Genomic DNA, 64,730 nt, shown 5'->3' with positions numbered 1-64,730 from the left:
GATGAATCTATCGACGAGAAAAACGATCAAAGGATGCTCGTCGATGAATGTAGAACACCTCTCGTGTCCGCAATTTCAGCGACTGGATCGCGATTACATGACGGAAAATGAAAAATCGACGCCCGGGGGCTCGATTATCTCTTCCTCCCCGTGTCCAAGATTCATGACTATCGATGCAGTACGCGAAACGTCGATTGACAGCTCTCGAAAACGCGAGTTTCCGAGGGCCGCGAAGCGATCTCGCGGAAAAAAATCGACGTTTCGAATTGAAACGTTAATTCCTTTGCGAAGCACGATGGATCATAAATCGTGGTTGTCACGCGAAGCAACGCGGAGGCCGTGGAACGCGCAGGACGTCCTGCATTGAATCGCGAAATGCCCACGCCACGCGAAGCTCCGACGAGAAGAAGTTCGTATGAACCATTCAATGGAAACCAGAATAAAGGAGGGAATAGTCCGCGTGTGCACGAGCACACGAAGAACGGCATTGCTTCTCAGCTCTGAGGTTCTAACATCGAGAAGCAAGAACCTCCTTTTCCCCCATGCGAATCCAGACGAACGAGCTGTATCGCAACATACGCGATACTCCTTGCCAAAAATGTATCTTTATGAACACGAAAGATGGATTAAACACTTGGTTTCTTAGTCATCCTAACGGCATCTTGGAATAAAATTAGAAGATAGAAACTTTACCGGTGCATTTGCATTTATTATCGAAAGCTCCTCGAGCTATTACCTAACGTTATTCAACAACCCCTCGAGCTGTTACTCGAAGATATTCGATAAGAATTGTGAAGAACTCATTAAAACTATCCATTAAATGGCATAATTTTGATCGAAAAAGGAAAAATTTGTTTCCGTCCAAAAAATTCTAAATTGGATAATAACACTCTTTAAACAAGGAAAAATTCTTATCTCGCTTATAGTAAACTCGGCTATCTCGCTGTTATCTCGAATGTAACTACAATTAAACGCAAGCGAGCAACTTCCTCGATAAAACAGTTCACTCGACCTAACCTAAACCGATGCTCGGATTAATCGCGTTCTAATACCACCGAACAAAGAACGCTAGATGATCGAGGATTGAGAAACGGGAAATTAATATTAACAACTTATACGAAATCCAACAAGATCGCGAGGCATTAAAACTCAACGATTACTCGCAGCTATCACTCGAAAATCTGCTCCGAGCCTGTCGAAAGTTAATTTTTCACGAAACAAGCGGCGATTACTCGGTGCTCCAATTAAAGCCACCCTTCGGCCGCCATGCTGCAGAGCAGAGGGCCGCATGAACGAGAGCGAGGATCATTCCGGTCCCTCGATGGCGGCTGAATAATATCGCGTATTAAAATCACCCCAGACCTATCCCACGCGCGCAGCATGATAGGTCTGGCACAAAGCTCGACACGCGACGATCGATGCACTTCCACGACACCCTGTATGCACCGGCGATGGCGATGCAGCCCGAGGCGATGCGTGGGTGGGCGTCTCGCAACGAGGGAGCACAAGCGTCTCGACCAAGTCGGGGTGAACGCCGGTGGAGACCCTGCGCGGATTCTTTGCCCAAAACAATCTCGCCGTTGAGTCAGAGCCCTGTTTGGAAAGTAGAACGGACGGGCCTAGTTACCTCGACTATTTAAGCACCACGCTGCCGTGGACGTAACGCGTAACCCCTTTGTACTACCGAGAATTCGACTATGCTCAAGATTTACAGGCCCTCGGGCATTTTATGTCCCCAGAACTTATCGCGTAGCAAGGGAAAAGAAAGTCGAAGATCGCAGATTCGTAAGGTACGTGTGTTTTATGGAACCACCGCTTTAAATACCCTCGATTTCTTTCCGCCAACCAGGCATGGGTGGTAGCGAGAATACTCGCGATTGTCGGTTCGAAGAAACTCCGAAGATCGATGAATCGCGTTGTTTACTATAGCGAGAGGGTAAAAGAATGAGAAAGTTCGTGGATGATTCCATTTCGGACTTTTATCAAAATATTTTTACCAAAATACTTTTACCGGAAACCGTACGTTTTGTTTCATTGGGAATGAATAAATTTGAGGTTATGCGAATAACATGGCGGAAGAAGTAAACAAATTCTGGAAAAAGAAGTACGGTTGAGCTTATTTCGAGCAACGAAATGAAAGCCTGAGCCAAATCTGGACTTTCGCTAAATCACTTTTGCAAATACCGAGGCTTGCCAATGCTAATTGGTAAATGGCTATTTTGGTTTCGGTTAGATTTAGGTTAGGTCTCGTTTTATTGTACGCGGTAGGCTTTATTATAATCTCATTTCTCAACATAACCTCAAATATGCGTGTTTACTCGTCGCTTATTTCAGAATTTTGCCAATCGCTGTTGGTAAATCCCAATATTTAGCAAAATAAATTGATAAAATCCCGTAATTGAAGGGTTTGCATGCTTTTTCCGATCTTTTGCCCTCTCGCTATGATAAATACCAGGATTTACCCGTGAAACCTGAGATTTACCAATTTTCAGGATTTTACGGTAACGTATGTGCGTACATATTTCGCTGGTGGATACTTGGGAGGGGTGGAAGTGTGGTTATTGGGGAGTTTAATGCGGACGATGATTAATAGAACGAGTCTCGCAGATTGGAGGTTTGCAGATGGCCGCGGTAGCTGTACTATATTATTTTCTTATGCAAAGATAAAGCTTGTTATAATTACGCTACGTGAAAAAGCGCAGGAATAAATCTTCGTTCAAAGCACGTAAGCACGACTATTTTTAAACACGTGCAAACGAGCCACGTAATCTTTTTCGCATTTCACGCCGGCGATGTCGCGGTAATTTGACATCGCGCACTTCTCATTCCGTGCTTCATCGATCATTTTATTTCCGATTCGGCTGCAAATGAACGTGTAAATACAGGGGTGAAAGCGATCGCGATGAAATCGGGCCGGCAATAAATATACTTTGATAGCCCCACGAAGAAAAGGGACGCGGCGAGCCGCTTAATCTACACCTCTCCTACGCGTGCTATCGCACCGAGCCTTCCACTTCCCCCGGCAGGGAATACAAACTTATCGTAATCGGAATCAAAACGTTCTCAAGGAAATTGCAAACCGGCAAACCAGCTGTTCGCCGAGTTATTTAATAATCAGACGCTAGACGAGTTGGTATGCCGTAATATAGTATGCACTAAGAAGCAGAAGAAACAATCGACGCACGAGTAATTCATACCCTTGTAAAAATTTCACCCTTTGCAGAGAGTCGAGGCAAGATTCTCAGTCATTTCTCAGTCATTGCTCGTTATTAACCAAATTCGGAAAAATTAAATTTAACATAACGATTTTGTGCATGAAATAGCAGGAAAAAAAGGTTCTATACATTTCGCCATAAATTTTGTATTTATTTGTCGCGTTTAGGTAGGGTAAAACCTAACCTCAATCTTGAAAAACCTAATTTTATTTCATTTTACTATTATTTAATTTTATAAACTTAATTTCGTATTAACCGTATCGCCTATGTTACCTTGATTACTGTCGCATTATTAATCTCTGTCATTCTTCCCTTTTCACCCCATAATTTTGTATTTATTTGTCGCGTTTAGGTAGGGTAAAACCTAACCTCAATCTTGAAAAACCTAATTTTATTCAATTTTATTATTATTTAATTTTATAAACCTAATTTCGTATTAACCGTATCGCCTATGTTACCTTGATTACTGTCTCATTATTAATCTCTGTCATTCTTCCCTTTTCACCCTATAATTTTGTATTTATTTGTCGCGTTTGGGTAGGGTAAAATCTAACCTAAATTTTGAAAAAGCTAATTTTATTCAATTCTATCATTATTTAATTTTATAAACCTAATTTCGTATTAACCGTATAGCCTATGTTACCACGGTTACTCTCGTATTATTAATCTCTGTGATTTTTCCCTTTTCACCCCATAATTTCTTATTCTACCCCAAAATATACCATTCGATTTTTCCCAGTTAGTATTTCTCACCTCATTTCGTACCCAATACGTTACTTCCCGTGCAAACCCTAATATCTCAAGAACTTACTTCCTCCGGGAATTAATCTGCGTTTCAAATCGTAGCATTTGCGTCTGACCTATTGTTTATAAACTATCTAGGAAATTTTATCAAATTTTCTATCGATATTCACGATAATACACGATCTTATCCGCCATATCTATGTCATGTAAATCAGCCGATTAGCATAAAACGATAAACTGGGAGCGATTAAAATTTAATCCCAATGAACTGGAAATAAAGTCTGACAAACGAGCGTCGTTTAACCGGGCTGTAACGAGCTTGCAGACCGCAGAAAGCGGCGCGACGCTTTCTCGTAACAGGACAAGGAGAGTTTTATCGCGGACTGCCAAGATGCAGACGCAGATACAGAGAACGACGTGGAAGACGAATCGAGAGGGTTGGCGAAAAAAATGAGAACGGGGAAAAATATGGGTCGCGCGGGAACGTAGGGGGGAAAAGATAGGGGGGCAGAGTGGTGAAAATAGCGAACAAAGAGGCGGAGGTTGCGCGGCACGGCGAAGATGAGGATGAAGACAGAGGTCAGAGGTGGACGAATAAGAAAAAGTGCGACGGGGTAATGAGGAAGATAAAACTATGGCCGCCGGTGCTAAAAGGACGACAACGGGAGAGGGTGCATAAATATTCATGGTCGTGTTTGCACCGGGACCAAGGGAAGGAGCAACGAAGAAGAAGCTAGGATCGGTGCTGGCAAAACGACGAAACTCCGTCTCCAGGACGGATTTGAAAGCGGAGCAAGGAGCAAATGAAGGGTAATGGCGGCGAAAATGATAAGCGAGGTATTAAAATGATTAATAATTGTCGCGGACGAAATTCGAGAGAAACAACGGGGATGAAGCCACGAGGTATACACCGAAATGCCGCACGAGTAGGACCAACTGTACCGACTGCGATGAAATACAGCGGTCGTAAATAGGTTAGAGGTACAGGGTGATGGAAAAGTTTTTGATTCCGCTAATCAACAGGGTCGATCTCTTCCACGTTTGCATTTACGATCATTAGGAGTTGTTAGATGCGAGCGCAAAGATTATGTCTGGATGCTAAATTGAAATTAATTTATCCACTAATTAGACAGCTTGTATTATTAATTTGTCTCATTGGAGCTACAAACTAGTCTTTACTGTGTTACAGTGTAAGCAAGTTCTATTTTGTACTTAATATTAAATTTATCACGACTGGTCTAATGACTGGTGGATGGAAAAATTTAAAAAAGAGAAGAAAAGGAAATGGTTATTTAATTTGAGGTTAGGTTAGCGTTAAATTTCAATTTTCGACTTGATTATAAATTCTTCAGCTTTATATCGATGATTAGAAAATGACTGAACGAGTAAAACACGAGTCTAAAGGCTAAAATGATCCTAAATATCGATATGAAAAGGGTGCTATGCAATGTTTCGCAATAAACGAATAATAATGGAATCAATTTCCGTTCCACGCATCGATCGATTATAAATATATATTTCAGGAAAAAATCGTCATTTTTATCTCTTCCGGGGGGCGTGCATCGAAAATTTCGAATTCTCGTTTCGTTTCGAATTTCTATTCCTTTATTTCCATCGGGTATTGTTCAACGTCATCGCGAATGGAACGCGAACTATCGATACTGCGATATTTTTATCCTTTTTCGTTCGACGAAAATTTCTGATCAATTTGCCAATTTTTGCTAACTATTTCGCGATTATCGCCAACTTTCGTTTGCTCTCGGATAAGTCACGCGCGTTATTATCGATATGATTCACACACGCGCACACCACGGTGCGTTACGTCGAGGTATGTATAAACAGATGCATCGTATTCAGATAGAGGAGAGTTTTTCCCTTTCGCGTCTTGTGTGTACACGGGATGGAAAAAATGCAACGTCGAACATGGCAAATGGTTCATTGTTCTCGCGAACAAACAATAACGTGTGGGCCTTTCGGATCTCGTAGCTGACGAAATTCTCCGTTTAACAATGCGGTAAAAAATTGAAAAACACTGGCGCCCGGAGACGCGATTAACGTCAATTTTCTTTCTTCCAGAGTATTCTCTGTATTCTCTGTATTCTCCATCCTCGTCGCATAATTATGCGATACTCGTTACGCGTGGACGTTCGATCGCACGTGCGAGTGGTTTTTTAAATATCCGAAATAAATATCGGAAATAAATATTTCGTTACAACATCGCGCGGTATTTTTCAAAAAATTCGCTGCCAACTTTAAATCGACTTACAACTCGTACGTGGGAGTTGCCAACGCGTGCGAGTATTATCGCAGTGCCCGATGGAAGTTAATAATTATTCCACGGCAATGTTCGCGGGCATCGAATTGTTGTCGATCGATAACGATCGCGCGGGTAACGAACAAATTGACCAATGACAAACGAAGTTAATCGGCCTGTTAATTTCCGCGCGTCGACCAATCGCATTCTCTGCGCCACATAAATTCGTTACGAGCCTGTATTTGCGTTTGACGAAGTTCCTCCAAGTTTAATTCCACGCGCGTGTTTTGACACGTGAATCTACGGGATACGCTTCGAAAACGATCTATCGATTGTAACATCGCGATGCCTCGATCGGCGAGATCACTACGATACCGGTGTATTTTTACTCAGAGACGAGGAAAGTATGGGAAACGGCAGATAGGATTCATGTTTATCCAGAGAATCTCTCGATAAATTTTTATACCCACACGAATGCGTGTAATTACCTTACATTGCATTAACTTCACTCGAACATTCATTTTAGCTATTACCATTGATGAAATTTTTCTTTAACTCCTCGAGGCATGGGATTTTAAAACAATAAAAATACCTAGCGTGGAATCTTTCATTTTTCAGAATGATAATTAAATTTCAATTTAAATAGAAATTAAATTTTCCTTTTTTACAATTCGTTTTTACTGATTTTCCAATTTCCAAAAAATATCGAGAAGGTGTAGAGACTGAAGAGTGTTCCAAAGAGTGAAACTACGTGTTATTAATTACGCGTTATTTGCAAAAGTCACGACTCGGTTTAAAGTAGATATCCAGTCGAAGATCGTCCTAAGGAAAGACGAGAAAAGAGGATAGAAAAATGGTGGAAAATCATAGATAAAACCGCGGAGACAGCGACGCGAAGGTGAATGACCTCGACGACACAGGAATGACGATAGTACAATGTCAAGACTCGTATCTGCTCGAAAAGAGCAAGAAACGAGAGGCCGATTGCCATGAACAAGAGGCGTAATATACGAGCGATCCAGAGCACCTTGGCGAAAGTGCAAGGTTAAATCGAATAAGATCGCCCTGCTGCACCAAATACTAGACGCAATTGCGACGCTTGTGCGACACGCTTTCTTTATTGCAAAGATGTCAGTGCCACGTACCGTAACGAAGGCCGTTTGTCAACGAGGAATACCCGGGCAATTTAAAAACCGTTTCTGACGTAATTCCCCGAGTGCAGCAAGATTCTAATCAACGTCGTCTAATATGCCTATCAGTCCGCTGATTTCGTGGAATCGCTTAACAGCTCGCGATTTTTAATCTTCATTTAATTAATTATTTACGAGTGACACGAAATTTGAAAGAACGTGTCATAGATGATAAAGATATTTGAACTTAACCGTTTCTTAAATTTTGGTCAAATAAATTTAAATACTGTACGAGATGCTCGTTTGTCGAGTCAATTGACTCCGCGAAATAAAAAGTAGCAATTTATTTCGAATGAGAAAATAAAAAATTAGGTATCAATGTATAAAAGCAGTAATATAGAAATATTAAATGTCAATTAACCCTTCGCACTTGACGATTTCTTCGTTACACAAAAGCAAATCGATGATATTTTTCAAAATTGTTAATAAAAGTACAGAAATTAACGTAGGGAATTATTTTGTTTCGATAATTTTCACGTTGTTACGTTACTGTAAATTTAATATATTATTTCGTGTCAATCTTCCGAATTTTATTAAATGGCAACCAAAGGTCGTCTCCCCAGTGCGAAGGGTTAAATGCTTCGACATGAAAATGAAAAAAAATTCGGGAAGTTAATCACCGTATCTCGTGATCAACTCGCATAATTATAATACATAATCATGAATATGATAATCGCGAAACTATAAAAACATCCAACACATTTCTTATCGTTATGCTGTACACTTTGCATAAATTAAGAAGCCGTATATATACGTACGGATTAAAAAAATATGAAAAAGAGGAAGTAAAATAAAAATGCAAGTAAAATACCTTCGCAAGATGCAGCTTTGGATCCAACAGGGGCAATCGAAGCTTCTCCCTATTCTCGATCTACTCTGGACGCACGACGCACCGTCCAGCAGCGAGAAACGTGTCCACAGGTAATCACAGCGCGTATTATACGAACGTGACAAGCGAGAGGGCGACGGTTAAACGCAACCGATTCTCGGAAGAGTCCTCGCCGTTACGCGTTTCGTGGTCCAGAACGCGCTAGATTGGATCACTGCGCGAGCCGAGCGTGGTAACCAGAAAACACGTCCGTACGCGTCATTCGACCGAGCTACGGGAGTCACGCGGTCAGTTTCTCGGGAAAACAGAGACGACGAGAGGCGGAACGTAAACACACGCGTTGTCGCGGAATGAACGATCGCGGTCGACTGTTGACAGTGGCGACGTCGAGTGACACGGAACGGGATCGAACGCCGGGTCCCGGTGCGGCCGAACGGTCGCGCGAATTTTTCAGCGATAAGGGAAAAGGCACACGGACGACGTGCGGTCACAATGAAAAGCCACGAGGGCCACGGGGCACAGAGTCAGTCACGGCTCGGCAGTCGGCGTACACTGCAAGCCGAACGTCGCCGCCACGCGACTCCGAACTCGAAAGCGGAGCCGCGCAAGATGGTCGACGCCGAACCGGCTCTTTCATTGGCTGTCCGTGGCGCTCAGGTACGCGGCTGCTGTTATCGTCCGGCGAAACGCGCCTCGACTGCCGCGCCGCGCCGGGTCCAGCTGGCAACTTACTGATAACGGAAAACATTCGAATAGAAATTTCTTTTAATTTACATTTTTCGTATTACCAGCTTATTTATTACCTGGAAATTTTTGGCTCGCAGCTGGGTATAGAGTTTTTCAGAGTTATATTTAGTTTACGAAGCAATGCACGTCTAATGGAAGGAATTAGTGGAAAATAAATTACATCCGAAACATTAATAATTTACGTGACGGGTTAATAAGGTTTTGCACGGTATACGTACTACTGATACAAAGTAGCATTGGCTAGAACCGTTAGATTGGACTGATTACTGGACGTAGTGTGAAAATTAATATTTACTATTTAGAAATAAAATATGTTCGGGTTAAATCATTTACATAATCACCGACGCAATTATTCTGAAATCTTCGAATTTTTAAACAACAGATAATGCTGAGTTATGCGGGTTTACAATACATAGAATTAGAACCGGTGATAAGATAAAAATAATGTTCGTTGTTTTAATGAAAATAGGGAAGTATATAAGCTGCACTGTAGTTGTACATTTTTAACGTGATTGGTCTATATGCTATAGGTTTGTAAATTTGGAAAAGGTTCAGAATAGAAAGTTTAAAGTGGTAATTCTCGTGCGATAATTTTTACAATGAAATCGGGGTTGTTAACATTTAATTAACATTTGACTATCTGGTTGACGAGTTCGTTTGGACAGGTACAAGTGTTCTACTTCGACGTTCAGCTTTCCAACCTGGAAGGGAAACCTGATTCCGCGATCAAATTCATATAATTCTCCCAATCGAACTACATGTTTACTTGGAAAAATGAAAGTCGACTCTTCCGACATCGCGGAACATAAAATACAATTGCAATTTTCGCAGTCCGATTAACCGCAGACTTTTTCACTCGTGGAGAACCCGTAATCCTCCCCATAAATTTAAGCATCGGCCATTAAGAAAACACACGATGGAACGGCACGATCAGTCACATCCGCTTAATGATCCTTCGGCGCAATAAAAGATTCTGCATTCGCCTACGGATTGTGAATAAGCATTTACTTTAATTACCTCTTACATCGTGCCAAAGACACAATTAAATTCCAATTAGTCGTCGAATTGAAGCCAATCAGCGACAGTGTGAAAATTACGTTTTCATTCGGAGGTAGAGGGGAAGGGAGCAATTAACGATCACTCGAACGAAGTTATCCCTAGGTTAGTCGACCCTGCAAGGAATGCAACTAACTGCAAATTTCCGGTGGGCTACATCCTAGGTAAAATGGACAGTACACGTACACGAGCGAGCACATTTTGTCAGGCGTTCGTTTTCCAATTCCCTATCTCTCCCTTCGTTTACGCCTCTTCTCAGGGCCCTATCGTACACGTACGAGCCTACAAGGCCGTTGCATACCTCCCTTTCCCTTCCGTCCTATTGCGATGCCATACGCGTGATTATGCAAATTCTCTTGGCCGAACGAGCAAACAAGGAAACGCCTCTGTACACGTGTCTTCAATACAATATTACGATTTTATATTTTCACGTAGCTTTTTCACATCGTGGTTGAAATATCCGAAAGCTTGACTTTTAATACCTGTCGAGATAAAAATAGTCCGCTGGCTATTAATTCTCGTGAATTGTTGACGATCCTCTTACGCTCGCGAACGTCTTTTTATAGTGAAATGTTTTCGATATTAAAATAACTTAACAATGTAAGGGTATTAATTAGCTAACGAGGGTAAATAAGTGATTAAAATTATTTAGGTCACTAAAAGGAAGCCGTTAATAGGCCCTAATAACTCTGTCTCGTACGTTAATCCAATTACACGCAAGATAGCCTGATTTCCAAGAAATATGTAAAAGTCTATCCACACGTACATACGTAGAAACTCTTTTGCACGTCGCGATGCTTTTAATACGACGGGTTACAAGTGCAATAATTTTACAATTACCAACAAAGGATAACTCGAGATAGTGAGAAACTTTGAAAATGCTAGTTGCCACGTCCTCCAAGGATACGGACAATTTTTCCCTCTTAATGGAGAGGAAATTCTGCATTCGTTAGCGGCCGTTTTCTGCGAGAGTTATGCGAGGATCATTAAACAGATTGCAAAAAGACCACGATCCAGGATACGCGGGTTTACGAACGGCTGTGCGTGCGTGCCGCACACCGTGATTTGTAAATACAAGCACATCCTGCGCTCATGCATCGTTCTACGTGCGTCCACGTTTCGCGCTTACTACCCGTGTTCCAACGTGCCTAACCAAGAGGCTGTAAATATATCAGCTGTTATCGTTAAACGTCTCCACGAAGTGAGCTTTGCATGTATCCGTTGCAAGCTTTATGCTCATATCGGGCGATGAAGATTCGCTTTGTGCATCGGCGTTAATTAATCGAAGCAAAGAATCTGGATGATTGGGCGGCTGTGTTCGATGCGATACACCTGCTATGCAAATTACATCAATGATCTAATTTCCTGGCTAATTGAACCGTCCTTAAAACTCTTTTATTGCATAATCACACGATCCGAGGCTGGAATTTCGTCTCATTTCTATGCCAAGGATAGCAGTCGAAGCAGGAATTTCTATGACTTCCCTTCAACTTGTTTTCGAGTTCCCTTGTACGTGATAATCTTCTGGCGGTATTATATGTACGCGATGTACAACGGGTGGTGCAATTTCATTTCGTGTACACGTAAATTCTGCCGATGCCAAACGCTAACGAAAGTATAAATTGCCTATTACGTGTGCCCATGGATTTGACTCGCAGCGACCATTTTGCCATTTTCAACACGCCTCGAGAATTGGCAAGCTCGATCTTCACTCCGTAATTCGAGGAAAGAAGGTCAGAGAAGCATGGATACCTAACCGCAAGAAGGTATCGACACAACGAAGGAGCTGACCACGAGATTGTGGTACATCGACGGATGAACCGTGGCCAGACAATGCACGCGAGACATTTATACCTTTACGAGTACAATGTTCTTACAGTTTATAATACATATATTCACGATGATATTCGACGAAGTTCGATAAACGAATACAGGTGAAAAATTGCGAAATATTCTTTCATAAAAATCCTCGACATCGTCATCGTCATCGTCGTGAGATGAATGAATCGTACGGACGCCATCTTTTTTCTAGTACAGATTGATTATAATGGATTGCGATTTGACGAATATCGGGAATCGTATGAATGACATTCTTGCGTTTCAAATGCTATGAATGAATAGAAATACGAACGGAACGATAGTTACATCCTACTGAATTGTTACATCGTTTCTGATGCTTTGTCTGCGACAATTGCCCTAACGCCAGCGCGACACACAAGCGCGCAGAAATGACAGAGATTCCAGTGAATCGGGCTGTACACGCCTAAATACAGGGTTAAATTCTAATCTAGCACGCAACCGGAAACACGAGTGCTTCGGCAAACAATGCTTTCGAAAAAGAGAGCGCAACAATGGAAAACAATAACGACAGACGATGCGTGCAATATACATTCACGCGAGGGAACCTTTGGTCAGTGTTTTCCTGCTGTTGTTTCTGTTGCGTCAATTTCCTAGATAAATCTTTTAGAGAATTTCATTTTTGCACGAATGGATGATCCTATCTGGTACAACCATACAAATTCATATCTGAATTTCCAAACAATCCTTTAACCGACCTCGGAACACCTGAAAAGATTCGGGAATAAATTTAACTGAAAAAAATCAGAGAAATGCTATTTGAAATTAAACTTACCACGATTTGAACAATCTTTTCTAAACTTTTCGTTAAAAATTCTTGGTAGCTCTTCGTATTTTATTTCTCCTGAAATTCCCTAGCTTCTATCTTTTTCTTTCGCCAATATCATCGTTTGACCAGTCGTGGAAGATCTGTTGTGAAAGATTAAAATTAATTAGGAAAATGCCACTGAATTATACACTTTAAATTGTAGAAAAAAATGTATGCATAATTCTAAGATTAATTCGATACGATAATTTTTAAATTGGTATATATTTAATTACGAGATAGTGATCTAGCGGTACCAACTACGTATACTTTTCCAATTAAAGAGATCTTAATGGGATTAAGCAGGATTTCCGCGATCGATTTATCAATTTCTTTTTCATGCTTTAACGAAAGAACACGTGACCACTTTCATCCGTCAGGGATCGCGGGTACACATTTTCTGCAATTTGCCTGCCGCCGTTGAGGAAACGCATTTCTTTTATGCGGTCCGGTAACAAAGGCCGTTCCACACAAAGGTATGCACGCGACGTGAAAGCACCGTGAAAACGGATTGAGCGTTTCGCGGTGTTACATGTGCGTTAAGCTTTACATCCGATGCTTGCAAAATTAATCCGCGTTCTTTCTGGCAAGCAAGGCTCGCGATGTCTTTGCCTTCTCTTATTCATTCCCGTGAAATTCGACTCGTCTTTGAATATTAAACGAAGAGTCGATGACGTCGAGAATTTGCGATAAATACTATGTATGCTCTTAATCGGAATATTGTATGCTTTTATTGACTATAAACGTTACGTAAGCTATTATGCTCTTCTCCTTGAAATGAAATAAAAGTGATCAAAATGATATGTTTACGCAAGATGGGTCGTTTCTTTTCATTTACGTTTATTTGAAATTTAAATGAGCCTCGGTTACTTTGTATCGAATAGCTACTCGAAATTTTGCGTAAAATTTAACCTAAAAAATAGGAAAGAGGATAAAAGGAGAAATATAAATGGAGGATGATCTAATCTGCATAAATCTGAATGTGAGAGAACAGCTTGATATTAAGGTTGTACCGTTACGGACAGAAATTATCATTCCATATGCCTATAAATATTATCGAGGTGATGCCCAAAACTGGTTTTAGGTATTTGGTGCGGGACACAAAACATGGCCGTGGTCCAGCACAGCTGCACGATCAACCGGTTTCCCTGATTACAGCCGACTACGTATACAGTCAATGAGTATACGCGTAAATACGTAATAAGTATTGTATCCCATATAAGTATCGTTTGTAACGAAATGACATCGAATTTATCATTATTCGTTATTTATTAGCAATCACAGGACAGCAAAATATACGTTTTATTCTTTCCTATTCTAACCTTTTCCCTCGGTTATGTCCCTGTTTTATTTCCCTGTGTTTCATTTATAATGGTAATAAAATATACAAGTTCTTAGATTTATTTAAAAATTAATTTATCGATCTGGGTAAAAAAATACATTTCATATTGGAACTACATTTTGGAACTTTAGTGTGGCCATCAGAGGCGCCACTAACTAATAGCATGGTTTTTAAATAGAATGAGATTCGAATGTGAATGCGTCATTGATGATACCATAAATGCACGTAAACCAAGAGCAGACATACAGCTGTGTAGCGTATTTCATTATAGTGAAACGTGATCAGCTGTTGGTCATAGCCACGCACATATTAGAAACAAATTTTGTCACTTGAAATTATTAAATTTATAAAACGATCAATTTTTATAGTGTAAATTATTTTTTCTATACACGAAATAAGTTTGTAAGAAAAATCTTACACCATGGTAAGTAAACAAGAATCATTATTATTAGAGGTTATGTTAGAATGAACATTTTTGATATCAAATAAGGGATGATAAATATTACAGGGGAAAAATAAAATATGACGTTAAATATAGTTGTACTCGTCTAAATAATTTAGAATCAAGTATAGAGAATTTTATATCATTATTTAAATTAGTTTGTATTATACAAAGTAGTATAACGTGTGTTTCACTGACACAGCAAGATCCAAATGAAGACACTCAGTGGAATGATATTCTCAGAAGCAAAGGTATTATTCCTGAGAAGCCAAAGGAAGTCACAGAGGACCAAATAGTTGATATCGTGGAAAATACAATAAATGAAAAAACTGGGCGTAGTAATTAAATACTTTCTTTTTTATCCTATATTAATTAACAATTGAATTATACTTTTAAATTAAATATAATTAATATAGATATTTGCTATTTCTTATAGCTACAAGTGATTTAGAAAGCAAAACACTGGATGAATTAGATGAATTAGAAGATGAAGAAGATGAAAGAATTCTATTGGAATATCGGAGGAAAAGAATAGCAGAAATGAAAGAATTAGCTAACAAATCGAAATATGGAGAAGTTAAAGAAATAACAGCAAAGGATTATGTTCAAGAAGTGAATAATGCAGGGGAAGATATTTGGGTTATACTTCACTTGTATAAATCTGGGTACTCTAAAATTATATTTAGAAAAATTAAATATAGGAAAACTCTTGTAATTTTTAAAAAGATTATTTTTGTTTCAGCATTCCACTATGCACATTAATAAATCAATATTTAGCTAGCTTAGCAAGAAAGTTTCCTGCAACAAAATTTTTAAAAAGTATTTCGACTACTTGCATTCCTAATTGGCCAGATAACAATCTTCCTACCATTTTTATCTATCACAATGGAAATATGGTGAAACAAATTATTGGACCAATCGAATTAAGAGGCATGAAATTAACTGAAGAAGGTACATACATAGAATTACATATTTAATGGAAAGAGTATTCTAATCATTTTTCTCAATTTCATCAATATTGATATGAACTATTATGTTATCATAGAACTAGAATGGATGTTGGGGCAGACAGAAGCTATACCAACAAAAATTACCAAAGATCCAAAGCCAAAAATCAGAGACGTATTATTTTCTACTTTGAGGCATCAAAATGAGAATGATGCTGACAGTAATGATTGGTAATTTTGTTTTTGTTAATTATTTACAGGACCTGAACTAATATTTAAATTAAAAAACAGAACATTTTATTTATTTAATATTATATATATTTTATAACACACAAATCACTTTTTGTTATTCATGAAATTTTATCATTATAAATAACAATCGTATTGTCGCAATAAAATATTTTATTCTCACGTTATTAGTTTAAAAATTATGATTTCTACCATATTTTCTACATTTCTATATTATATTTTTATAAAATGATCATTACTGCCATAGAATACAATATGCACAATCTAAACATAAAATATAACCTTATTTATACACTTGATTTTTCAAATAAAGTATCTATTTTACTTAATTTTTTAAAAATTAATATTATATAATTATGAATTTATATTAACTTACAATTGTCGTTTCCAATATATAAAGCATTTTTGTTCTGTTCATTATTACATTAAACTTTAATATCTCGATACTTCTGTTTTTCCAATAAATTTTGGTAAATTTATATAACTGTAGTAAAAATGAAAGAAACAAAAGATATTAATTGAAAATTATTAAACACAATGCAACTATAGATTAAAATATAAGTTCGATCACGACCTGAAACAAAAGAGTAATGTCGACATTATTATTTTGCACCGGTAACATTATGCAGCTTAACTGTACACAATTTATATTTTTGTCACTATTAGATGTTTTATTGTGTATGGAATCATTACAATCTGTCACTATTCGTCCGCACAGGGCCATAGTTGAAGTTTTTTAAGGATGTTTACATTTTGTCGCTCAAGGACTTCTCGAATTTCGTACCTTATCTCAGCATTCTCCGCACTATTCGTATTGTAGTTCGTAATATGATTTCGTAAAACGCAGTTTAGTTTTTATCGCTCATCTCGTCTCAGTTTAGTACTGTGTGATAAAATCTTGAAATACAAATTTTTTTAATTTTATATTTATTATTTAATTTTTATCTTTATATTATAATAATCGGTATGAAAATGTTTAAAAAGCGAGTGTTTATTCAGTGATAAGTGTTAAAAATCTACTTGAATTCTTGTGAGAAAAGTTAGGTAAGCTTTGTATACAATAATTGGCTTATTTATATTATAATTGTAAACTAAAATATAACAGTAATAGTCAATTTTTTAATAATTTCCTATTATGAAATATATAAAATATTTTATTCCAGTATATTCATAATAAACAGTGTAATTTAGAAATTAGAGAATTAATTGGTACATATGAAGAATTATAATCAAAATAATTGTAGAAATGAATAATTTTGTCACATCTACAATGAATAAATACTTAACAATATAAAGGAATTATGACTAAAGAAGAAAGAAATTTTGTAATATTAAATAATTTTGAATCTACTAATATACATTATAATACTGCTATAAAACAATATGTATCAATGTTAAATAAAACATCTCGTACAATTCCTAATATTTTAAAAAGTAGTTCAAGATCACACAGGTTTTCTAAAACAGATGTAACAAAATTAAATTACTCTTTGAAAGATGTAACAAACACAGAACATGTACCGGTTTTGTTTGTTCCTAATACAGTACCAGAGCATACTTTTAATGAAAACACATTAGTTAAGAAACAAACTGAACATAAACAGGTATCAAGGAGGAGAAAACAAGAGTTTAGCTTCGTAGATATTTGGCATGATTTACCTAATTGGAGTATTTGTTCCTTTGTTGATGACAAGAAAAAAATGTCAGACAAAGACTTCTGTATATCAACAAAATTAGAAAATTCTGCACAAAAGAAGAAGTTAAAACGTTACATTAAGAAACAAAATAAAAAACAAGCAATTCCTGTTCTTAAAAACGAAGAAGATCATTTATCTTCCATGTCTCAAAATGATTGGACTTCTGAATGTCAGCTTTTCCCATTTTTGCAAGAAATTGAGTCAAATGATTTACAAGATACAATTGATTTCTCAAGCAATGAAATATTTAATAAATTTAATTATGAAATTTATAATAATAATAATTCAGATTGCTTCACATGGTATGTGATGAACTCTGACAAAATTTGTAATTCATTAAATACAAAACATAATAGTAATAATTGTGAGGAATGTGACATAAATGACAATGAAGTTGATACATGTGAAACAGCAGTACAGTGGTCTTTAATAGATAACGAGCAGATTGAAAAAGATAGTTTAACAAGAAAATCTGTAATGTTTTCAGAATATCCTAGTGAAACTCTGTCATTATTCAGTGATAAAAAATCAAAGTGTTCATCTAATTCCTGTTGTGATTATTGCTTTGATGATTGTGTTTCAAACTGGATTGCAACTAGTGGAACCAGTGCTTTTGCAAAAAATAAAGTATTAACAGAAACTTTTAATGAAGTTTCACAGACTGAATTAAATAGTTCACATTTGGATATTTCTAAATATAATACATATTTAAGCAACGATGCATCATTATCTGAAACTGAAAGTTGTTTTCAAATCATAAATGATACCAATGCATCATTAACAGAAAGTTATGAAAATGGAGAAGACATAGAAGAAGAAATGTTTAAACAAAGTACATATATGAAACAACAAGATGAGTATAGTATACCTATGGAAGATTTATACGTCACAGGCACAGAACAAATTGAAGACAATGATGAACATAATACAAACAAGAATGAGTAAGTTAATTCTTTATATTATATCTATGTAACATAAAAAATGATTTCTAACAATATATTTTGTAAATGAAATTTTTGTAGTACGAGATATATTCTAATTTTTTGCTCTTTTTCATAATTTTACGATTAATAAAATGTGAACTATGCTTGCAGGTTTCAATGCTTACTATGTCCACTAACGTTTTCAAACACACGTACGATGGCAATGCATCAAACGGCAGCACATGGAGGTAAATGTACTATTTTATCCACGATAACGTATAGCGTTTGTCATTGAATTTCTTTTCAGGTATGTACATAATACTTTGTGAAAGTTGTGGTAGGCTTTTCAATCGAAAATATCATTTCAATAGGCATCTCATTCATTGCCGTCGCGTGAACGATCCTTTCGAATGCAACATGTGTATGAGGAAGTATAGGTAACAAGAGAAGCTTAGGATATTAAAATTTTTTATGTATAAGCCTTTAACATTTATTAGCTTCATTGCCTAAAAAATTTTATTCTGCTTTTAGACATAAATCATCATTAATTCATCATTTAAAAGTAGCGCATCATGTTCGTCATAATCGCAATTGTTCGACAACATTCACTTGTAGCGTGTGTAACAAAAGTTATAGAAAATTTGGTGCCTACAAGAATCATGTAAAAAAACACACATGGTAAGTGTAATTTGTAGATGATTTATAAAAACGTTTCACGGATAATTGAATGAAATTTTTCATCATTTTTAGATCACTAAGGCGGAATATTTCGTAATGTTAGTCTCATTTAAGTTCCTCAATTTAATTCATGACATTGAATTAGATTATTGAAATTTTATATTTATATTTAATATTTATGTTTTGACATTACCTTCTTGGATATTTTATTTTTATACAGTTAGGTTACAATTATAAAATAGTTGTTTGTAGTAGTCGATATTAAATAGAAAAAACTAATTTTATTTATACACGTGAAAGAGTAATAATTTATATATATTTTTGCAAATTATGAATTTGTCGCTATATTGGTTATTTTTATGTATTTTATTTTTCATCATATTATAATTTGTTATGTTATTGATTCGTTCGTTTGTACGTACTTTTATTTATATTGATAGACGGATATTATTTTAAATCCAATACCTCTGGTTTATGATTGATATGTACGTGGTACATATTATTGTTATTCTTAAATTGTTAGGTAATTTAGATTTAACAGGTATACCGTTCATGTATATAATAAAGAGATTTTCCTTTCCCATTTTCAGAATTATTATAGATCAAAATATATAGCTTTAAATGTTTTATTTTTGTACCTGTATTTGATAATATTGTAATACTTAACATGTAACAAGTAATGTAAAATTCATAATAAAAGTGCATATCAAATATTTGTTACATAATTTTAATATCAAAGTTGTATTTTATTTGCATATTTATTTATGTTCTTGCTTATATTATAGAATATGCATGTTTTATTTAAATGAATATAATTTTATTGGCAAACTAATGAAAATAATTTTTACTCATGAAAAATGGTAAAAGGAAATAATTAGTGTCATGAATAAATTACTTAATATTTAATAAAAAATAATATTTTTTTTAAATTAAATATTTAACAATTTTTTTACATACTGCCAAACATTTTAATTTCATTTTGATACAAAAAATGACTAAATTATCATTCTTTTGTACATTAAAAAGTATTTCTTTAGTTGCAAACAAAGAAAACAAAAATACTTGTTTTTATATTAATTTGATAACAAACTGCAATTTCAGTCAGTTGTTAATCACAGTTTTCAAGATAATCTTAGAAACACTATCCTTCAGTTTGACGTATGAGAATTTTTACGTGAGTAGACATATTGATATGAGTGTAGAAGTCTGCTCCATTATTAACTTTCATCCTAAGAGTGTTACCATGTATGCCATTAAAGAAAAGCGAAAAATAGGCATCACAATAAAGCTCACGGACCATTTCGACGCAGAAAAGCATTTATCGAGTGACAATATATCGAATGATTTCGTTCTATACTAGCTTGTCTTGATTGAACGAATTAAAATTTATTCATGACTTTTTCTTCTGTACTTTATATGTTCATATAAAAATTATTTTTTCCATTTAATATATACAAATATTTTAACAAGATAGAATCGTATATTTACACATTATATCCAAACAAATACCCTTCTGAATTATCGGATTATAACATACATTTTTTATTTATAATATTTAATCAATATATTTTATTTATACATTCTAAATACATTTTATATTATACACTTTTGTATTATTTATTGGTATATAACATATTATTCGAAGGAAATAATACCTGAATAATAAAAACGGTTAGGTGAAATCGCCATAATTTTAGAATTACCATAGATTACAAGAAAGAAATAGAATAAAAATGAAAGGCAGTTCGAATAGTTCACGATTCTAGTCGCAGTATTGTTTCTCGAAATATCGACGATTCATCGCTATTTACACGTTGGCTTTCGCTCGTAAATCGTAAAAAGATTCTATCTCGTATACCTTAGAATTTATCAGTGATCATACCTGAATGGTGCAATGGATGAAATAAAATTACACAATTCTCACTGTCGCACAATTTGCACAGTATGTGCGAAAAAATTTTTGAACCAATGTAAATTAAAGCTGTTCATTTTCTATCTATTTCATCTATTTCATATGTAAAATAGGATATAAATCCGATATGTACAGACATTTGTATACGTATCACAATTTTACATCGCTTTTTCACAATGACTACTGTTGATCAATAGATTGTTAATTTTATCCTGTTGATTAACACGGTGACATTTTCATTGAAGAGAGTGAGCGGAAATGTTAAAGGTCTAATGAAAATGTTTATGAAATATTTTTCAGTCGATGAAGATGTTAAATCGCGATGAACTCATGCGATAAATAAACTTCCTTTTTTAAAATATTAATCCCATTGTACATTTTTTAAGCAACATTGCATTATACGAAACGAGTAATTGAACCTATGTTATCTTCGTGATAATTCAGGGCAGTTGTACCATTTACTTTAATATCTTACTTTATTAGCCGGTATTAAGAAAAAAATATTCTCATATTCACGTATACGAGACAGGTAGAATTATTCATGAAAATACAAGAAACTCTAATACGAAGAATGGTGCATTAAAATTCAACGTTTTGCGACATTGTATTTTTAATACATTTACGTTTTTTCATAATATAAGCTGCGCAGAAGAATTTCGAACCATTTCTATCCATACGGTTATCCAGCGTTATTCTAAATCGGATAAAATGAAAAATAATCTTCGATTTAAAGATAGTCCAATTTTAATCTCTCTTATACGATCGAATTGCAAAGAAATATTTACGTGGAAATCCATTACGACGAAAGATCCGTGAACTAAAAATAAAACGAAGGATACTTGGTCGATAGACCATTCGCGAAAACAGAGTGATCCTCCATGATCACGAGAAGTGTCAGCGGTGAACCGTGGAGGGTGGTGCGCACCATAGTGAATCCGTTAACGAAAAGGGATAACTATAGTGGCGCCGCGGTCGGTCAAAATTCGAACGAATGCTTGCGCCGGAACCGCGCAGATCGTCCTCAGTAGTTGCCCAGACGCTGTCACGGGCGTAGCTGGATGCTGGATTGTCTCTCTCTCTCGTGCGCGCGCGTGCCGCAGGGAGGTGCTTCCTTTTCTTCTTCCTCTTCCTCCTAACCTCGTCCTACGTCGCCTGTATCGTCGACGAACGCCGTGGACGTCACGATCCTTCGATGCTGCGGATATCGTGCGACTCGGTCATCGGTTCACCATCCTAACGAGAAGAAGAAAAGGTACCGGAGAAAAGGGAGGCCGACGAGGTTTCCTGCCGGTCGGTGAGAGAGAGAGAGAGAGATAGATCGAGAGATCGAGAAAGAGGGGGCGAGAGGGACAGAGAGAGAGATAGTGCGATAGGAAGGCAGGGTGAGGGAGTGAAAGGGATTCGACAAGGAAAGGCAACCGAGAGAAACAAAGAGAGACCGGTAAATCGGGGGAACAAAGATGGTGCGAGAGAAATAGACAAGTAACGAGGGGAATACGGGAGAAGCAAAGAAAGATTCGGAAGGAAAGCTGTCCGGGAGGGGTGGAGATGTGTTGAAGTGTGTTCTGTGTATATATATGGTGCAGTGCGGTGCGGTGCTCGAGAGAGAGAATGGCGTGGTCGGATTTCGCGTGCACCTCGCCGTGACGTGGAAAGGTAAGGATCCTGTCTAACCTTTATTTTCATTTTCCGACCGTCGTCGATGTAGATGTCGTTTAAGCGCGAGTTTAACCATGTTTCCGCGTCCGCCACCGATTAACCGCGAGATCGAGTTTCTTATTCGATTCACTGTGCCCGCCGACACCGATAATTGGCTTCGATTCGAGCGATGATCCGTCTGTCGGTCAGTCGCCGGTGCCGCGTGCGCCTCTGTCGTCTGGCTTATCCTCTCTGCCACTACTATGGAGCTCGTTGGCATGCCTGCCAGGCTGTAACGTCGTTTTCTCGCTCCAATATTATTTCTTCGCCTTCGTCGCGTAGCTCTGCACTCGTGTCGTCGCTATTGTTAGGTTATTAAACGAAAAATTTCGCTCGACGCGAAGGATACGTGGAAATTACGTCGGAGAGAGGCGGACAGATGACATCGAATAGAATTTAGCGCGATGTCTTATAGCGAAGTATTTTGATTGGTCCGATTGGCTCTACCGGAAACGTTACATTTCGCGCGATATTAAACGCGATTAAATTCGATAATCGAATTACTTTTATGTTGTCAAATATTAACTTTTACGATATTCCTTTCCAATTTTTCGGTGTAATTCATTTCCCAATCGCGTACAATAAATTGTTTAATATTTATTATTCATGCGGAATGAGTTATCGAAAATGGCAATTTTTGTTCGATATCACGATCGAGGAAATCCGTTTAGGAATGCTCAAATGTGCATGTCTGAAGCATGTAAATATATCAAGGATTATAAGTCACATTCATCTAACGCTCAGTATTAAAACGAAGGACATATCATTTTAGGGACTTTTACATTAAAACTCCATTTTCCTGAATATCGTTCCATTTAATAGTTTCGTTTGAATTTAAAAAATAAAATCCATCAAATTAATATTTTTCTTTCGCTACACGAGCTTCTAACTCAAAGTTCTCGACATTTCCTTCAACTATTTTCGATGTACATTTTCATCCAGAAAAATGAAAAGTGAACGAAGTCTATTTTTAAAAACAAATGAAATTTTGATGGATTATAGGGTAAATTGTTAATGTATTTTTGTTTATAATCGATATTGAAAGTTGAAATAACAAAATCTTCGTTAAATTTAAAAGGTAATAAGCAATTAGAAGCTCGAAGCATGGCACGAGTCAATATCGAAATTTTTCCGCTCAGACCATGCAGTTGAACTTCCATTTTGGTCGAGCTTGGTGGAGATGGAAAGTTGTTTCGATGACCCACGTGGGGTGTAACTAGATCCCGTATGAGTCGTACCATGAAGTACCCCGCGATATTAAAGCTATCACAATGTTCATATTACTTACAAAACCCTGGAAACACGGAAACTACCCTTGTTGGAAAGGGAGGCATTTGCTTGTTAGTTTTACACTGTTATTTCCAAATGTTTCTTATTTTGAAACCATTACTTCTCCAATTCCCTTCTCCCTTTCCCTTCTATCCAAATTTGCACAGCAGGCTATGTTCCATTTAAGTCATCGTTAATTATTGTTATCAACGATATTATAAATCATTAAACTCCGATTTTAAAAATTTATAGAAACCCTATCACAACGACGAAGATCGAGAATTATGATAAAAATAGATTTTACTATTAAATATTAAATTAATATCGGTTAATATCGAGTGAATTTATTCTCAACGTAAGCATAATTCGATCTGGCAATCTTAAATTCTCATTTCCCAAATTTTCCAAATCTTCAGTCTATACTTCTTTACTCCAAGGATTCATAAACCAAGTATTATACCAACGAGAACTGCGAGAAGCCAAAATTCTGCAACTGTCCTACTAACACAGGTCTCCAGATCTCGATGTACCATAGTGTAGACAATCGGATGAATTATGAGAGCAGAAATCCGTCATGGATGCTCTTCCAACGATTCGTTCGAACGCGTTTCGTCAGCAGTCCGCAGTTAATTTTATTACAGATGTCAACACGATGATACTCGGACGTATTCGCGTGCATCCTAAACTACGTCCTGGGTTGCACCCTAACTGCGTTATCACCGTACGTTGGCTGGCCGTTTGTGACGTTGATAAGCACGTGTCAAGCATAGGTTGTGGCACCGAATCGGGAAGCTTGTTAGACAGGTCTCCGTGAACGTTTCAAAGCACCTCATCGTTGATGCTTTTAGGTGGTCCGAACGAAATTGCGTGTCCCTTCGAGCAGCGAGGAAAATCGAGTTCTGCTTAAAATTAAATTGCACTCTGTACGTGTATGGTCGTTTGTAAACACGTGGTAAACACGGAGTCTAAGCAGGAATCGCCGTTTGTCATGTGTCAGACGTACGGGTACACGACCATGCACTTTGACTTTGCGTTTCGGACGAACTGCGTTCGAGTAACGACTATGATAATTACTTTCGTAATCGATTTCGCGATTGAACAGACGTCTCGTGGACGATAAGGAATGAGAAATCCTCGCGAGGTTCTTTTTCCTTGGATTTCTGTGCTATAAAATGTAATTTTTCGCTGTTCGAGTGATCATCTCGTGAACTTACGTGTTCAGACACAGGAAAAGTTTGTTCTCGATACCGTTCGTAATATCAGCGTGAACTTTTTTTAAACTTTGTCGCACGAGGGGATGTATCGAACCACGAAAAAAAAACAGCTTTGAACCTATTTTAATATCGCAAAGAAGGGTGTATTTTAAGAATCTTAAAATAAATTACTGCTGACCTTGGACCTACATACGCGTTAAATTTATTCGACATGGTAATTCAATATATTGTACTACGTTAAAAATCATGTATTGAAATATTAGCACGTCGACGGTCACGTTGGTCGATGATGATCGAAGCTTGTTTCCTCAGTGACTACATGACCATGATAAGTGATCGGAGTATCGTAATTATTTATATTGCTAATAAATTTTGAACGACGGATATCTGAACAATATTATGAAATAGAAAAGGCGCTATTCGATAATTCAAAATTTTAATTAATCTCTTAATTTCTTAAATTATTTTACGAAAATTGGACGAAGATTCTGGAACATTTTTATATTATCAATTTAGTAAGCAAAGCGATGGCCAATAACGTGACCAAGATTACAAAAATAGGTTTACATAGTTTTACATCGACTCAGCGGATAAAGTAAGACCATGTTAACCCGGGATAAAGGGAATTTTACATGAAACGAAACCATGTTAACACGGCCATGGTCGTGAAAGGGTTAAAACATGATATATTACACACATTAAATAGCACGGTATACTTTAATGAAAACCCTGTCGTGGTTCCCTCTAAGCCCCATCTGAAATTTGTGTCACAGCCTCTCGAGGTACATCGGGTTGGCCCCAAAATTATATCGATATTTTTAACCCTAAATACCGATCATTTCGTTCGGAGCAACAAAATTTTATTCAATAAAATAGCGACCATTTTAATCCACAATTAAAAAAAAAAAGAAAAAAAAAACAGCAAAAATGGTATCGTCCATCGAAAAAATCCAATACTACCTATTGTCCAACCAAATGATGCCGCATGCCATGGAAAGAAACAATATTCAGCGAAAAACGAGATTCCAAGTAGTACAGCGCTATCCATGGTCAGACATCGGTAGTTCGCTGCCTATACGAAGCGGGCAAGTGTAATAGTTACAGAATCATTGTTCGCGTTAATAAAAGTTTCAAAGGGATGCATACGTGTGCCGCCACGTTGGTCATCGAGTTCAATTGGCAGGAATAAAAGTCACCTGCTGTCACGGCGCAGCGAGAAATGAAAATAACGTCATCGAAGCCGAGACCGCCTCGCGTCCGCTCTAAATTCTCTATTTCCCGTTTAATTCGAGGATTTATCGTCGGATAGCGCGGATCGAATAAAATCGAAATTCCATTGGTCTACCAGAAATCTGCACCGCTTCGATAGTCACCGCTTTCTCGCCACTCCACTTTCCAACTCGACCGGCCATTTCCGTGTTTATTCCGCTTCCGGTCGTTGCCGCGTCGAAAGGAGCACGCAGGATCGAGGATTCGCGTTTCGCGTCCAGTTTTAAGGGATCGATTTCGAGAGATCGAGCATGCAAACTCGTAAATTATCGCGAAAGCGATATGTCTATCCCTTGGGGGAGAAAAATTTCAAAGACTGTCTCGAAATTAGCTCGTAGATCGCTCTATCACACGTAACTCCGGATTCTTTGAAACTAGTGATGAAACTCGACGATTTTGGCGAAATTTCGATATTAGATCTCTCTATCACACGTTACTCCAAATTCTTTCGAACTAATGGTGAAATTCGACGATTTTGGCGAAATTTCTATAGAGAATACGCATATGATCGTGAAATTACGGGGTTGCGAAATTAGGGGTTGGAAAAATGGTATGTCTATCGCGTGGGGGTGAAAAACCTAGAAGATCGTTTCAAAATTAGTTCATAGATCTCTCTATCACACGTTACTCCCAATTCTTTCGAACTAATGGTGAAATTCGACGATTTTGGCGAAATTTCTATAGAGAATACGCACATGATCGTGGAATCATAGGGTTGCGAAATTAGGGGTTGGAAAAATGGTATGTCTATCGTGTGGGGGTGAAAAATTTCGAAAATCGTCTCGAAATTAGCTCATAGATCTCTCCATTATACGTAACTCCGGGTTCTTTGAAACTAGTGATGAAACTCAACGACTTTGGCGAAATTTCGATACAGACTACACCTATGATCGTGGAATCTCGGAGTTGCGAAATTAGAGGTTGGAAAAATGGAGTCGAGACGAAGCAAGTGTTAGATATCTTAGGAAGGCAATTCGATATTTTCATCATTCGATTACGATGAAAATATCGCGCGAAGATGTTAAGCCGGCTGCGAGAGAGCGTGTAAGACGCTATGGGAAAGCTTTCTTTGAATAGCCAACAAAGAAATCCGCTTAGGCTACATCTCGGTATCTTTTAGAATAAGGGATTTCTTTCCGTTCACGGGTATGATCCTGTATAAGATTGATCTAATCTGCCGAATCTCCTTTGTGTTTGAATTTTCCTGAATTTTCGGACGAATTAGCAATTCGTGCGACAAAGGAAGCAAGATGGCGAAAAAGTAATTCGCGGTATAAATAGGTTAATACTTAACCAAGGAAAAGAACAGGTTTCCGTGAAATTTAGTAACGAGAAACGATAATTCGCAAAACTGCAAACGCGATTAATCTACGGGAACGAAAATTGATTTTTAGGTTTCACGGATAAAGTACGCGGATATAGAGACATTTAAATTTCAAAATGATATTCAGGTTAACTCTCTGCGTAAAGGATTTCAGATAACGAAATAGGCCCATGTTAACAGTAGAACTACCAATCCAGAATTTTACACCTGCTTTAAGAATAAAATTGGTATCAACTCATATTAACCCCTTACGCTCGATGATTTTTTGGCTAAAGGAGGGCACGAGTTGAAAAATTTTCTGCCATGAAGCTGATAATATTTTTTAAGCAGTAAATAAGAAATCGTATAATAACTAACACATAGAATTATTTAATTTTCATACCTTGCACACTGTTACATTATTTTAAATTTGATATATTAATTAATATCGAGTTTCGAAATTTTATCAAATGGTGACTTTCGAGTGCAAAGGGTCAAGAAAGAACTGTAATCAATATGTTCATTCATATTCATCGTACCGCTGAAATTACTATAATCTGTGCACGTTATAGTTAGGTACCCATTAAAGATCGGTAGTTCTAGTGTTAAATGAAAGAAAATGAAAACAAATGAAACAAAACTGGTATATTTTTATTAATAAAGGAATCGCATAACGTAAAAACATGAAACCAGGAAAAAAGGATTGTCGCAATAAACCTTCCTTAAATTTGCAACAATTGATGAACCTGTACTGGCATGTCGAATGTTGCCAACACAAACGAATACATTTATAACATCTGTTGAAAGTATTACTGTTGAAGCGTGGTGGAATAAATGCACTGTTTATTCCAAGTTGAACATTTTAATTATCTAATAACGAACGTATACTTCTTAACTGTTACAAACGACTATACGAACAAGAAGCGAGAGGCAGGGGGCACGCGGTTCCGTACGTTTAACGAACCCCCACTTCTTTCAGGATATACGGATGTCGTGGAATACATAATTAGTATAATTACGTGTCAATAGATGTAGCCGATTATTTTTCTGAATTTCAACAATTACCAATTGCTTTACTTAAATAAGACGAAATATAAACCTTGGTGCTTCAAAATGGTGGACCACTTTTAACCCTTTGCACTCGAGAGGCGACTCTTAGTCACCATTTGGTCGGATTCTAAAAATCGACGTTAATTAATACATCAAATTTAAAATTACACAACAATGCGTGGAATGTCGAAGTTAAATAATTCCACGTCTTAATTTGCATACGATTTCTTATTTACCGTTTTAAAAATGTTGACTTTATGGCAGAAAGTATTCGAATTACTATTTCTCTGCAACGAAAAAATCGTCGAGTGCAAAGGGTTAATCCCAGCGTGCCCCAAAGAGTTAATTCAAAAACTCGATTACCTCTTGGGTTCTCGACGGATAAGACGAATTTTAAAGAACACGCAGCTTCGACAGCGCCGAACGACATTTTAAAGACATCCTGTAATCCTTGACGCTCGTCTCCGATGTTCGATCACGAAGTTGAAATTAATTCTTAAATCCTCTGGTCGGCGGCCAGCGCGCAGGTCACTGGTCTCGTCGAAAAGAACTTACGTTAGAAAAATAGTTTGCAGAGATTATCGGCCGCTGTTGTAAAACTTTACTTTCGTTATCAAACTTTCTTCAACCGCGTCGAATTCCGAACGGCCGCCATCCTTTGAACATTATTTCCATTCCAAAAGTTTCATCGTTGTTGTTACCTAACTCGGATGCTTAGCTTTCCCCCGGGCGTGTATCGTTCTGCTCTCCCGGCTAAAAATTTTCAATGAACGCTTCGGCTCGTTTAACGATCCTCGCAAGAAGCTAACGCTTTTATTTCCATCGACGGAGGGGACATGCACCGAGCCGCCATTTTTCCAGCAATCTCCGTCGCGTTGCAAACAAGTTTCCACGTTTCTCGCTACCTTATCGACGCAGCAGAGAGATCATCGCGTTCCTCGTGGAACGAAATTTAATTTTTAGTTGCTTATTAAGTACAAAATTCTGCTACGTAGCCAGGACCTACTCAAACCTCCTTTACCTTTGAACGTTAAAGAGGTTAAACCTCGACTAATGAGATTATGCGTCTCTCCCACATGCCTGCACGCGCAAGAACAGCCTAGTTTTTACCTAAACGCACGAGTTTCTTGCACCTCGTGGTCCAAAACTTGCTCGTTGCTAATGAACACCTTTGCAAAAAGGGAAACAACGTGGACGAATAATTCGGTACTCGTCAACCCGATTCCCATTTACCGATAATTTGAAATATTCATCCACGTGTCCAGGCAGACAGGTGCAACGTTGAGCTTCGTGTATTATTGGATTAGAAAACTCTGGCCGAATGTGCCATCGCGTGGTTATTAATAAATCACAGGGATCCGGCTTTGTATCTCGTTCAGTAGTCACTTATCAATTATAGTTGCATCCGATCTTTATCAAACTATTCGCGTATATAACACGCGTTAAGTATTCAACTGCGTGGTTCACAAAGGATGACAAGGAGCAACCTGTACGAATGAGCGAACGCTTTGTCTCGTGTTCCAAATGGCTTTGGAATTACCCCTGTATAATTAAATTCCGATATTTTCTCAGTTATGGCAGCTTCGAGCTAATGTCATCCGTATTTACACGATTGAATAATCCAAAGCTAACCATTAACCGTTGTCGCTATTATACGTCAACCAACGATGATTAAATTTATATTTTCTATAAAGGAAATTCGAATTTTATTCAACGAGGTATCGAAATATTTTTGTTCCTTTCTCCATTTCGTTTCTGTCACTGTGATCATCGAGGGTTTGTAATTAAGCTGGAATATTTTTAACGACAATGGCCGGAACATCGTAGAGATCCGAGGAGGGGGTTGAAATCTAGGGTGTAATGCGAAGCTCACGAAAAGGTTGCTTGAAAACTGAAGCTCACGGGAGCTTGCACGGTACTGAAATTCCTTCGGAAGCATCTTGAATGCCGTAAATTGTTATTGTCTAAAGCGTCATTAACGAAACGCCGCGATGTAAGCGAGAACTCCGGGGGCTCGCCGCGTAATTCCCTGCCTCGGAATACATGCGTGTGAACTTTTCAATTACGTCTCCGGCTAACTTTCCTGTAACCTAATTGGGCATTATAATTTTCCAAACTCCGACGAATGCGCGTAACTTTGGGTAATTCTTACCTCTCGCAGTCTTGCAGTCTTCAGCTTGCACGGCTGAAGTCATCCGAGGCGTTTGGTATACTAACACGTAACGCGTTACATCGAGTAGTAAAAGTCGCGCAATTCAGCGACTCGCTAATAAGTGGAATATTTGCGGCATTAATGTAATTGGATCGCGACTAGTTTCGCGCAAAATTCTCGCCAGCGTTCGCAACGAGCGTACTTTAAGCCACTCCGAGTACCGTTTGTCATTTGCGTACGGTATATTTAGCTACGTGTTGCAAGCACTAGCGTGAAAAGCTCGAGCGTTATAGTCCAAAGGACTCGTCGTCCTCGAAATAATTTACAACTTAGCAATAGCCTATAGTTCAAGGCGATCAGGTCCACGTACAGCTGACCCGCGCGTGGCCTTTAAGCAGCCTCTTCGTAGCTATTTCAATAGACGCTTGGAAAAACCCCAAAACCACGCACCTCGTAACCTTCTACCTCTGCCGAGTTATCCTCCAAACACACCCTTGCCAACGCAGCCAATAACATACAATTCGAGCTTCCACGGAATTTATAGTAACCAGTGGAATTCTACGCTCTGAACTTTTAGTGAGACTTTTACAAACTCTGAGGGATTTTATTAGACTCGCGTGTAACATTTCATTCGAGATTTTTAAATTTCGGTTATGCATTATAGTTCGAGTTATCCTTAAATTCTGGCACTTAAGTTCGGAGTATACAGCTTAAATATTAATTCGTAAAATTATCAAAAATTTTTAATTTCCCTGCGCGAACGGAGTGGTTTCGAGTAAACTGTACCGTGGAGCCGAGATAGTCATTCAAAGCTATCAAAGCTCATTTCTACTTAAACGCGATTTTCGTTCACAGCGACGCTGTAAAATAATAAGTACATAAGACAATAAGGACATAAAACAGTCCACGACTTAACTTGGGACGTGTGCGGTCCTATGGTCGCAACAGTGGTCGCATATATGTGTTCCTGGGCCATAGTAACCCATTTACGTGGAACACATTGAAGTCCCGCAGCCCTATCAGCTGTTTTCTCCGAACGCAAAGGGTTAAATCGTTGCTTCACTTTATTTTTTAAATTTCCGTTATGTATCACGGTTCGACTTAATCTCGGCACTTCAGTTCAAAGTATGCGGCGTATAATACTAATTCGTGAAATCAAAAATTTAAATCGTCGTATCATTTTATTTTTCCCCGAACCTCCAATTGACCGAAATTAGGAAAGTGGATCAGGAGCGAAGGTTTTAAACAAACGCGACCTGAAACCGTTCTCCGACAGTTCTCCGTACTGAGTGAAACGGATTACAAAATAGATAAAGCGAGTACACGCGTCTATTACTATTTATCGCGTGGAAAATGCGCGAGTTAATTATCGAATGGTATCGAGAGCGAGAGTTTCGTTAAACCGTTCCGTTAAATCACTTTGCATCGTGGAAACCGTGCCACCGTAATGAACTACGTATTCGACAACTGTTTCACCGCGTTTATTCCTATTCTATTTTACGCGTTGCGAATTGCTTCACGCGCGACAACTCCACCTGTTCGCTGGAATCAAAGCTGGACCAGAGGAGATTAAAGCCGCGCGCGATAAACGCGACGGCACATTGTTGTTCGTTTTCGACTAATTAGAACCTAATAAGAGACTGGAGGAGAGGGTCCGGGGAAAAAGTTGGCGAAAGGAGCGAGTGAAATAAAACGGTAATAGGGTAACGCCGGGGCGCGATCGTTAACAGTGCTCCGGTGCTGTACAGTGGCTGGATGGACCGACATTTACCGACTACGAGTTAGCCGAGATAGTAGAGCGATTCTGTTTGACGAGCACCTTTGTTCCGTTCACAAACATCGGAGCTGTGACGAAAACGCTGGAATTTATAAACGAGGGAGAGAAGGCGAGTGGAATTCGTCGAAGCGCATGGACGGCCTCGGAGTTCGCTCTTGAATCGTACTTGCACGGTCTCGTCCAAATGAATGTAATTTTCGACTTGGCATCGTGCCTCGTTTGCATATGCAGTTGTAGCCGTAGGAACGAAAAGAAACAGCCGGGTGGACCTCGCGTCGTCTCTTAGGGGCTGTCGAAATTTCATGCGTTCAGGCGCGAGGGTAGTTCGTGAACGCTTTCCTCGCAGGTTATGTTAATCGTGGTTAACCTCTCGACTACGACAGACTTTGATACGCAGGGATCGTACCATACGGCAGGAATTGAGTTACGATGTGCGCCGAGAACGGTGAACTTTTTGATAGGAAGGAAGCCAAACTCTTAGACTCTCTCGGTGTCAAAAATGCAAAATTTCTATGTGCCTATAGACATCCACAGTAGCTGAGAGGTTAATCGACTGTTAGGAATTCTGCTGCCTTTCTTTTCATTCCTTTCTATGTGCCTATAGACATCCACAGTAGCTGAGAGGTTAATCGACTGTTAGGAATTCTGCTGCCTCTCTATCCTCATTCCTCCAATCGCTTTTCACTTTTCGAACGACGCGATTCTTTTCGGGGGGTGAAGGATACTCGAACCCTGGAACGCGAGGATGTTAGTTACGCGGGAATAAAAGTTTCTCGTTACACCGTGGCGAGTGGGAATTTTTAGGTTTACGTAGCTCGCTGTGGCAGAAAGCAGCTGAAGAATTTATTACCCTGCGCCGAATTGCCGTGCTTCCAGGCATTTTAATTTCTCGGAATTTCGCTGTTTCGTGTCGCGTATGAAAATAAAAAGCGTCGTTAAGGGTGATTTATTTTGAGGAGCAGGTTTTTATAGATTCGTCATATTCGCGGAACGGGCGAGCGCGATTCTAATGTATGAATTTAGGGCGACGGGAATTTTTTAAACGGGAGCATAAGCCGTGGCGTGCAACGGGGTTCAGCACGTCACGAATAAATGAACTCGGACGAAGAATCGTGCGGTTAAAAGTGGCGCGGCAAATGGCTATCAACGGATCTATTTTCCAGCTATTTTCTATCCGAATAAAGCTATTTCTCGCCGGTACAATTCCCGGCTATTCCGAGCTTATTCTTGCCCGCTCCTTTTGCCCTAATGTCGGCTTTTTGGGTCGTCAGGTGCATCCGCTGTGTCGCTCGCACGATTTGTCGTTCGATCCTTCCGCGATCAATTGCTCGATTCGGAGCAAACTTGATTAATGAACATTCCTCACCGAGCCTGAAATGACACCTATTTTTAGCGTTATATCGAGTACCCTAAGTGCATTTTTCTTTCTTTCCTTTTATTTCTTTGCTATCTTGTTCTATTTTATTTTATCTCGTACACGTGTGTCTCGATGTGCATAGACGGTGGATATTTTGATTGTTCGATTATGATATAATCTAATATACGTACGACAAGTTGGAAGATACGGTAGTTCTACTGCGAGTAGAACGAGTCTGACCATACGCCGACCACTATCGCTTGTACGCTTCGTCTCTTTGTCTCAGTCAGGGGCTGAAACGGTTCCAGAAATAACTGTTACATAAAGGTTCTTACCAAAACGGTTATGAAGAACTGAAATGATGTTAGAACTGTTACGACGAAACAGGTTCTGCGAGTTTCGATTCTGCATCGGTTACGACTACCGTTTTAACGTAACTCGTTTACGTATATTTTTATAGCTGTTGCATTTCGGCTCGCAAATTGATTCTCTCTCCCAAATTGCCAAATATCAAAGGACATCTGAAACAAATATATCAACTTATTTCAATTCTTTATCAATGATGTAGAAAATTATGATCCTTTGAAATTATTTCGAAATTCGATGCTTAATTATTTTATGATATTTTCTCGTGTTTCTCGACGGAGTAATAATTTATACGTTATTATCCGTGTTCTTCTAAAGAATGTAGATTGCTTGGGAAATTATATGGAAGAAAAAATTTGTTGCTTGGGGGAAGACTCTGAACACGGGTTCAAAAATTCATCGAGTTACTTTGTTGCTTGTTTATTCTTTTATGCAGGGATTAAAATCCACCCTCTGACGAGCCCTGCAAGCGTTTTTAATTCCACAGAGTTCAAAAACAAATTTATTCGTTGTCATGAATATATTGATAGAAAATTTGTTCCAGCCTTAATGAAATCACGGTGACATTATTTCACCGCATTTTTCACAGATCGGAACCCCCTTTTAATCACATCTCCTTCTCTTTCCTCGCTCGACTCACCCGCCATAGAATTTTAATCTGCCTTAACTCGCAACTTACGCGATGTTTCGCATAAACTGCATTATTTTGCGCTTCTTTCTCGTAAAAGGTTTCAGCACAAGCGACGCAACGTATTCGAGTCAATTTTCCTCTCGTAAAACGTGCGATTACATGCTCTCCGGGGTGAGATTGTAAAACTGCTTTTAAATTTTCCTGGATCCCGCGCTTATAACTCTGCGACACGCTCCGCGTGAGAAGGAACACGGCAATTGTTTCGAGATAAGAAGTAAAATCAGGAAAATCGAAACTTCCAATCGCGACTTTCTTTTGCAGCAAGTTTGCTTAAAGACTGTTTTATTAAATTTCGAATTTACTCGCGGATTATACAGATAACTAATTAAAACTTGGACATTGGGACTAAAATTTACGACGAGTGAATAAGACTGCAGTCGTCACGCCGTTCTCCACAAATATACCTAACCTACTCTTTACACTTTCCATTTCGATTTTTGCTCGTGGAAGATACAAATTCGACGTGGCAGGAAACACGTGATGAATTTTTTCGAAAATTCCATGTGACACATGCTAATCGTGTTACAGGGAACGATTTAAATACCCTGAGTTTTCGATTTCGCGACAGGGGCTATTGTGATACAAGATACAAATAAGATAAAATTCAAATTCAACGTGGTAGGATATGTGATAAATTTTTTCGAAAATTCCATGCAACATATGCTAATAGTATTACAGGGAACGATTTAAATACCCAGAATTCTCGATTTGGCGATAGAGGCAATTACAATACAAGATACAAATAAGACAAGATACTAATTCAACGTAGTACGAAACTCATGATGAACTCTTTCGAAAATTCCATACAACACATGCTAATCGTGTTACAGGGAACGATTTAAATAATCAGAATTCTCGATTTCGCGATAGGGGTAATTATAATTCAAGATACAAATAAGACAAGATACTAATTCCACGTCGTAGGGTATATGTGACGAATTTTTTCGAAAATTTCATGCAACATATGCTAATAGTATTACAGGGAACGATTTAAATGCCCAGAATTCTCGATTTGTCGATAAGAGCTATTGCGATACAAGATACAAATAAGATAAGATACTAATTCAACGTAGTACGAAACTCATGATGAACTCTTTCGAAAATTCCATGTAACACATGCTAATCGTGTTACAGGGAACGATTTAAATAACCAGAATTCTCGATTTCGCGATAGGGGCAATTATAATTCAAGATACAAATAAGACAAGATACTAATTCAACGTGGTAGGATATATGTGACGAATTTTTTCGAAAATTCCATGCAACACATGCTAATAGTATTATAGGGAACAATTTAAATGCTCAGAATTCTCGATTTGGCGATAAGGGCAATTACAATACAAGATACAAATAAGACAAGATACTAATTCAACGTGGTAGGATATATGTGACGAATTTTTTCAAAAAAATTTCATGTAACAAATGCTAATAGTATTACGGGGAACAATTTAAATACCCAGGGTTCTCGGTTTCGCGACAGGGGCGCTATTATGGCAGAAAAATCTTCGGTATCGTGGACGCCGGCTGTACCAGTCCATTAAGGCCGTTTCACGCGATATATTCATTCGTGTCTGTTTGAATTACCTTTTGGCAAGGCTTTGTACCCCCGTGTAAGGAGGGTGTTATGGCAGTTGAAAAGCTGCCAAAGACACGGTCGAGTCGATGCGGTTACAATGTCGGGACAGAATCCGACGCGATATTTTTCGGGAATATCGTGTACAGGAACGAAAGTTAGCGTTCGATGCTGAAACTTCGCCATTCGAGTCGATTAACCTTTCATGTTCCCGCCCTCTTTGGATTCCTGCACGTACTCTCTCCGCTCTCTTCCCCCTTTCTCTCCTTTTCGTGCCTGTTCTCTGCTTTCGTTTAATTAGAGCTCCGCTATTTTAACTTGCAATCGAGTCCACAAACATCGCGCGATAAGTCGCGAATTGCTTTCCGCGAAATTCCTGGATAAATGCTTTCTATTTTTCATCCGGCTTTCGGTTATTTCCAATCGAATCAAGACCGAACGCAACGTCGTTAATCTCCCGCGAATCATCGTCTTCCTTTTCCATTTCGCCGATAGAGGTAGCGCAACGTTTGATTTAAAAAATTCCCGATTTTCCAGCAGAAATTAATTTTCGAACAATAAACAGCAATTTCGTTTTGGAACTGCGAGATTTCTAATTACCAGAAGCTCCCAGATACTTCGAAGTTTACGATAACGCTATACAAAAATTATCCCCGGATGTTGCAAGAGATACCTATACACAGATACACATAAATATTTTTATTCCGAGTCGTTTCTATTTCCCCGTGGCTGCACGGAAGCGCAGGGAAACAGAGATGGCGGAAATGAAAAGGGCCCGGAGAAGCTTTACCGAATTACCGTCGAACCGACCCTGCGAAACCGTGTCCAGAATCAAATTTATTCCGCGGACAAATTGAATGTTTGTCATGGTTTAATCGACTGTAAAAATCCTTGCACCGGCCGGTCCGCGGAAAAATCATTGCCAAATTGTCCGCGATTCATGCGTTATGCGATTGTAATTCCGTGCCAGCTTTTCCTGTTTCCACACTGAAGATATCATTACACATGTGTGTGCCGGCCCTTTCAATCCCGACATGTCGTTCCAGCATGAGCTACGTGCCCGCAATTCTGTCACTGAATCACTAGTTTCTCACTGTGTGCGCTCGTACGTGTGTATATCGGACTCGCTTAGATCGGGATCGTCGTTTGGGATAATGGAAATCCGACATGTAGATCTTTCCCTTTCTCTATTGCTGCTTCTAGTACACTTTTGGATGGACATTTGGCTAAATCAAATTCGAACGATACATATGGGCTTTCCTCGTATTCGATCATTTGCGTATGTACGTGTAAGTTGCTTTCAGTCGTTGTTTTATTTCGGATTTTATTCAGATTTGTGACAATACTGCTATGATTTACTCTCTCAGCGTGTGGTTTCATTGACTGAGATTAGCGAGATACCAAAGTTTTTAAATAATAATCAGGGAGCTGTCTGGATGAAAGGACATTTTTCGAAATGAGCCCCCTTTTTCCGATTTTTATACTTTTACTCCGTATTAAAGATGGGATATTTGTGTAATTTCGATTGTATAAGACTCTCTCTGGTTATCTCAGAGGACTCAATTATACAGCGAATAGTGAAATTCGAACGAATACTTCAATTTCCCATAATTTAATATTAAATAATATTAAGTATTTGTAAGGGGGTCCTCTTTCACCGCCATAGTTGTTAAATAATGCCTGCTAGTGGACTCAACAGTAAGGTTATCTAGGAGGCCCCGCCTTAGACGGGGATATTATTGGAAGCTTTGGAAGTTATATGTATAGGAAGCGGAGGTCTTCCGAGGACTTGCGAGAAAGTTCTCGAACCTCTTTCAAGTAGGAATCCATCTAGCGGCGAAAATAAGAACGACGGTCGCTACGTATTAAATAATCTTCCAGTATTAAACAATACACGTGTTAATTAATTTTTTAAACGTTATATTAATCCGAATTCTACTTCGTACTATAATACTTCTGCGATTTCATCTTCGATTACGTTTCATACGTATATTCGTAATATCTCGAAGCCCATAAACGCCAATAATGGCGGAGCATAATAATCGCTAAGATAATTACGAAACTGCGATCGCGACGAATATTCCAGGCTCCAGGAAAAATCCATCTAGCGGCGAGAATGAGAACCATGGTCGCTACGTATTAAATAATCTTCCAATATTAAACAATACACGTGTTAATTAATTTTTTAATCGTTATATTAATCTGAATTCTACTTCGTACTATAATACTTCTGCGATTTCATCTTCGATTACGTTTCATACGTAAATTCGTAATATCTCGAAGCCCATAAACGCCAATAATGGCGGAGCATAATAATCGCTAAGATAATTAGGAAACTGCGATCGCGACGAATATTCCAGCCTCCGGGAAAGTTTCCGCAACATCCACCGCCTTTTCTTTTTCAAACTTTCGCGGGTAAAATCCCACGTGCCGTGAATCTCGAGCGTTTCTGTTCGCATATACCTGCCGTTCGAATTTCATCCGCGTATCAATTTCCGTGGCGCAGGAGTACAATTTAATTTCTTGCCTGTCCGAGGAAAGCGTGGATCGTTCTTCTTCGCATTCAATTACCAGGCACGCCACGTTGCCGGGATGATTTTCGTGAAATATTCGAGGGACGGGTATCATCGTACTTTCCGGCACCGAATATCGACGCTCTGTGATACCTATAGACACGTATTCGCGACGATAGTCTGTGCGGGGTAAATCGAGCACACGTCGTCTGGAGATCGTGGAAGTAACGCGAGCCAAGGATTTGTTTCCTCCATCGTGCATGCATTTGGCATACGTGTGCATGATTATCGATGCCTCCCAGTCGCGATATCATCGAGGATCGAAGCGAGGCAGTCGCTTATGGCTTCCGTATTTCACGTCCTCGAGCCAAATTCGTGCGAGACTTTTTTACGAGACGCTCTTATTATATGGGACATCCACCATGTCGAAGAGACGATCATTGATCTCTTTCATCCTTTTATTCCTGATATCCGAATGTTATTCCAATTTCGTTCCAATTTTATCACATCTTTTCTTTCATTACTCTTCGGGTCGTCTATAAGCGATTCTAGCTTCGTCTGGATACTTTGTTTCGATGGAGAAATAACAAGACAGAGGTTTGCGAAGGATTTTATGTTATTTTAAAACGATTTCAGAGTGTCCGTGAAAAATAGAATTTTCCTGGAATTTAATTCTGTTAAGGGGTTACAATGCAAAGAAATAGTAGTCAGTGGAAACGGTGGAAAAACTGTATAGACGTAATCATTTGGAAATTAATTATCTGGCCCTTGCACAAGTATGTTCCCGAAAAATATCATTGTTCATTGATGTTATTTTATTACGCTATTTTTAGTTTCAACCTACATATCTTAGAAGACATAGAATATACCCAAATTACCAACCGATTACTTTACTTTTGTCAATAAATGTATGTACATGTAAGAATATACTTTATTTAATTCCAATATATTTTTATTACAAGCTAAAGAGACTCAAGAGTAAAATACAAACTGGAAGATTAGACTAATAACGCAATTCACACTCTCACGTCTGTGGTACTGGTTGTCATAGAATGTGTGGTATGAGAGAGTCCTCGAGAGATTATATCGCAGTTAGAAGCAAATTTATTTCACGAGATTTAGTTATAATTTATGTTATGTTGTTATTATGTGCAATAAATTTTCTTATTAGTTTATCTATTTACTCACAACATCAACTCTTCGAACCTTGGATCCTACTCGACTCTCTTTCAAACCTCGTATGTAACTCTCACCCACAAGACTGTCACTCTAAACATTCAGTTTGAACCCTAGGTTGCTGTCCATTGCTCGTCACCAGTTAGATAGGTCCAAAGATTCCCTTGCACTAACTCTCAAACCTGCTATTCCTGCATACATACACACATGTATATCGATAAACGTTGGAGATGGAGGACGAGAGGGATCGAGTGAAAATAGCACTACGTTTCCTTGATGGGACTTTATTATGTACGGGGGGCCAGGTGCGGAGAACGCGAAGACAACTTTTTGGGAAAGACCCAAAGGTAGCTGGAGAGATGCGAACGAACTGACGTCGAGGTGGTCCGCGCGTCTGCGAGTCATGGGGCCCTGGTCGTAAAGACATAAACCAGGCCACCATTGACCCGGGACCCTCGATGTCCCGAAGGAGTGGAAAATATTTACAAGGAACCTTCGTTTTCCGCATCTGGGATGTGTTCCTACAACGTGATTCCTTTTTAACGATTCGCTATCCCATTTTTGCGAACGAACCTAACCCAGAGCACAGAATAATCGCTGGACCGAGATTAAAGATGGCATTATCTCCTCGGCATGGTTAAACGTGGTACTTAATTTTTGTATCGCTGATGGAAGGTACAACTGGTAGTAATTATAATCGGCGGAGATAATTTTCCGCGTATTTCATTCAGCGTGCTCTACCGCGAAGGTAAGATTTCGCGTTTGTTTCTTCCCCGTGCCGTTTTCCCAGAGAATCCAATTATCTCGACATAATGTCCCGGCGAGTGAAAACTCTTTTTGCTCTTTGTTCCAAGGCGCACGTTTCCTTTTCGCGAGATAAATATTCATGCGAGATATTAACAGGGATAAATTCTTAATTGAGGGCCATTTTTTCCCCCCTCACGCAGGATCTCTCGGGCCTTGGTACGAGTCAAGTATTATAAGATGAATCATATTTCAAGATTACTCGAGAAAAAAGTTCCACATGAATAAAACATAAATTCGCGAAGATTCTCGAGAAATTTTCAATGTTCTCTAAGGACTTTCCATTTTTCTCCGCCCATCTTCCAATCTCTGGCTTTGTTCCGCTCGTCATACTTAATGAGCACGAACTCACGAGATAAACTGGCATCATGCGTCTCTCCGTAGCAAGCGGATCCTCCAACGGCTATCACGTGCCTTTTATACCTGCCTCGTTATGTAGTATAAAAATCGCGGCACTCGATGCGAGAAATCACACGGTGATTTTTATAAACAACGTGCCCCGAGACAACGGAACTCGAAAATCCATACGATTCTAGAATATAACAAAATGATCCTTATTAGAAGTTTATTCGCGAGCAAGGAATTAATATTCGCAGCAGAAGCTGCTAAAACGGCGGGAAGGGAAAATAATGGGGAAGCAAAAATGAAAGTAGGAGAATTATTAAGATGCCCGGGAAATAAATAACGTATGCAACGTAAAAGTCATTTTATTAAAATTCTCGCCCCGTATTTCGTGCAAAGCAGAGAGTTTCAAAGTGTACGCAGTGTTCTACGTTTTAAACAAATTTACCAACTGTTCCCGGCATTTCGAGCTATTCGTTATTTTCATCGCGCCTACCTTACATCCAGCTTATCGCGAAACTTCCCGCATTAGAACGAATCAGCGTAGATCGTTCTTACCGGCGAAAAGCGTTCCGCGAGTTAACCGCGAATTCCCGGTAAAAGTGGAGCAAGGATTTACTCGTCAGACGGATAATATCGGCAACGAATCGACCAGGATCTATGTGGAACCGACGTGCGAGGCTAAAGGAAACGCGCAAAGGGCGAAAATGACGCCCGGTTCACTCGAATCCGGGTTAAAATAATCACGACGTGTGTATCTACCATGTTTACCACCGTTTACCAAACTTACAAAAATTAAGAATTAAAAATTCCCAAAAATACTAAAGTTAAAAATTCCGCGTTTAATGATATCATTTTAATCACTCGACTTCGCCATTTTACTTCGAATATAGTCATTCAGTCCAATGTAGGCTTTCAGTATAGTCATTTTCTCAATATGTTTCGTTATTCTATTTTCTAAAGCTTCTACTTCTATTCTATTCACCGGTTATTTGACCGCGACAGGCTTAGTGTTAAGATAGCCGCATGAAAGGTCAGAATTGTGAGAAATTTCGAATTTTAACACAAGTGCCATCTTCCATTTATCGTATACTTTGAAATAATATTTTTCGAAGAATGCAAACATTGGATTGTCTGGAAGGTTCGTGCCAATTTTGAAAGAAAATTGAAAATGCACTTCATTTTCTTCCATATTCAAAGGTGTATAAAACTGACAAAAATTAACGTATCGTATTCAAATTTTTTTCCAAATATTCCCGAAGCACCGTTATTTATTTACGACATGTAACAAAAATCGGCACGAACTTTTCGAAGAATGCAAATAAAATAAATTAGATTTTCTGAGATATTTTTGGAAATTTACGAGAGACATATCATACTCTTCTTGGTCATTTTTCTGGTTTCGTCCTGATAATTTATTGTAATAAATATTAGCACGTAGAAATATTTCGACACCTGTGCCGTAGAAACGTGTTGGAGTCGAAAGTTGGAGTAACGTGGAGTAAAGTTTGGAAATAATCTCACTGTTTCGCTCAATAAGTAGAACGCTAACGAATTTCAGTTGTCGGCAAAACAAAGTTGGTAGTTTCAGTTCTTTCCAGGTTAATGCTACGGAAACTTGGGATCCTCTTGCGTTTAGTTTGATGCGTGATTCCGAAGTTCGTAATTATGCGCAACTTACACTCCGCAATAACATTCCGGTGTACTAACAACGACAGGATCAATAGCATTTTGCCACGGGCTACGTGGCTCGTTGTACCCGTTTTTTAACGCTGCGTAGAATTTACATTTCTATGAATACATGAATGTTTCTATTTCAGAATTCAGATGATTTATCATTGCCGCGCCATTGGAATTATGACTTGCAATCGTTAAGTAACGTATTAACATACTCGCGTGTGCCATTTAATTTTTAATTCCTCGCAGAATTCCTATTTTAAATGATAATTAAGGTAGGGGAAAAATTTGTAGTTAATATCGCATTGTATTCGACGTATGAAATATGTCCATCTGCACACAGACCTCTTTTATTTATGCCTCGGTCTATGTCTGACTTCGTACACTTCATCGTAACTTTTAAATTGTGGTACCGCCATTCCTAAAAATTTTTAATTAATTGAAACCGTGATATCGTGAAACAATACAAGGGTAGTTAAAATATTTTATAAAATAAATATATAACATATGGAAGCATGTAGAATATTTGATAACAAAGTGCAGTATCAAACATCAAACACTATTCATTTTAATCGGACATGGCACTTTCGAAACTCAAACTATCTCAAACAATCTCAAACCTAAAGGAATGAATCTCAAACGTTCTCAATCAATATTAAACACTCCTAAACGCCTAATTTTAAATATTGGACATCCATCGCACAAGTTGGAACGGTATTCCCAAATCTTAAACTTAAAGAGACAAATCTCAAACGTTCTGAATCAATATTAAACACTCATAAACGCCTAATTCTGAATAGTGGATACCTATCTCTCAAGTTGACACGGAATTTCCAAATCTCAAACCTAGAAAGACGAATCTCAAACGTTCTCAATCAATATTAAACACTCTTAACGCCTAATTTCACATATTGGACACCTATCGCACAAGTTGGCACGGAATTTCCAAATCTCAAACATAGAAAGACGAATCTCAAACGTTCTCAATCAATATTAAACACTCTTAAACATGTAATTTCAAATGTTGGACACCCATCGCACGAGTTGGCACGGAATTTCCAAATCTCAAACCTAAAAGGAGGAATTTCAAACGTTCTCAATCAATATTAAATACTCTCAAACGCGTAATTCTGAATATTGAATACCTATCGCTCAAATTGTCACGGTATTTTCAAATCTCAAACCTAAAGAGACAAATCTCAAACGTTCTCAATCAATATTAAACACTCTTAAACGCGTAATTTCAAATATTGAATACCTATCACTCAAGCTGGCACGGTATTTCCAAATTTCAAACGATCTCAAACGTCGAACACTCAGCATTGAAATCCCTCGCGATCTACGACTCCGTTAAAGAATTCCCAATAGATATCCTAAGTATACACACGGAATAACACTAAAATAACCTCCTTAAACGGTCGCAACGAAACGTCTTCCGGTTGTGCCATTCGTTATTCACGCAGGCCGCTTATCTAATCGTGCCCGAGCGATCAGATCGACTGCTTAATGCCGTAACAACCGCAATTAGCATCGGTAATTTCGAACAGAAACCCTCTATCGGGTACAATTTCCCGGGACAAGGCACGCGAAGGTGGCTTTCTCGACGTGGAGTGGTTTCGCGCCGCCTCTCGGGGGCGAACAACCCCCGGGAAATCGATAGCCGGCATCGATACCGCGATGACGTTCCGACAGCTGGCGAAACGAAGCCGTTCACCGGGTTCCACGCGCGAAATCTCTGTTCCCCGATTCAATGGCCGGCCCACGGAATCGGCCAAGATATCCCCGGCCGTGGAGGGCCACCGATTTGCATAATGTATACGGTATGCAAATGTAACTGCATCAGCGCGAGTCTGGGTCCCGTCGAGCCGTGTCCGGGCTTTCGGCGGCTGCGAATTTTCCGTGGAAATTTCCAAACGCCACGGAAACGTGTCCACCAGGTCCCGTTCGACCGTCAGCCGACCGTTTAGAGGATCGCGTGACAGACTCGACTAGTGCCGCGAGAGTAACGACTCTTTACCGGGTTTCCGCGACTAATTACACAGCTGGCAGAAGATCTATGTTCCCGACCATTAGCAATTTGTCCCTCGATAAACTCGCGATACGGGTTTGAGTTTCATGGCACGTTCGAGTGACAAGATACGTGACAAGATGCATTTCCATGTATCTTTCAGCTATTTTTCGAGTTTCCTTCAGAATTGGATGTGGCTACCGAGGGTAAGTAGACTGTTTTGACTGCATCTTTGTCAAGATTGCTCGAGGAATGCATATCTTTGGATTCTTGGCAGCACATTCCGAAACGGTTGTAGAGTCTGGCTCTCTGCTTGTTTCATGTTAAATAGGTAACATTGATTCTAAATACGTGCTAATGGGTTCGACGCTCTATCCCATTCAGCGGTAACTTCTTAGCCTTTGACACTTTTACGTAATCCATATTTTTCCTCGTAATACCCGAAAGTTATTTTAGTCTCGTGCTCCTCCGTTTGCCTATCCCGCTGTTTTCTCTGGTTGCTTAACCGTTTTATGTAAACGGAGAGTATGGTATCCGCGGAGTAGCTCAGAGTACTTATCTTATACGAATCTAGACCAGGCCACAGAGAGGTTGCAGCTTGTCGAAATATTAATTTGGCCCTTGGAAAACGTTCTTCCATGTTAATATCGTTCTTGCAGAATTCCGCCAGTCGTATGATTTAAAACGACGCGAAATTTTTAGTTTTATTCCTATAGCGTGCGTCTGAATGAATAGAAATAAGTCTGGCTTCCAGGTTGATTAAATTTTTGTAAATTTCTACGAATCGTGTGCGTAAAATGACACAAAATTTTTCCTGCATCGCTGTAGCGAATGATTAGAGACGTAAGAATTATGCAGAGAACGAAATTCAGCTCGAAAAGTGGCATAAATGGCACAGAGTTCAAAGACCTGTACGATGAAGACCTCGGTACCGATAGTAATTGTCTTATGCGAAATGAAAGAATCGGTCAAGCATGGTTCGCGGTCACAAAGGGTGTAATGCGATCAATTTTAATTACTCTGGTATAGCCTACGCGCTCCAATTGTTCCCGACAATTCGAAATTATTAATCGCCCGACGATGCGAGCGCGTAAATGTAATTTCAAATGTTGGACACCCATCGCACGAGTTGGCACGGAATTTCCAAATCTCAAACCTAAAAGGAGGAATTTCAAACGTTCTCAATCAATATTAAATACTCTCAAACGCGTAATTCTGAATATTGAATACCTATCGCTCAAATTGTCACGGTATTTTCAAATCTCAAACCTAAAGAGACAAATCTCAAACGTTCTCAATCAATATTAAACACTCTTAAACGCGTAATTTCAAATATTGAATACCTATCACTCAAGCTGGCACGGTATTTCCAAATTTCAAACGATCTCAAACGTCGAACACTCAGCATTGAAATCCCTCGCGATCTACGACTCCGTTAAAGAATTCCCAATAGATATCCTAAGTATACACACGGAATAACACTAAAATAACCTCCTTAAACGATCGCAACGAAACGTCTTCCGGTTGTGCCATTCGTTATTCACGCAGGCCGCTTATCTAATCGTGCCCGAGCGATCAGATCGACTGCTTAATGCCGTAACAACCGCAATTAGCATCGGTAATTTCGAACAGAAACCCTCTATCGGGTACAATTTCCCGGGACAAGGCACGCGAAGGTGGCTTTCTCGACGTGGAGTGGTTTCGCGCCGCCTCTCGGGGGCGAACAACCCCCGGGAAATCGATAGCCGGCATCGATACCGCGATGACGTTCCGACAGCTGGCGAAACGAAGCCGTTCACCGGGTTCCACGCGCGAAATCTCTGTTCCCCGATTCAATGGCCGGCCCACGGAATCGGCCAAGATATCCCCGGCCGTGGAGGGCCACCGATTTGCATAATGTATACGGTATGCAAATGTAACTGCATCAGCGCGAGTCTGGGTCCCGTCGAGCCGTGTCCGGGCTTTCGGCGGCTGCGAATTTTCCGTGGAAATTTCCAAACGCCACGGAAACGTGTCCACCAGGTCCCGTTCGACCGTCAGCCGACCGTTTAGAGGATCGCGTGACAGACTCGACTAGTGCCGCGAGAGTAACGACTCTTTACCGGGTTTCCGCGACTAATTACACAGCTGGCAGAAGATCTATGTTCCCGACCATTAGCAATTTGTCCCTCGATAAACTCGCGATACGGGTTTGAGTTTCATGGCACGTTCGAGTGACAAGATACGTGACAAGATGCATTTCCATGTATCTTTCAGCTATTTTTCGAGTTTCCTTCAGAATTGGATGTGGCTACCGAGGGTAAGTAGACTGTTTTGACTGCATCTTTGTCAAGATTGCTCGAGGAATGCATATCTTTGGATTCTTGGCAGCACATTCCGAAACGGTTGTAGAGTCTGGCTCTCTGCTTGTTTCATGTTAAATAGGTAACATTGATTCTAAATACGTGCTAATGGGTTCGACGCTCTATCCCATTCAGCGGTAACTTCTTAGCCTTTGACACTTTTACGTAATCCATATTTTTCCTCGTAATACCCGAAAGTTATTTTAGTCTCGTGCTCCTCCGTTTGCCTATCCCGCTGTTTTCTCTGGTTGCTTAACCGTTTTATGTAAACGGAGAGTATGGTATCCGCGGAGTAGCTCAGAGTACTTATCTTATACGAATCTAGACCAGGCCACAGAGAGGTTGCAGCTTGTCGAAATATTAATTTGGCCCTTGGAAAACGTTCTTCCATGTTAATATCGTTCTTGCAGAATTCCGCCAGTCGTATGATTTAAAACGACGCGAAATTTTTAGTTTTATTCCTATAGCGTGCGTCTGAATGAATAGAAATAAGTCTGGCTTCCAGGTTGATTAAATTTTTGTAAATTTCTACGAATCGTGTGCGTAAAATGACACAAAATTTTTCCTGCATCGCTGTAGCGAATGATTAGAGACGTAAGAATTATGCAGAGAACGAAATTCAGCTCGAAAAGTGGCATAAATGGCACAGAGTTCAAAGACCTGTACGATGAAGACCTCGGTACCGATAGTAATTGTCTTATGCGAAATGAAAGAATCGGTCAAGCATGGTTCGCGGTCACAAAGGGTGTAATGCGATCAATTTTAATTACTCTGGTATAGCCTACGCGCTCCAATTGTTCCCGACAATTCGAAATTATTAATCGCCCGACGATGCGAGCGCGTAAACGCGTCGCGAACACGTTTCGTACTATTCAATTTAATGGTCTGCCACTTCGACTGTTCATCCGCCTTCCTCCCTTTATATTTCAATCTTTTGTACCCTTTATCGTCCGACTTTCGCCAACTTTCTATCCGCAAAATTGCCACCGATGCGAATTTCCAAGCTTAAACGGAGGGTAATTAACGCGGCTCGGTGGTGAGCATAATTTTCGAAATACGTTCGATCCCTTTCCAACTCGTTTCGCGAACAGCCGAAAATTTGGTCCACGCGTTCCTTCTGTTCGAGCGGACGGAAATTAAACGAACGATGAGATACGCAAATTGTGGAAATATCGGGAAATGGAATTAAAAATAGAATTATCGAGATATCGATAGGGTATTAAGCGGTATAAGAGTTACTTATCGAACGGTTAAACGTGTATCTTCGGATCACGAAGTTAGTTCATGTTTTAGCAAACCAATTTCGCCACTGATTTGCACGAGCGATCGCCAAGTGTGAATGCCGGGAACACGGTACATGCACGGACTTGGTCTAATGAAATTTTCGCCAACAATAGAACACCCTGGACTTGAAGTAATTGGTCAATGGGATTTAGGAATCTCGCGAAACTTCGAAATGTACAATGGTCAGATGTTCCCAAAGCTCCATCTAACTCGGTTTGGCGACACGCGAGCACGATTCCTGAGGAACATCGTTTATCCAACAAAAATCTGCTGAAATCCCACGCTAATCTCGTTAAAACTTCTCGATTTCTCGCACTTTACTATCTATCTGGTTAATAAAATCCAATTAAAAACTTGGCTCGCACGATTCCGACTGTTCAAACGCCACTTGCGTGAGAACCATAAATTTCGAAGGGAGATTTCAATCTGTTAATTCGAATCAGCACGTTCCTGGATATTTTTAAAAATGAAACAAAAAGAGAAATAATTGCATCTACATAGTATCTCTTTATAATGTTAACTCTATATCCAGCATGGCTGCGCCAAGAATTTAGAATAAATTTATCTTTTAATTTCATTAAAGATCAAAAAAGAAGATACTTTTATTTCTATTTTATTTCTTTTAATTTTATTTTCATTTTCTCGATTTCAATGCAGACCTGTTAGATAATATTTAGAATGAAAATGATCACGGATAGCAGAGAGTTTATAAATAGAGTGTTTATAATTCTAAGTACAAGGAAATTTAATTTTGGGAATAATACAACGCTAATTTATTTATTAAAGATCAAAGAAGCAGATATTTTTATTTTTATTTTATTTTTTAAAATTTTATTCTAATTTCCTCGATTTCAATGCAGACCTGTTAGATAATATAATGAAAATAATCACGGATAGCAACGAGTTTATAAATAGAATGTTTATAATTCTGAGTACAAGGAAATTTAATTTTGGGAATAATATAACGCTAATTTATTTCGCTTTTGTACGTAGCACGTGTAAATTTGGAAAGGTTAGACAATGTTTCTTTAGGCTGAACTAAGAACAAACTTTCCGTAATAGAAAGCATGAACGAACACACATGGAAAGGATAAACAATCTTCCCCTAGCTGCTTTGGCCGATAGTGTTCCACCTGTTCGTTCTAGCATACACCGTGGTGTTGAAACAATTTTACTGCATCGGTATAAAATTTCCACCGTATTATTCTCATTACGTCGAAATTCCCACGATCGATAAACCTTCGTCTCGAATTTACACCGAATAACTAGAGAAGCGCTAATTAAGACAGAAGCGTGAGACAAACAATTAATACACGTACAGTACATTAACCCTTTGTCATAATTAACAAGAGGAACGAATTTTACCAACATCTTCGAAACCCTCCACTAAAATCTCCTCCTGCACCGAAAATAGGTCATTCGTACTCTAAATTATACCCGTGTATATAAAGCACCACTGTTTAATACACTCGTGCCAGCCTTGATGATCATTCAGACCATTCAGTCGCACGAAAAACACGAAAGTTCAGAAGTTTCAACTTCTGGCCAGGACCTGCGATATAGTCTCTTACAACAGTGTCAAGAAGTCCATTGGACTCTCGTAAAATAAACCGACCCAGACACGAATAACGAGACGAAGGAAGAGAGCATAAATCCGAGAGGAGCTGCAGGAGAGACGCAGACATCGGCAGACAGAGGTGTCGTCATTGGACCGCGTGTGAATGCACCCTTAGCCGAGAGGGTGCAGAAGGTGGGTAACGATCAACACGTAAAGGTGTTGGGGCGCGTGCGCGCGCGCTGTGACGTCACTAACGCAACCCCCCGCGAGACCAAAAGGGGGATGGTTTTCGATATCATTTTACGATAGCTGCGAACCAGCGTCACGCTCTCTTAGCTGCAACATCGCTGGTGATATGCATTGACACGCGCGGCGCTACTTCCTGACGAGTGTTCCGCTTGTTTCGAGACACTTTGCCACAAGGGTTTACCCCCGGCCGTTATATAAACATCCCTCGGGCGAAATTTTATGCAAAACCGGCCCGACTCGCGGAAGATCGCTGAAGTCGATCGCTGGAACGCCGCGCTCGCCCCGGAGAGCTTTTCTTTGTCATTTCCGCGCCACGCGAGTCGCTGGGTTTCGATGACTCTTTGGTTTGAAAGGGGTCGCTGCGAGGGCTGGCAATAAAGGTATGTCGATTACGAGGGTTTTCGTGACGTGGAATTTCGTTGAAGCCCTTCGTGCGACACGCGTTGGAAAATTTTCGATGGAACGTTGCACCGTGTGTACGTCGCAGGTCGTTGGCTTTATAGGGATTTTGCAGATGATTTTGAAATTTCACGCAGCAGGGTTGCGTATGTTACGATAGTATCAATTACTGACCAAGTTATGTCGATTATGCATCATATGAATGTGTAGAATTTAATTCTTGGCCTGTCGGGGATGTATAGGGAATTTTAACAAAATTTTCCTATAGGGAATTTTTGTTCATTTATTGATTAATAATTATAAGATATTTTTGCAACGGGAAGCTTCCTGAAGTAAAGAATTTCATGCGGTAATCTTGTTCACTGAGTCATTCTTAACGATGCAAACGAAATCGAGTAAGAAATTACTTATTTGTAGGTTATTAGTGTCTCTGTGGTGGCGCTAGTGCAGCGCAGAGGCTCTAAGTTGTAAGGCTGGAGTTAAATAATATTTAATTGCGAGTTATTTATTCTCTGTACTTCGAAATTAGTACTAGGATTAATGTACATAAATTAACGTGTAATAGTAATCGTTTGAGAAGAATTATTGACAAGAGATTTGTTAATGATTACTATCGATCTACCGAATTCGAAGCTTCTGTTAGTTGTTAATGAACCTCGGTTAGCCTAGAATTATTACTATCAAGTAATTATCGATTACTATTAATAATTCAAATTTGAATGATCCTAATGTTTAATAATGGTTTACTGTTTAATAATTGATGAAACCTTCGGTCCCGAAAGTGATATATAATTAAGGCGAGAGCACTCGGAAGAAGAAAAAGAGGTTAGAAGAAAGAGAGGAGAACCTCTCTTGGGTTTGCTGATATTAGTAACGAATACCGTCGTACGGTTGCCAGACTTCACCCTCATCGTTTACCTTGACGTTCCCCGCACTTTTCCCTTGAATTATAGCTGTACTTCCCATACATCATCGCGATTCCTTCGGGAGAGCGTATATTAGGAGCATCGAGCCAAAAGTCGGTCGGATATCTTTTGTTTCTTGCACGAACTTACGGTAAATAGAAAGCAACGAAGAAATGCACTTTCGTATTATACCCATTTCAATATCCTCGCATTTAATTCCACCTTTGGCCAGTGTGGATTTAACTCTAGAACCCCTAGATCTCTAAAACTAACGCTAGGACCGAATGAATAAAAATGGCCGATTTCAGATATCTTGCCTCCAATTATCAAACATAGAAGCATCAAACTTGATCGTGACCCTCTAAAAAATACAAAGTTTGAAGAATTATAGAGAGGATATGCCAACCTAACCTAACCTAAATCTAACTTAACCCTCTAAAAAATACCAAGTTTGTCGAATTATAGAGAGAACATGCCAACCTAACCTAACCTAACTTTACCCTCTAAAAAATACAAGGTTTGACGAATTATAGAGAGGACATGTCATTCACGAGCAATTCCATAGACTAACTTTAACCGCGATTCACGAGTTCCTTTAAGAAAATAATCGAATGGAAATGGTGCATTAAGAAATTGGTAAAAGTTACTATTATCGCTGGTAAGCACGATCGTGTTCAACCTTTCGATGCTAACACGTTATATCACCGCGTTGATCACCAGTGACGACAATGGGTGCGTTATGATCGATCTTATGATCACGTTCGGGGTGGTCGCAGGAAAGTACAACGATAGACGAGCTGAGAATCCGTCAAACGCTGTATTTCTCCGCAACAGTGGTTCTCAACCACTCATACCACTAATAACGATAACTCATCGAATATTCTCAAGCGAATCGAAACAAATTCAACGAAATTCGAAAACTATGTACGATCTTATACCTATTACAGCGCAATTAATACACGCTATCCACGAAGTACGAAATTCTACCAAATATTACTCGGATGACACACGAGAAAAAGGAGAATAGAGATCGACAACCACTGCTCTATATCATAAATTCAGCCAGATACTATAAATTCAGTCACGCGTGTATTTACTTCGTTGTTCGCTTGGAATTCCATCGATACGAATGGAAGTCACCTGACTGAGATATGACTGACGAATGGAATCGAGGGAATAAAAATAATTTTTCGATTTAATAGCACATTAATCTTCGCCGATCGTTTCCGTGGTATAGAGATTCATCCAAAGCGAAGAAACGTGAATTCTCATACCTCTGGTATTAAGCAGTTCACGTGTTCGCATGATCTGTGGGTTCGCGTTGCGAGGAAACAGGCCACTTGGCACGTAACAAGTGCTCGTTCTTCTAACAGCGTCTTAACCCTTATCACACGAAGTCGAGGTCATCCTGAGACCCCCGATACCAGTCTTTCCGTTGCTCATCGTTAATTGTTGGAATCTTCTCTTCCTCTTCGTCACTTATCTCGATAAATACCAGGCAAATTAATTAACATTGTCATTACGAGGAAAGAATTCGTATCCATAATGCGCGCAGAAGAAGTACTCGTCAGATGAAGAGATAGGAGGGATATGGAACATCTTCAGACTCTTTTGAACGTAAATCGAGGAGAAAGCTTCATGGATGGTAATTATTATGCGAGGGTATCAGCTGATATTATAGACGCAGATGCTACCGATGATATACACTGTGTACTTACGTCCCACAAGTGATTAATTCGTCATCGAGGTATGCATAAGGTTAGGTTTGAAGTGGATGGATTGCTCATCGCGTCTAACAGATGGTCCCTTCAACGGCTAATATCCACAGTGTCTAGAGATATGAAGCATGTACACAGATTCTTCCATAGTGATCCACCATTTCGTATCAATATAAATCACACCTCTAAAACTTTTTACTAAATAACCACCGGTTGAATAATAACCGAACTGTATTTTTCGACGAAATATTTTTCCTCCGTGGTACTAGAATAAAAATGTCAAATTATCGATCGTAGAAAAATTTGAAATTTAGAAAGAGTATTCGAATTCTATTTACAACTTCGGGTTCGCCATAATATTTTTCGAAATCCAGAAGTTCAGATTCAGAATATTTCGCCTATTCTCGAGGAATGGCGCGGAACCTGTTCTCGTTTGACACCTTGCCAAATGTACTCAGAACGTCGGCACGTTTCGCAGGCTTGAAAAGGGAAGAAAAAGGAACGAGGGAGACTTAATCAGCGAGCAGGAACCAGGAAGAAGGTGAGAATAGCGCGCTATCCGAAGGCGCAATTATCTCGCAGCTTTACTGCCTCTGCAGAAAATAAATGCAGCCAAATAAATTTGCCAGCGTCTCAGCGTGGCCATTAGGGTATTCCGCGGCGGGCGATAACGGGGTTGGGGGTGGCTGATATTAATTGCAGGTGCGTTTGCCCGATACGGGTTTTATTGGCGGAGCACCGTGAAATAAGAAACTCGATCTTACGTAACGAACAGTTGTTACGTCGCCGATAAATCCCGGTTCATTGAAGTCCCGTGGAACAAAAACGGCTGGAGCACAGGGCCCCTTTCGTTGCGCCACGGCGTAATTAATAATGCGTCCCGACGACGTCGCCTTTGGATAATCTCTTCCGCGCTGTGGCCGTTTTGATTGGATCTCGAGAGAACTCGTGGGAAATTTTTATTCACCCCTTCGGTTAAAAATGAATCCGCGAAGGGAATTTCGTGAATTTCGCGATTTAGGGGAAGCAATGGTACCGATAGCGTGAATTAAGGGAAGCAATGGTACCGGTAGCGTAATTTAGGGAAAATAACTATACTTTCGTTACAAGAAATTTTTATTCACCCCTTCGGTTAAAAATGAATCCGCGGAGGGAATTTCGTGAATTTCGCGATTTAGGGGAAGCAATGGTACCGATAGCGTGAATTAAGGGAAGCAATGGTACCGGTAGCGTAATTTAGGGAAAATAACTATACTTTCGTTACAAGAAATTTTTATTCACCCCTTCGGTTAAAAATGAATCCGCGGAGGGAATTTCGTGAATTTCGCGATTTAGGGGAAGCAATGGTACCGATAGCGTGAATTAAGGGAAGCAATGGTACCGGTAGCGTAATTTAGGGGAAATAACTATACTTTCGTTACAAGAAATTTTTGTTTCGTTCTTTTCGAATTTAGTGGAAATTGAGAAGCAGAGGAACGGAATAGTTTAAAAAGCCCGTTCAAGATTATTTTCCCTAAAATAAATTCAAATTTTCCGAATTTTCAATTGTCGGGATTTATTAAGGAAAAATTGTATTACGAGTGATATTACGGTTTAGAGGAAGCAATACCGTTTCATAATTTCGTTCAATGGCGCGAAAAATTACGCGTTAGAAGGACGTTTATCGAAGCATCGTTTGAAGCGGTTCTCATCGCTCGCCGGGTATTTATTTGGTTGCGCAGCGTGAATTTTTTGATAGCGAAAATGATAAATTCCACGTATGAAACAGTTTCTGTTTTTTCCAGTCCACGGCCCCGTTTCGAAATACCCGGACATTTAGCTTTGACAATTTACAATTTTTCATTTGGCATAGCACCGCGTTGATGGCGGCATTTAAGCGAGTTACGTTTTTACCTCGCTCGTATTACCGCGATTTAGTAGACAAGTATATTTTACCGACGTTCGCGTTCGTACTTCTAAAAAAATCGCAAAGGGAAATTAGTCTCGCGAATCTTGAATCTCGTCTATCTTTATGCGCATAAATTGCAATTTATTAATCATCTACACGCTATAGTAACGTCTTCGTTGGGTTCCGAGTTCTGAAATTCACTCCTTCCGAATTTAAAATAAAAAATTTATTTATTAGATATTATTTATAGTTATTATTTATTATTTTAGTTACTATTATACAATTAATCATCACGTAACTAACTAACGACGAGAGACGCAATAATTTTCCTACGTTGAATAGCTAGAACACATAATCGTATTATATATATAACTATATATAATATTAACTATTATTAGAGTTAAAACTTATTATTAACTATATAGTTAATAACTATTATTATTATGTATGTATAATATTAACTACTATTAGATAGATAGATAGATCTTTATTTTTCGGCTTCGCAGCCAAGAAAAGTGGACTTGGTTTACATTACTTGTTTCTTAGCCTCACACACTCACTTCTCTCATTCACTCCTCTTCTCTTTCCTACACTATACTATATTTATTATCCTAACCTTTATCCCGACCTTATTTAACGCTTATCTTATGCTTTAATTGCCTAACGTAAAGGAACTATCTCGTATTACCGTCATTTCTTTGGTACCACTAATTAAGTCCTACCCTCCCTAACTATTTTCTTTTTCCATTTCACCCTCCTTAGTCAATTCTCCACTTTCTTATCATTTCTGCCGCTCAGAATATCATCTATTCTCACTTCTCTATCCGTCATTCTGCAGTCTCTCACCAGATGCTGCAGTGTTCCTGGGGCGCCTTCGCAGAGTTCACACTTCCTATATTAACTACTATTATATATTAACTATATATATTATTTAAGTAAAATTACACAAAGAAAATGGTTAGTTAAATAGTGATATATAAAAAGAAAAGACAATTCGAAATAACTCCAAACAACTCTCGCGACTTCTATTGACTTCTCGCTGTCATGCTTGACACGTCACTCCTCTCTTAAAAGGATGGTCCCTCGTTTTCCCTAATTTTTCTCAAATCTACCCTCGCCCCTTCGGTCGCCGAAAATATCGCAAACTCATCGGTGGACTGTCTGCTTTTCCTCTTATCCACTCGCTTTCACTCGCTTTCTTTTCCGTGACCCTTTTCCATTTACGATCCCTGAGCCTACGATGCTTCACGTGTATATCGTATAATAATTTTTTGTTCGATAATTCCACGCGATAAAAGCTGCACTAGAAGCGTCGCGAACGAGGGCAGAAATTTTCTGGTCGAGCACCGAACGAGATCATCGTGACGAAACGCAAAAGCGAGCTGGAACTTTTGTCGCAGTTGATAAACTCGCGTTAAACACAGCCCGGCGTGGATTATTTCGCGACAATTAAGAAGTTTCCCTCTCGCCGGAAACGAAAGTCTCGTTTGAAAGAAGAAGCCTGACGCGGGTACACAGCGGCGGGTGGAAGTTTACGATGCAAAGTGGCGTGCAAAAATAAATTCACCGCGCGGGCTGAGCAAACGTGAGACACGGCTGGCCGCGTGTCGTTTGTACCTGCCGCGAACTTTTAATAAATAATTCACCGGGGCAGGGACGTGTTTTGCAACTCGCCTGCCTCTTACTGATTAACTATTTCGCCAACGAATGCGAGCCGGCAGCTTTTGTCTGCTCTCGCCTTTGTGGTTTCTTTCCTGTTTACCTTGCGCGTGAAAAAGGGAGAAACGTTTCTCGCGAGAGAGAGGTACCGGGATTTCGGCATCCGGTGAAACGAATTTAGAAATTGTTCCATTTCCACGGTGGATGCTAATTGAATTTTATGACACTTATTCGTGGACGTTGATCGTAGAGTGATATAGGTGTCTGTACTTGGAAATTTAGAAATCAAAAATTATAGTTAGAAGCCTGTATTTTATGTTGGTTTATTAGGTTATTTTGTTTTATTTCTTATTTACTATTGGTCCTGTGAGAATTTTATATTTTACAATCTGTATCTTGCAACAATAATAAGTAACTTTAATTCAAGGTTTTATTCGCAAAGTCAGTAGGTTTCTTGAAGATTTTTAGTTAAAAAATTCTTATTTCTGTGGATTTAAAGGAAGAGATATTTAAATTCAGAATTTAGATTCCTGGTAAATTGAATTTCAACATTTTCTTGATAGCAGTACGAGTATCTTCAGGGCACCATTTTCTGCATAATACAGGGATGAAGAATACGTATCTTCCCTCCATGTCTTTATTCAAAAATTTATATTAGATCTTTTCTATTTTTATATTTTCCATTTTGTTAAAGGAAAAATTATTTAAATTCTATTATTTGATAAAATAAATTTCTGGATAATACAGGGATGCAGAATATGTATCTACCTTCCAGATCTTCATTCGTAGATTTATCTTAGAACTTTTCTATTTTTGCATTTTCCATTTTGTTACAGGAAAAATTATTTAAATTCTATTATTTGATAAAATAAATTTGTGGATAATACAGGGATGAAGAATATATATCTACCAATCATATTTTCATTCAAAAATTTATCTTAGATCTTGTCTATTTCTACATTTTCCATTTTGTTACAGGAAAAATTATTTAAATTCTATTATTTGATAAAATAAATTTCTGGTTACTACAGGGATGAAGAATATATATCTACCAATCATATTTTCATTCAAAAATTTATCTTAGATCTTGTCTATTTCTACATTTTCCATTTTGTTACAGGAAAAATTATTTAAATTCTATTATTTGATAAAATAAATTTCTGGTTACTACAGGGATGAAGAATATATATCTACCAATCATATTTTCATTCAAAAATTTATCTTAGATCTTGTCTATTTCTACATTTTCCATTTTGTTACAGGAAAAATTATTTAAATTCTATTATTTGATAAAATAAATTTCTGGTTACTACAGGGATGAAGAATATATATCTACCAATCATATTTTCATTCAAAAATTTATCTTAGATCTTGTCTATTTCTACATTTTCCATTTTGTTACAGGAAAAATTATTTAAATTCTATTATTTGATAAAATAAATTTCTGGTTACTACAGGGATGAAGAATATATATCTACCAATCATATTTTCATTCAAAAATTTATCTTAGATCTTGTCTATTTCTACATTTTCCATTTTGTTACAGGAAAAATTATTTAAATTCTATTATTTGATAAAATAAATTTCTGGTTACTACAGGGATGAAGAATATATATCTACCCTCCATGTCTTCATTCAAAAATTTATCTTAGATCTTGTCTATTTCTACATTTTCTATTTTGTTACAGGAAAAATTATTTAAATTCTATTATTTGATAAAATAAATTTCTGGTTACTACAGGGATGAAGAATATATATCTACCCTCCATGTCTTCATTCAAAAATTTATCTTAGATCTTGTCTATTTCTACATTTTCTATTTTGTTACAGGAAAAATTATTTAAATTCTATTATTTGATAAAATAAATTTCTGGTTACTACAGGGATGAAGAATATATATCTACCAATCATATTTTCATTCACAGATTTATTTTTGAACTTTTCTACCTTTACATTTTCCATTTTGTTATAGGAAAAATTGTTTAAATTTTATTATTTGATAAAATAAATTTCCGAGTTATTTTGTTAATTCTTCTTCTACAGTTCACGATACCATCTCACGGATGACTCTACGTCTTGCAGTAATAGTAGATACATATATGATCCCCAGATCCTTTGAGAAGCCACAGCAGGTCTCCTCCAAAGAATGGTAACTCTCGATATTCGAAATAACCAAGACGAAACGTGGATCCTTGCCGGAAATGGGACGACGGATACGGGATATCCGCGGAATTCGAAAATTCCACGTCGCGAAATATGAAATCTTAATTCCGCGGCTGGGAAAGAAACGATCTCTTGATCGTGGCTTCTCGTTTTTCTCGGGTATCACACGGCTGCCCGAGATTACTCGGAGCTGGATCTCGTCTCGCGGTAAACACCTTTTCCTCCAACCAGCCCTCCATTTCCGTCTCGGTGCTCCTGATGTTAATATTTTTCTCATTTCCGTTAACTCGCTGCGAAGCAGCGTCGCGACTTATCACTAGCGATCCACCATCCCCGGATAGATCGTTGCTTCCTTTTCTCTATTTCTCATTCGCCTTTTTCTCTGCCTTGCCTCGTGATCTCCTCGTGATCCTCGAGTAACGAGTTTCCAATTTTTCCTTCACTTTGCTTTTTCGTTGAGTTACTCTTAGACCAACAATTAGCTAGATAAACATCAAGATGGACTGAGTTTATGGTGATTATTTAACATGGCGGAAGCTTGACAAAGATTTTTAATTACCGTTGATTGTCTCATGAGCTAAATCGAGCAGAGCTCAAGGTGGTTCACGTCTTTTCTGGTCATTTCACTTGGGGAGAGTTTGAACAAATTTCAGAAGCGTTTTATAGGTGTATTGACTACCTAAGCAATCCTTGGAACAGGTTCACAATGAATTAGGTTCACGTCTTTTATATTTGGTAAGCATAATGTTATTACGTCTCAGTGATGAGGCCTCTGAGAAGATAGCCATACTGATCAGACATAGAAGAGACTAGGCTCTTCCTTAGAAGCGATTTGAAGACAACTTGGAAGATTTCTGAACTATAGATTTAACAGAGAAATCGTGGTAAGCATGATATTATCAGGTCTCAGCGATGAAGCCTCTGAGAAGATAGCTATGCTGACCAGACATAGAAGCGATTTTAAAACGATTTCAGAGATTTTCAAGAGAAATATATTTAGCAGAGAAATCAATGACCACCCTAATGTTTCAATTGTCCCTTATATTTCTCAACAACTACAAAAATGATCACTCAAGTTCCATCTACGTTTGCACCCCGATTCTTAGACACGTTGGAAACCGTGGTAAGCATGATGTTATTAGGTCCTAGCGATGTGGACTCTGTTCTCATCTTCTGATAACCATCCTAACCAGATACAGAATGGACTAATGTCTTCTCTAGAAATGATTTTAAAACGATTTCGAAGATTTCTGAACTATAGATTTAGCAGAGAAATCACTAACCACTCTGGCGTTTCAATTGTCCCTTATATTTCTCAACGACTACAAAAATGATCACTCGAGTTCCTTCTACGTTCGCACCCCAGTTCTTAGACACGTTGGAAAGCGTGTTTCCGTCTTCCACCCCAATCTAAAATCACCCCCTATCAGTCCCTGTCTCCCAAAAATCTCGAATCCTTCGATTACCCGGAACAGCCTGTTTTCCATAAAGCGGAAGGAAGAAAAAAGAAACAGTGGTAATCCCATTCGCTCCCCTTCGAACTCGGCCAAGCAGGAGGGGCCGGTTTCCTTTTTATTTTCCCGCAACAGGTGCCTTCGCGAATTCTCCGATTTGTTCACATCGGATACCCAGCAACGCGTGCAATTACATCATGGAGGAGGTAGATTTCGATCTCCAGCCGAGGAATTTCGTTCGTTATCCACGATTTCGACCGTCACTCGACACCGGTCACATCCTGTTCATCCACGGATCCTCTCACGCAGTCGGGAAGAAAATTTCGATTGATCGTCCAGCTGGCATTCCGTTTGACAAGTTGGCCAGCTCCGAGTAGCCTTTGCCTATCTATCAGCCCGGCTGGGAGTGTACGAATGTCAACAGGCCTCGCCCACCAGCACAAACAGCGTTCGAAGCTTTGCCTTGCTTTACCCTGCTCCAGCTTCTGAGCTTTGGGCCGAAGTTTGTTTGATTAGAGGCCTGTTAATGCTATTGTCCGACGCCAGCAACGTCTCTGGCTCTCGTCCCGTCTCGGCCCCCTTTCAAACTTTCAGCCTTCGCTCGTCCATTTTCCCTCGTGTCTCGTCTTCCACGTTTCTGATCTCAACGCTTGTTTAGCGGCCGATTTTCGGCAAGGTAAATCGTGTTCTCCTATTGTGAAATCGTCATTCGAGACGTTTTTGAAAATGAAATTATCTATAAGAACATAGGCGTCTCGAATTTCCTAGCAAATATTCGGATAAAGTTTAATTATCGCGTGATCATCTCCAAGTATTGGATCATGGTTTCCTTTAATTGATAAATTTTGCCTATTTACAGAAAAATTACTACAAAAGTATTTATATACACTGTCGATTTCTTTGGTATCAAAAATATTACGTATACGAAGAAGTTAATTATATTAACACTAGATTTACAGATGTTAATTATATACCTATTTTTACCGAAGTGAGCTAATTTGACTCATACGGGAAAACTGAAGTTCGAAAATAAGTATTACAGTTATAAGTAACAGTTATCACATTGAATTCATAATATTGACCAGAAAGTCACGAATTCCTAACAACATTGAAATTAAACTATCTCCTAAACTAATGATTTTTTAACATAAATAGGTTAATACCTTTTTGTAAAGAATATGAAGGAGCATTAGCTGATGTAATAAAAAGTACATGATTCCATTGGAAAAAATATTAATGACCTTCATATGTCCTTTACACGTGCATCATCAGTACAGAAAAACTAGTATCATCAGAATATGTCTATATCTCTCAAAACCATTTAACTTCATCTGAAACATTTTTCGCTATACCTAATAATAATAATGTATATCTAGATAGATAGCAATATGTGGTGACCCACCCTGTACATATAGTAATCAAATTTTTAATGAGTCAAATTAGCTCAGTCCGCGAATACAGCGTTAAGTAATCGTTGCACGTTTCGAATCGCTTCAGTCAAATATTCGCGACATTTGCACGTGAATGGAAAATCAGAAAAAATATTGGGAGCCTGGAAAGTTGGCTGGGAGGTATGAAACGATGGAAATACGTTCTTACTGCCAGTCGAATATCGTTTCGCCGAAAGCCGGGCAGGTTTGGAACATGGAATCCACGGTCGTTCACTCGAGACTTGTTTCTATTTTGTCACCGTTGGGAGCCGCTGTGATTTCTCGTTTCCTTCAGCACGTACGTCGACGTTCATTTGAATGAACGTGCAACTGGTACTTCCAACGCGTGATTTCTCTACTGCACGATTTCCAGTGTAGCGTAATAGGTTATTCGATTTGCGACAATTTATTCGTTCGGTTTCTAGCTTTCGGTTATTTTCTGGCCTCCTTTTGTGCAGAAATATGCTTATTTGTGCGTTCCGTGTATTTTTCTGCACGGTGATATTTCTTCTTGGTTTCTTTGTCATTGGGAGAAAAGGAATACCGGCGATAAGGAATCGCAGAAATTTCCGTGAAAAATATTCTGCAGCGGAATTTCCAATTTTTCTTTTTTTTTTTTTGTTATTATTTTTGCAGGGACTCGTAGAAATTTTTATCAAAAATATTTCACTAGGTAATTCCCGATTTTTTTGAAGCTTCTTTTTTCCCCGACTCGCGTTCAATGTTGCCCTCCGTGCGTTGCGTTTCGCGAAGGGTGAGTTTGCAGATTTTTTCATTTAATTCGTCGACTTTGTTTTATCTAATTCGCCACGATACGGTGATTATAATTAATTTTCTCGCGAATACGCGATGAGCTGATATTCACAGCGTATCTCGCTTCAGTGTAGGAAACTTCCAGCTTTTAGCTTTTAATGCACGAAATTTCTTCCAATTATTTATAATTGGGAGTTTCGTTAAATTAATTATATCAACCTAGGTAAATTTCGCAATATTCAAATTCGAGTGAATAAAACATATCTAAAAAAATTCAGAGGTAGTTCCTAACCTTCGTATATGTTGGGGAAATTACGAAAATTGCAACGAGTGTCTCGTACGAAATTTTCTTTGACCATGGATACGTTCCAAAATTTTCTCTGACCGTGGACACGTTCCAAAATTTTCTTCCAAAGATTCGCGAACGAACGAAGCTTTATTTATACGTATGCGTGTCCGATTTACGTCACGCTAGAAATATGAACTTTTTTCCATCGTCATTTGTTCGCTCAGGTACGCAAGGGTTCAGGTATTTATCTCTTTCGGCCGTTATTTATATCAAGCTGCGCGTACAACGTGTTCGAGGACGGAATTTATATAATAAAATGTTCATGTAAATAAACGCAAGCACCGAGATGATTTGTGTGGAAAAATTGAAAAAATGATTATCTATTTTCGATTGCAGGATCGAGGGACACCCCCGGCTGGGAATATCGATCAAATAAATCGAACATTCTCTTAATTAAAAAAATCCCTCGTGCACCTGTTTGAGCGTTTTCAGAAATACGAGTTCCCTGCTTAAAAATTTCATACGATGTTTCATCGTGGTAAACGACCAGGAATGTGGGTCAATTTTTGCTTGCTACTGCACTGCCCAAGGGTCATCGAACTTATTCTGACTTTCTCAAAAATTGCGCGAATTCTTGGATCGATTTGGAATAAGTGGGAAAAATTCCAATGATATCCTGAAACAAATGAATTCCGGTGTAAAATCAAGGGATTCGAAAATTCCGAAATTCGAAAATTGGCAATTTTCGAGCTGCTGTAACTTGGTAAAGAAACATCGTACGAGAACCAACTTTGACTCATTTTGAAGCTTGAAGTTTCTAGTTTCACTCGTGTTAACGGACGCTTATGGAAAATTTTCTGACATCAAAGAGTAAAGTGAAAAGTAAGAGGTAGTTTTTCCTTTAAAGGGTTCGATGAGTTCGAACGTTTCTACGGATATTAATAATTTCTTCTGCCATTCGTTTTGCAACTACGTTATAGGGAAAAGCTTCCTTTGTGTAACAACTCTCTAAAAATCCACGTACAACTTTTTTTTTAGCTGCAAATATTTTTAGCTTCATTTTTTTTTAGCTTCAAATAGATATTATAAAGGAATAAGTGTCTCGTGTTATCATTAGCGTGTATTATTTTTATAGTAATTAGTCGTTTTCGTCACGCACTGGTTATGGCTGTATTAAACTCAAATTATCAAAGCACTGGCATCGAATTTTGGAATTATTCGAATAATTATGAACGGTAGCGTGCATCGATTCTAAACGCGAATATTGATTGAATTTACGTGTCGAGTTGTTTGGAAAACTATAATCGACAGTAAATACAGCAACGTGTAAATAGAGGCTGCGAATGATAATATAATTGAATACCGAGTACCAGAAATTTAATGATAAATAATCACGAGCATTTTCTTAAATTCGAAATTAAATATTACCCCTATCGAATAATCTATTAAGATAAATTAAATGCTACAAACACTTGTATTATTCGCGAAACCGTAGCAACATAAATCAAAGTGT

At 38.7% G+C, this 64,730-nt stretch overlaps 2 protein-coding genes across 2 annotated transcripts; both read left to right on the top strand.

Annotated features, from left to right (window-relative positions):
• Positions 1-14,305: 14,305 nt before the first annotated feature.
• viaf (viral IAP-associated factor) lies at positions 14,306-15,688 on the top strand. Its single transcript, XM_017899072.1, has 5 exons — positions 14,306-14,463; positions 14,684-14,819; positions 14,918-15,146; positions 15,224-15,432; positions 15,527-15,688. The coding sequence occupies exons 1-5, from the start codon at positions 14,461-14,463 to the stop codon at positions 15,661-15,663; spliced, it is 714 nt and encodes a 237-aa protein (XP_017754561.1). The 5' UTR covers positions 14,306-14,460; the 3' UTR covers positions 15,664-15,688.
• Positions 15,689-16,978: 1,290 nt separating this feature from the next.
• LOC108546807 (uncharacterized) lies at positions 16,979-19,128 on the top strand. Its single transcript, XM_017899065.1, has 5 exons — positions 16,979-18,315; positions 18,469-18,545; positions 18,605-18,734; positions 18,829-18,958; positions 19,048-19,128. The coding sequence occupies exons 1-5, from the start codon at positions 16,979-16,981 to the stop codon at positions 19,126-19,128; spliced, it is 1,755 nt and encodes a 584-aa protein (XP_017754554.1).
• Positions 19,129-64,730: the final 45,602 nt, after the last annotated feature.

Source organism: Eufriesea mexicana, unplaced genomic scaffold (genome assembly GCF_001483705.2).
Source record: "Eufriesea mexicana isolate 0111107269 unplaced genomic scaffold, ASM148370v2 scaffold794, whole genome shotgun sequence".
Classification (NCBI taxonomy): Eukaryota; Metazoa; Arthropoda; class Insecta; order Hymenoptera; family Apidae; genus Eufriesea; species Eufriesea mexicana.
Note: the sequence above shows the minus strand (reverse complement) of the source record. Positions and strands in the feature narration are given on the sequence as shown.

Coding starts and splice junctions, on each gene's coding strand:
- viaf (XM_017899072.1), top strand. Junction 14,820..14,917: donor AAATGAAAAAACTGGGCGTA/GTAATTAAATAC, acceptor TATTTCTTATAG/CTACAAGTGATTTAGAAAGC. Junction 15,147..15,223: donor CTTCACTTGTATAAATCTGG/GTACTCTAAAAT, acceptor TTTTTGTTTCAG/CATTCCACTATGCACATTAA.
- LOC108546807 (XM_017899065.1), top strand. CDS start 16,979: ATGACTAAAGAAGAAAGAAATTTTGTAATATTAAATAATTTTGAATCT. Junction 18,316..18,468: donor CATAATACAAACAAGAATGA/GTAAGTTAATTC, acceptor CTATGCTTGCAG/GTTTCAATGCTTACTATGTC. Junction 18,735..18,828: donor ATGTGTATGAGGAAGTATAG/GTAACAAGAGAA, acceptor TTCTGCTTTTAG/ACATAAATCATCATTAATTC.